At 39.0% G+C, this 60,948-nt stretch overlaps 7 protein-coding genes across 11 annotated transcripts in view; 2 read left to right on the top strand and 5 right to left on the bottom strand.

Moving 5' to 3' along the window:
• Positions 1 to 4,417: 4,417 nt before the first annotated feature.
• On the bottom strand, positions 4,418 to 10,055 carry drg2 (developmentally regulated GTP binding protein 2). 3 transcript variants are annotated; one of them, XM_062438824.1, is made up of 14 exons: positions 9,985 to 10,055; positions 9,624 to 9,716; positions 9,149 to 9,309; positions 8,289 to 8,378; positions 8,129 to 8,189; positions 7,862 to 7,952; positions 7,693 to 7,765; positions 7,397 to 7,487; positions 6,917 to 7,014; positions 6,590 to 6,666; positions 6,388 to 6,476; positions 6,228 to 6,286; positions 6,082 to 6,135; positions 4,418 to 4,807 (listed from the first exon to the last, which is right to left on the bottom strand). In XM_062438824.1, the coding sequence occupies exons 2-14, from the start codon at positions 9,685 to 9,687 to the stop codon at positions 4,721 to 4,723; spliced, it is 1,095 nt and encodes a 364-aa protein (XP_062294808.1). In that variant the 5' UTR covers positions 9,688 to 9,716; positions 9,985 to 10,055; the 3' UTR covers positions 4,418 to 4,720. The 3 variants fall into 3 exon arrangements, with proteins under 3 accessions (XP_062294808.1, XP_062294806.1, XP_062294809.1); XM_062438822.1 differs by having other exon boundaries at positions 9,932 to 10,003; XM_062438825.1 differs by lacking the exon at positions 9,985 to 10,055 and adding an exon at positions 9,853 to 9,956.
• An 82-nt stretch (positions 10,056 to 10,137) lies between these two features.
• On the top strand, positions 10,138 to 12,412 carry gfer (growth factor, augmenter of liver regeneration (ERV1 homolog, S. cerevisiae)). Its single transcript, XM_062438826.1, has 3 exons — positions 10,138 to 10,384; positions 10,743 to 10,954; positions 11,678 to 12,412. Exons 1-3 carry the CDS (start codon positions 10,181 to 10,183, stop codon positions 11,838 to 11,840), a joined length of 579 nt encoding a protein of 192 aa, XP_062294810.1. The 5' UTR covers positions 10,138 to 10,180; the 3' UTR covers positions 11,841 to 12,412.
• A 2,343-nt stretch (positions 12,413 to 14,755) lies between these two features.
• Positions 14,756 to 19,480, top strand: syngr3a (synaptogyrin 3a). Its single transcript, XM_062438971.1, has 4 exons — positions 14,756 to 14,857; positions 17,050 to 17,284; positions 18,221 to 18,366; positions 19,160 to 19,480. Exons 1-4 carry the CDS (start codon positions 14,756 to 14,758, stop codon positions 19,367 to 19,369), a joined length of 693 nt encoding a protein of 230 aa, XP_062294955.1. The 3' UTR covers positions 19,370 to 19,480.
• Positions 19,481 to 23,884: 4,404 nt separating this feature from the next.
• Positions 23,885 to 33,219, bottom strand: znf598 (zinc finger protein 598). Of its 2 annotated transcripts, none has more exons than XM_062438968.1 (12): positions 32,944 to 33,219; positions 31,805 to 31,917; positions 30,796 to 30,925; positions 29,044 to 29,255; positions 28,722 to 28,939; positions 28,462 to 28,558; positions 28,036 to 28,223; positions 27,805 to 27,877; positions 26,823 to 27,706; positions 26,057 to 26,222; positions 25,777 to 25,924; positions 23,885 to 25,541 (listed from the first exon to the last, which is right to left on the bottom strand). In XM_062438968.1, exons 1-12 carry the CDS (start codon positions 33,112 to 33,114, stop codon positions 25,161 to 25,163), a joined length of 2,781 nt encoding a protein of 926 aa, XP_062294952.1. In that variant the 5' UTR covers positions 33,115 to 33,219; the 3' UTR covers positions 23,885 to 25,160. The 2 variants fall into 2 exon arrangements, with proteins under 2 accessions (XP_062294952.1, XP_062294954.1); XM_062438970.1 differs by having other exon boundaries at positions 28,462 to 28,555.
• A 579-nt stretch (positions 33,220 to 33,798) lies between these two features.
• On the bottom strand, positions 33,799 to 39,276 carry slc25a17 (solute carrier family 25 member 17). Of its 2 annotated transcripts, none has more exons than XM_062438883.1 (9): positions 39,100 to 39,276; positions 38,577 to 38,637; positions 38,415 to 38,481; positions 37,884 to 38,035; positions 37,390 to 37,506; positions 37,140 to 37,288; positions 36,131 to 36,226; positions 35,837 to 35,922; positions 33,799 to 35,154 (listed from the first exon to the last, which is right to left on the bottom strand). In XM_062438883.1, exons 1-9 carry the CDS (start codon positions 39,154 to 39,156, stop codon positions 35,001 to 35,003), a joined length of 939 nt encoding a protein of 312 aa, XP_062294867.1. In that variant the 5' UTR covers positions 39,157 to 39,276; the 3' UTR covers positions 33,799 to 35,000. The 2 variants fall into 2 exon arrangements, with proteins under 2 accessions (XP_062294867.1, XP_062294868.1); XM_062438884.1 differs by having other exon boundaries at positions 36,131 to 36,208; positions 37,194 to 37,288.
• A 1,997-nt stretch (positions 39,277 to 41,273) lies between these two features.
• Positions 41,274 to 44,813, bottom strand: rpusd1 (RNA pseudouridine synthase domain containing 1). Its single transcript, XM_062438978.1, has 6 exons — positions 44,722 to 44,813; positions 43,541 to 43,764; positions 43,224 to 43,347; positions 43,001 to 43,103; positions 42,526 to 42,627; positions 41,274 to 42,303 (listed from the first exon to the last, which is right to left on the bottom strand). The coding sequence occupies exons 2-6, from the start codon at positions 43,729 to 43,731 to the stop codon at positions 41,891 to 41,893; spliced, it is 933 nt and encodes a 310-aa protein (XP_062294962.1). The 5' UTR covers positions 43,732 to 43,764; positions 44,722 to 44,813; the 3' UTR covers positions 41,274 to 41,890.
• Positions 44,814 to 49,953: 5,140 nt separating this feature from the next.
• Positions 49,954 to 60,948, bottom strand: part of arhgdig (Rho GDP dissociation inhibitor (GDI) gamma) — a 30,637-nt gene continuing 19,642 nt past the window's right edge. Inside the window, exons 4-6 of the mRNA XM_062438252.1 lie at positions 54,497 to 54,573; positions 52,559 to 52,622; positions 49,954 to 52,307 (exon numbers count right to left, since the gene is read on the bottom strand). Coding sequence (XP_062294236.1) covers positions 52,108 to 52,307; positions 52,559 to 52,622; positions 54,497 to 54,573 — 341 coding nt within the window. The 3' untranslated portion in view covers positions 49,954 to 52,107. The remainder of the gene's footprint in view (positions 52,308 to 52,558; positions 52,623 to 54,496; positions 54,574 to 60,948) is intronic.

Here is a 60,948-nt window from a genome sequence, read left to right as displayed (position 1 = left end):
AGGCATGTGTGTGGTGTGTGTGTGTGTTGGGGAGCCTTATCAGTACTCTTCACTCACATACACACACGCACGCACAGCATGTGGGTGGAGATTTTTTCAATGTTACCCTAATCACAGCGGATTACTAATAGTCTAATAGTGTAATTTGTGCTGTGTTCCTAGCTATCCAGTAACAGCACACACCACACCTTTCATTTTCATCAGCATTACCTCAGGGATTTTACAGGTAAGGTAATCATGTAAGTTAATGAAGAAAAGTAGAGTTTCTGTGATGTGGTTCAAGGAGTTTGTGGGCACATTACTTTTAAGACACAAAATACTGACTTACACAACATACAAAATGTTTACAAGTTACTAAATATGACAAATGTGTTTAAAAGGTTAACTTTCAGGTTTTGACTTAGTTTTTATATACATAAACACACCATCTTTCCTTGTTTTTTGTTGTTTTTTTGTGTGCATGTAAAACCTGAATATCCTATAACTATTTGGACTATGTTTGATGTAAAAATCCTTTAATGTTTACTCCCAAAAAAGATGCAACAGTGTCTTTTCTATCATCTTAAATTTACTTTTAAGAAGATTTTAGTTGATGAATTATGAAACAAAAACTACAAACTGTTAAAAATCAAAGTTGTGTTTTCTGTAACTTTATGTATGAGAGACTGACTGAGTGCTGGATTAGTGTGTTTCTCAGTGCGTGCTTCTTTATGTGCATCAATTGACTAGGTTATCCATACAGACAAACATCAGTGCACGAGATGTACAGAAAACAACCCGACCACTTGTTCAAGAGAGATTTGCTAATTACACAAAGGCACATGTAGTCAAATAAGCATGTAAAACACAAAGGTAAATATACTCAGTACAGACACACACTAACGAGACTATCAACATGACTATCAATTGTTCACAAAATCCCTGTATGTCTATAGAAAACAGCTCTATAAAGGTCCATGCTGAGCCTTTTGTAATGTTGGTTGTACTTGTAGTTTGGTGTGTAGAGAAGATTTTCTGACAACATAAAAGACTAACTATGTGTACATGTGGATAAATCTGCTTTTTTGGAGAGGAAACAAAAAAAAATCACTATGTGCACCAATCCCTGTTGAAAACCAAGACAAAGTTGAGAAGACACATACACTGTAATCAATACACCTGTATTGATTCTGAAGTCAAAATCTAAATCTTCCTAAAATACCAACATGTATGACCTCAAACTAGTTGGTTTCAATTTAATCTAACTCCTCAATCATTTCATTATAGGGCAAATTTAGCTTAACTCTAACTCATAAAATGAATATCGGAACATTTCAGCCTTCAGTGAGTCTGTGATTAGTTTCTCTCTTCTGTGCTTTCATGTGTTCAAATTGACCACATGTTGTAATAACTTGGTTGCAGCAGCTTCATGTAATGAGCAGGCTGAAGCACAAGAGGGCAGAAGTGGCAAAGTAATCAGAGTCCTGATACACCTCTTAAATGCTGACACATTTTCTCATTGTTTGCTACAGCAGTTTACTAGGCAAAATCTTTCAGCAACACTTAAGACTCAATAATGTAGATGCAATATAAACAGTAAACAGCAGGTGATCGGAGAGTAGATTTTTACACTTAAAGTTAGTTTAGGTTAGGTTACTTTATTGGTCTCCACTAGGGAGAAATTTGTCTCGGAGATAGGGAAGAAGTTGCAGCACATGAAAGATATACAATAAAAACAACATGCAGTACAAACGTACAAGTTGGATTAATACTAGTGATGAATTGTGGCACCATCAAGAGAAGAGAAGAGAACCAGCAAAACAGAAAAAAATAATCTGTACTGCCAACTTCAGTAGGATGTAACTACAGATTACAGCAAATGCTCAATTCACCAAACCCAAGCTCTGCCTTCCTGTGGTGAAACAGACTGTGGTGAAGTCGCTGCAAGAGCACAGCTCAATGCTGAAACATCAGCCACAGAAAAGACACATATAGTAATGACTTCCATTCTGATATATTTTCACTATTAAAATGATATCATTCAAAAAAGTTTTAAAACCTTAACATCTACAGTTATTCTCATATCTAAAAACTACTGAAGATTTACTTTAAAAAGTGATGCAAGATGTCAACGTATCCTTTTCCAAATCATGCCGAGGCAGTGGTGGAGCAAGAAACTGCACAAGAACTACACAAGACACCGCTGCTAATTTGCGCAATTTGTAACATGATATGAAATCTGACGTGTAATTATTGTTGTTAAACTGAGGAGAAATGAACTCTTAGGTATCAGCCAATTAACCATGAGGTCGTACTGCTGGATCATTAAAGCCTCATCAGCTCAGTCTCTCATCCATCAAGTCCCCTATACTTACATCTATTTTATATGGAGTAATTGACCATCCAACTAAGAATTTCATTACATTTATTTTTGTGTATGACAATAAGGCCTTTGAATCCTTGAATACTTGTTAGTTTATAATACTGTGTACAAGTCAATTATACAAAGATAAGCTTGTTATATTAAGTCTAGTCAGGAAAAGATAAAAAATAAATTACAGTCAAGGTTGCAAACTCATATTTGTGGTCAGCAGCGATGACTTTTTGCATGGAATTCAGCTGCTTTGTGTATGTTCATGCGTGGATGATATAAAATTACTGCTGTAACACTGACAATAGGAGCTCTAAAGTTTTAGTAAAGTAACACACTGTGCAATGACAATGATTCATAGAGGAACTACTGGTGTTGGCTTATTTACAGCTCAGTCTTTAATGTGTCAAATAAAAAAATAGGTTAATACACACTACACACCACAAACGTACACTGAATCTGTTGAAAAGGAGCTAGATGGGTTAGAGTCCAGGATGTAAACTACATTCTATGCTGCCTTGAACTCAAATAGACCAAATTCACATCTATAAATTCAACTTACAGCTTTAAACAACATACCAAATTACTTATAAAAGAATAAAACAGACAAGTCTGGCTTATGAATACTGCCACCACCACACACACACACACATTTGCTCACACTTAGCCATGCCATATGGAGCCAAGCAGCATCAAGTGTCATGCCTGCTCCACACAATACACACCCATTCACCGTACCTTTGTTTCTCCTTCTATTTTTCTCTCCACGATATTATCCCTCCATCATTCCTCTCCCCTTCAGGTTATTCCGAAGCAGAATGTCTCCATCCACCATCCACAACGACAACTCATCTTTAAGCATCTTCGAGGCCAGCGGCGTTAACTCACAGCCCCTCTCTCTCTCTCTCTTCCGCTAAGCCTCCCACTCTGTCCCCCTCTCCTAGACCAAAGAGATGCTTGTGAATTTTTAATGGTGCTATTGTGCTTGTGTGTGTGTGCGTGTGAGTGTGTGCTAGTGAATGGGTGAGTGCATACTTTCTGAAAGACAAATGGTCGGCCTGCCTTGGGGCCCCGGAGACAGCGACACAAACAGCTGGGCTGCAGGGATGGAGATAGTGGGGAGGGGTCAGAGGTGAATGACCCTCACCTGCTGCAATGCTGAGGAGGAGGCAAGATGAGCAGGATGCTAACCTGAACAACTCCTGTCAGAACATATTATTACAGTGAAGTACAGCAGTGCACTTTTAATGACATTTTTGACTTTATGTTGATTCTTATCTACAATTATGCTTCTATAAGCCGTGTTCATAAGCCAGGCTTTTGGATCTGCTGGTTTTGCAGAGTTGTTAAGGATAATAAAAAGGTTGGAGAGCATAATGTATGGGGAAATATGAACTTTTATATAATTATTTTTAAATTATATCAAGGATAATGCATTATATGGTGTTATGACATTAAGGTAATGATCATTTCAGGGTGTTTTGGAAAGTATTATTTAGTGCCCAACCGGTCAGTTGATATTATTGGCCAATATTGGCCTATCACAGACATATCAGTATTGGCGTGTATGTTATCCAATTGCCCTGATTTAATTTAAATGATATAGGCAGCGTTGTATGTATAGTTGCTCATTTTCCCTAATTCAAGTTTAATATATGTCGGTTTCTTACTCATAGCTATTAAATTCCCAGTTAATTTTACACAATAAAGTTCATTGTTAAACTTTAAAATATCATGCCTGCATTAGAATCTTCCATTTTTGTCAACTAAATCCCTTCTTGACCTTTTCTTATAGTTAATCATTTCCACATAATACACCCTGAATAATCATCCAAATGTAATTGATCATGTCTCTGAAACACCAACTGTTAAAAAAAAGCAGATGTCTCCCCTCAGGCTGAGCTACATCATGCAGTCTGAAAGAAGTTCCAGCTTCCTCTGAAGGTCCTAAGTTTACTAGTGGAATATGTACATGTGTCTCAGTCAAGTCCAGGTGAGATGTACTTAAAATATACAATCATATATAAAGCTGAAACTGATAAGAACAAAAACTAACAGTAGGATTCATTTAAGGTTTTATGGACTTTATTCTTTTCACCTCACTTTGACGTTCTGTATCAATGCATCATCTTTGTCTAAAGGTAAATACATCAGTTCCAGCCTACAACCAACTGAAATCTGGTCCGTCTCTTCAATGCGTTGTTTCTGTTAATTTTCATATACAAAATAAGAATGGCGGCTTTTTCCCATTGCTGTATATCTATTGTACAGTGATTTTGTTTAATCTTTTTCCCCACTGTAACTCCTCCAGCAGCAAAAGTGTGTCTCCTCCTGCTTGTTTTCTCCTCTGTCCAATCAGAGACTTGTGTTTTACTTCTTAACGACTTGGATGACGTCTTCGTGCTCCATGATGTGTGTCAGGCCAACCCTCTGAGGACTGTACTTGGTGCTGGTTCCCTGAAAGACCAACAGACAGCACAGTTCAGAGCAGAAGCTTTGTGTTTCAAAGCTAGTAAACCACTAAGTGAGCCAAGTTACCTGTGAAACTCAACAGTGCCCTAACAGTGACTTAAGAATAAAACTATGACTTATGTATAATACAAATAAGGCATGAAAAATACAAACTGTTGTAGCTGTAGAAATACTTACTTTTGTTTATGGAGTTTGAGATGAAATGTGTCTTGTCCTCTGCACTACTCTGCTTCTGACATATCAAGGCAACAATTGTGAAGCTCATAGCGAGGCATTTTTAAGAAATTGAGAAAACACTAGTCACACTAGTGACCATAACTGTCAGTGCTTCCCTTGCATAAATAAACCAAAGTTATTATTGCTTATGAGTGAGTAATTATATGAGCTGAAACTGTGATTACTGAGGTCAAAGCTGTGAAAATGAACATTTAATGAAGCTGAAGCTGCAGTTATGTAGCTTACTTACAGTTTGGAGATACTGTGTCCTAATTATATGATATATATAATATATTTTGTACTAATGTTGACAGTTCACTATTTTGTCAGTATGAAAGGAATTAATGTACTTCACAAATGAATAAAAGTATGTACCAATGGACATAAAACAAAAAAATTACACCATTACACTAGCGAGAACATAAAGACACAGAATTGATGTAAGGTGCTGGATTATTACTATTACATGTGTATTAACAACATATCAACACTTCATTTTTTAAATATCACAGTTATCGTCAATACCTCTGGTCTGTAGAGACAGGGGTCGCATTTTCAAAGACAACTATTTCTACAAGACTAATTTAATGGAAAATTGTTACTGAGATTTTACAGCAGGTAAAAATCACTGTATTCATTTATAATGTAGTTGTTACCTTTTGTGTGCTGTTAGCTTTACTCACTGACCACATGCTAATATTAATGCAAACAGGAAATATGATGAGTCACTGTTTAGTGCTGACAGCATTAAGAAACATTATCTTCTGCTCTCCCCACTGAACAAAAACACATTGAATCACAATTGCATTACTGCATTACAGTATTTATCCAACTGTGAGTTTTGTGCATCATTACCCTTGTAGAAAAGCCACCATTACAAGCACAGCAGTCACTGTACCTCTAATGCCCCGTATCTATAAACTGTCTGTTTATTCAAGTGAGCAGGTCAACATGAGGGAGTTAGTTCAAACAGTTTATGGGACAAAAGGCAAATGTGTAAATTTTCTGAAGGTCACTGCCTCTGCAAACCTGACACAACTTACCCAAACCAGAGCGTATTTGAACTGGCCGACTAAGGTTCTGTGGATTCGATGGCACTGCAGGCAGAAAGCAAAACAGGAAACACATCATCAACTGTCTTATCTTTATATCTACAATATTTAAATGCATACATGTGTGTGTTACTTACCACATGTTCTACACTTGCTCCTCTTCTCATAATGATGGCATCATTAAAGTCTGGGCGCTCTGATGGAGAAAAAAGAAATAAATACAGATTTATGCTAGAAGTCGTGCATTCATGTGTATGTAACAATCTAGTGCAAAACTAAGTGCGTGTGTCTGTCTACCTCCTCTTTTCTTTGTATAAATGCAAATGAGAGCCAGGTACTCCCACAACCTCTCCAAGAGGTAATCCAGGTTCAGCTTCATGCCACAGCTGAAATACACAGGTGAACAGAAAAGGGAGGAAGCGATTAAGATATTACGTGCATACATAAAGAGAGCACAATCAAAACGACGGTCATACACAAACACATTTAGATGTCTGACCTGATGACAACACTGTGAGATCTGCGAGCCAGGCGGTCCACCTCCTCGATGGAGATTTGATCCACCTTATTGTACACCTGTAGACCACAAAACCATATTAGGGGGGGGGAAAAGAGTCTACAAAACAAATATACTCAAGCTCGAAAACATTCAAAACTCAAAACCTTGTACCTCCAATTGTAGTAATTGTAATATTTTCATTTAAGGGCAGAAAACCCTCTCTGGACTTTCAAACCAACACATTTCCTAAAAACTAAATTAGGAGGCCTCTAAACAATGTACATTTTAGACACTGGGATAGAGCACAGATGACGAGTAGTGACATACATAAAGGCACGGCATGTAAACTCTGTTCCCAACTATGACATCGATGAACTCGTCTGGAGTGCTGTCCTCCCTGAAGAGGACCTCTGCGTTAAAGATTTCTGAGGAGGAGCGTTAAGAAATCAACCATATACCATATAAAACAAGCTGATAGGAATGAAATTACAAGGAGACTGAAACAGTATATGAGAGAAACACTGACACATACTCTATGACTTCCATGACATTGCATGGACCAACACAATTATTTACTCTGTGGTCGCTGAATGTACTTTTATAGTTTTAAGTAAATGTTCTCCATAATAATCTGCTTCACACAACTTGTAAACCTACATCTGGAAATTGTGTAAAGTGACCAATTTCAAGATCACCAATGAATTTAATTTTCAACTCTGGAGATGGGAATATACGGCACGTGTTGGCTGAGTTGATTATTTTCTGTGTGTCCTGCAACTTCAGACACACAGGCAGAGTGAAGGATACTGTATTCGTGAAGGATGAGCTGAACGAGCTTCTCTGAGCAGTGGGTGAGAGGAACTGTGGAGTTGTAGGAGAGGCCGCCACCTTTCTTAGGCTGGAGAGAGAGACAAAAAAAAGAAGAAAAGTCATATTGACCAAGTTTAATATGACAACTTGAATATAGAATGACATCTCATGACAAAGTTTCTTAAAAACTAATAATCAAATTTCCATGCTTGTCAGTTTATTGTTCATGGTCCCCTGAAATTAACAACAAACCTTTTAAGTACTGTAAGAAAAGGAGAAAATGGAAACTTTACCTTGAAATAAATATTGGGTTTCGTCCTGTTCAGTCTGATGCCCACTGACTCCAACTCTTTTTCTAAAAGTTCTCTAGAGAGATAAAAGAAATTAAAAGCAATATGGTGTTGATCAAAAAAAGGCATATATCCATGAAACCCCCTCCAACTAACTCCCTCACACACACACCTCTGAACGTCTCCTTTGGTGGCGTCCAACATCATGACGACGACATCTGCTGTCCTGGCAACAGCAATGACTTGACGACCTCTACCCTTACCTATAAAAAGTATGTTTTTTCATCATTAGGAGCAGTAACATCTAAATTATAAACTATTTTGCTTGTTTATAATCCCTCATTATTAATTCTGATCACATGAATCCATAATAATCAAACAGATGTCCGACAACTCACTCAGGTTTCAGTAAACACAACTCAGAAATGTGGAAACCTACCTTGGGCAGCACCCTCAATGATTCCGGGCAAATCTAGCAGCTGGATGTTGGCCCCATTGTACTGAAGAGAAACGAATAACAGCACAAGTGTCAGATTGTGTTGTTACTCACAGTTTAACATTGCAAGTGTGATGATATGTGTTGATGTGAACGTGTGTACCTCTATGACACCAGGTATGCAGGTGAGAGTGGTGAACTCGTAGGACGCAGCTTCACTGGCTGTTGACGTCATCAAACTGAGGAAGGTGGACTGCAGGACAATACACAGGGATACATTATTAAGATTTTTTGTAGTAATGTAGTAATGTTATAATTGTATTATTTTGTAGTGTCTTTGGCCTGCTTCCCTGAAACAAATGATGACTAAATGAAGCTGAGGTCCAGGAGATCACAATATATTTTGCTTCTCATGATTAAGCTGGAAATGTTTCAATAAACCTATTTTTTATTTAAGATAGAGCTCAAGTTTTTTTTATTTGCAGATGTTCAAATCAAATAAATGACAAAAAAATTGAATGCAAAATAACACTTAAGCTGTATTTAAATGAACAAGTAAAAAAGCACTATTCATACTGTTAAAAATATATATGTTATAAAACAAATGATGACACAAGATCATAAAACAGAGATTAAAGACTTTTTAAAAATATGCTCTAAACTATTTTAAACGGTTACATAAAGTCAGAACCTCTATATTTTACAGAAAATTGTCTGCGTGTTTGGGAAGATGAAAAAGATGAAATAGATCAAATGAAATGTTTTGGTTTATTAGTAAGTATGGGTTAACTCAAATATGTACTTTTATCTGTACTGGATCATGTTTTCTTGTTGTTAAGCTGTTGTATGAACCAAAAATGTGTTTTGATTTGGATGGCACCTGAGTTAACGGACTACCTCTAACGAACAAACACATTAAGAGTTGGGCTGCTTTTTAAAGATGCCTTAGTGCGACTCTCTACGGACCATGTTTGTCATAGCCAGACCAGAAAACACAGCCTGCGACCCACCGTGTTGACGTACCTTACCCACAGAGGGGAAACCAATGAGAGCAACACGGGCATCTCCAGATTTCATCACATCGAAGCCCTCTCCTTTGGCCCCCGCTGACTTGGAGGGCTCTAGAAGTTGAGCTCTGTATTTGGCGAGCTTGGCCTTGAGCAAACCCAGATGGTACTCAGTGGCTGGAGGAATGAATGGAATAAAATAGAGTGAACTTTTTCTGCTCATTTTGACCACTTAGTTCCCATGTCATGTGTGCAAATGATACACAAATCTATCATACAATGTGTCAGCAAATGTCCCACAGTGATATAACAATTATTTTCATGACTTTCCTGCAATGTCACTGGTTTACAATTGTATGAGTGAGTGTGATATGTTAATAACACTCTAATACACACACAAACACATAGACAGACACACAAAAACAAAGCTGGTCACCAAGTTAACCCATGTTATACCTAGCTAGCGGTTAGCCCAGTCTGCTCTTTATTACCTTTGTTTTTCTGCGTCCGAGCGATTTCTTTCTCTATTTCCGAGATTTTCTCCAAGATCCCCATTGTGGCGGTGTGGGTGGGTAACAGCTACACTGTCAGGGGGAAAACACAAAAACAGAAAACGTGTCACTCCACAGTTAACTTATTAGCTTTGTTAGCCCACCCGGCTAACGCAGCTAACCGACTAAACAGTTGACAAAACGCAACAAAAAAGCAGCGACTCAACACGTATGGCTTTAAATGAGCACCCGCATTCAACACGAGCAATGGCAACAGTTTGAAATGTTGTTAAATAATAAACATTTACGCTTTGACAGGGGCTACACTCTGCGGCATGCACGGACTACTGACATCACCCACCGGAACTAGTCCCGTCCCCTTTGACGGTCCGACAGAAACTAGGAAACACATCTCTGACGGGTATTCATCTCTCACCTCAGTCAGAACCTGAGAGCATGGCGTTGTCTGTGCGGTACAGTAAATATTAAAGAGCGACAATGTCTATCAACTGATGTATATATCTTAAACATTGCGGGTCAGAGAATTAGTAGCTAACATGGCTGCACCGAGGGGACCACCGGCCTCCAGCCCGCCCGGGTTTGAAGGTTTCCCGTTTGCAGTGACCGGCAAACCGTCGGAGGACAGCTCCGGTAAGGAGCAGGAGCAAACCGGGGGAATGAAAAAGAAGCCATGCAGGGCTTGTACGGACTTTAAATCGTGGATGAAGGTGCAGAAGAAGCAGACGACAACTGCGGCACAGGTGACATGAGATGACATGACATTGTGGTTTATGAATTAATGTTATTGTTTAACTCACATTGTCTTTCAGTTTTGTTCCCTGGTGCTTCATTACAAAGTTTGTCTGTTGTTATGTCATGACCCATAGATGTTAAAATGGGATTTTAATCTACAGTATAAAAAGCCCCTGTTCAGAAATGATGTCAAAATCTACCTAAATGTATGTTGTGTAATTAATAGACACTGATCTCTCTAAGTGACATATTTTACTTAAACAGAGGACATAATGCAGTTGTCTGCTCTGTCTACGTCTCTTTGAATTACTGGCTGGCTCTGCTGTGTGTGGCTCAGTTTTTAAATGTCTCTCTTAACACCTGCAGGAAACCCGAGCTGAAGGGTCAGAGCCACAAGACCCACAGTGTCCACTGGACAGGGAAGAGTTGGGGCGCAACACCTGGTCATTCCTGCACACCATGGCAGCATATTACCCCGATCAACCATCTACCACCCAGCAGCAAGAGATGGGGCAGTTCATCAACCTTTTCTCCAAGTTTTTCCCTTGTGATGAATGTGCAGAAGACCTCAGGGGCAGGTTAGAATAGTTTTTTATAAGTTTCTTTATTGTTTTTTGATGAAATATGAACTTATCAGGCTGTCTATTATTTACCTTTACATATAGTCATATCCATATTGCTGCTGATTATTTATCAAAAACCTCATTTTGTAAACATTTGTGAAAGCACCAATAGTCATTCCTACAGTATTGTCAAAAGAGTGATAATGATGTATTTGGTCAAAAATATTGTGATATTTGATTTTGTCCATATCGCTCAGCCTTAAGTAGCTGATATACAGAAAGTGGGCCAAAACATACAAATCCGCATGGTCTTCTAAAGGGCAAATAAATCATTATATATACTGTATGCTTTGGGATCTATGATTGATAATAATGAATTTAATAACAGAATTTTCTCAAACCAAAATTAAGACCTTCAAAGTCCTAAAGGCAATTTAAATCTTTAATCTTTGAATAACATTAAAAAACAACATTTTATTACATAATAATTACAGCAATATATTCTTTGGAAGTTTCTGCAGTGAGGACTTATTTTCAAAAGGGAAAAAAAACATTAAACTATGGTGGTTTTCCATTTTTAGTGCTGTGTCATTTCCATATCTGAAACTGGAAGGGCCCAAAGACACTGCTATATCTGCTTATCTTTATTTTAATCTCAAGCAGATCTGAAGCTGTTCCATTTTCACATGTCAAGATGTTACAAAGCCATTTTCGAATGACATCATTTCCTCCCCACAGATTGAAAACCAATCAGCCGGACACCAGCAGTCGCCATGCTCTATCTCAGTGGCTATGTTATCTCCATAATGACATCAACGTCCGGCTGGGCAAATCCAAGTTCGACTGCTCACGCGTGGATGAGAGGTGGAAAGATGGATGGAAGGATGGTTCCTGTGACTGAGAGCTCTTGTATGAGTGCTGAGAGACATGAGGACTGAGCTGAGACTCAAGAGGAAAAGTTCCTCCCTCCAGTGCAAAACCACAATGTGGAGCTCAGGTCTCTGTTTTGGAGAAACTTGAAGAGAGATGAATGATAGATCTTATATTTTCTTGTTTTGTGGTTCGTTAATATAAATGATCTGGTAATAAACTTAAGGATACGAAGCAAATAAGTATTCCTATCTGTTTCTCAAGTAAGGACCAAGACTCATGGGAAAACCTGGTGTTAATTCTGATTATTATGGCGTTTTGTGTGACCTAGAAATAAGTAGACTGAAACCTAAATATGCAGGAATTCTTGTTTTCAAAATCAAAGACCAAAGCTTGTGTTTTTTGCCAATTTGACTTTTGGATAATCTTGCCAGTTGTGACCCTGATTTGCTTGTTTAAGCAGGAAGTTATTACAATTGGATTTAGCAAATAAAATCTTGGTTCTCTGGCCTGTTTTTAGAGTGTGTTTTATCTGCTGAAGTCTTGTTTAACCCTTGAAAAACCAGTATAACACAATATATCCAGCCTTTATCGTATGAAAAATATAAATTCTATATTTTTAATTATATGAGGGATTCATCAGAGCCATCACTTTAAATAAATAAATAAATAAAATATGATCTAATAAGTCAGATATACAGCCTTTATTTTTCTCTGGTGTGTGTGTGCGTGTGTGTGTTTATGTGTGTCACATCACTACTTTTTTTTTTTTAGCAGACAAATGTACACCTTCGTTTAGAATGAACCATTAATAAAACTGATGAATAAATGAGTGAATCAATGTGTAATTAAAACAGTTGTGAGTTGCAGTCCTGCGTGAACCTTCTACTTCTTTTCTACTCTAGTCAAAGGACTTTGAGGCCGGCACTTCAGCCATGTGACCTGATCTGTCTGTGTGTTATTAATAACACTGTGATTATGAATGTGTTATTTAAAGAACCAGTAAAGGACACATGTACAAGTGAAGTGCTGCACAGCTACCGATTGTTTTACTGATACCATGATCCTATTCATGGTTTTTGTATAAGTGATACATTCATATTCATTGTATTGTATATCGGCCACAATCAGCATTAACCATCAGCACTGCTTTAAATTACTTTTTTTCCAATACAAGCACACTGTCTCCTTTAATTAACAAGAATGTCACAAACTGAATATAGAAAAAGATGTCACTGACCTCTAGTGGTGTAAAGTGCATTGTACTGTATGTCAGCATCATCAGTATCATTAGTATTTAAAATGATACAACTTTAATATCCTGTGTGTGTGGATTTTGTAAAAAGAATTACAACATTGTGTTGAATGTATCATATACTTTGTTAGTATTCAGGATGCATGGATTTGACAGTCAGGTCAAGTCAACACAATAGCTTGCAGTACCAATGTGCTCAAGCTCTTATGTTCATGTTTTGTCAAGATAGTAATTGGCAAATGTCCCATGATAAGTTACTTGTGACTATACTGTTCCACTTCTCAAATGCTATTTTGTGGTGTTTGGCACAGCTACATTGTCATGAGACTTTTTTCCTCTGTGCCATATTTCATAATTCAGTGTGTTTGTGACTGATGAGAGTTTCATGCAGGATTTTTCAGTCAGTATATTGTGTGTAGACTATACAGTGAAGTCCAGTTTTGACTGAATTCTTATAATAGTTCCAGGGCTGCATTACTACCATTAAAAACAATGAGCTTATGTCATCTGTCTCAGTTTTTTCTGGGAATTTTTGGTTTTAGAAATGTAGATCCCACAATTAGCTCACATTTTGTGATGATTTGTATGCAGAGCTGTTAATTAATTATGGAGTGTTTTTTACTGTGGTTGGAGAGGTGGACTTTTTTTGACCCGTGTGCGGCCTTTCAGGTGGAAGTTGTTGAGCTGTATGGTACCTGTGAGGACAAGTGCAGACACTAGTCAAGGTTGAAATAGTCCCACAACCTCCTCTAAATCTTTGGAGGGGGGTCCTTGGGGCCGATACCGGTACTAATATTGGGGACTAAAAAAAATCTAATATTGATATATAATCATATCATGTATACATACTTTTTTTTTGCAATTATACCTCAAACACGAGACACGTGTCTAGGTAATGGAGGCATGATATTTTACAGATTAACAATAAACTTTATTTTATGAGATGACATTAGTGCATTGAAACAGTAAACTTCACTGGGAATTTAATCTTTATAAATAACTATACTTTTTTCTAAAACAAAAACATATGGCATGTATTAAACTTGAATTTAATATATATATATATATATATATATATATATTGGCGTATATGAGTCAACATATAGCCTGCACCTATACCAATATATCTGCAATACACCAATATCGTTGATAATATGGGCTGAAGGATATATCGGTCGGGCTCTGGTTAATCTATTAAAAGCCTAATGTTATTACAATTTATGTAAGCATGGTAACCAATTTAAATATAATTCAATCATACATTTTCATAATGTGTTATTTGCTTGATAGTACAGGCTTATCAATTTGACATTATTTGAATTTTTTTATTGTAGGTTCCTGTCATTTAGTATGTTTATATGATATTACATAATATTATGATAATATCTTTGTATCCCAGCAGCCTGTAAAGCACGAGCACGTCGGTCAGGTACGTCCCCTACTCGGCGCGTCCACATCTTTGTATGCGCGCCACCGGGTGCGCGCAGGACCCGTCCCTAGCAGCAGAGAGCAGCAGCGCATCTATCCTGCCGTGGAGCCGGGAGCGTGGAGCCGCGAGGAGCGCACAGAGACAGAGAGAGTGAGAGAGAGCAGAAGAGAGAGAGAGAGAGAGAGAGAGAGAGAGAGAGAGAGAGAGAGAGAGAGAGAGAGAGAGAGAGAGAGAGAGAGAGAGAGAGAGAGAGAGAGAGAAGATGGACGGAGTTGGATCGTTCGGAGCGGGCCGGACCGGGTCTACCATCGACCCGCTTTCCTTTGCCAAACAGCCGCAGACCATCCTCAGAGCGCTGTCCTGGGTGAGAGCGCGTTTTTACGGTGCTGTGTGTTGGTGTGTGTGTGTGTGCGTTATCGTTGCTGCGCGAGACCCGTGACGTGTTCCCACTGCAAATATAGACCCTAGAAATCCACCGATAATTGATCAATAAGGTGTGTGAACGGAAACCATAGATTAAATGTTTAGAACGGGATTGTAGTGGATTTATATAGACATATAGGCACGGTACAGGGTGTAACCAAGGCCTGGTAGTTATCTGACACCCTGACCATGAGACTGATTTTTTACTACAGATGTGTTCAGGGGCAGAAACCGACCTATCATCGCCCATCTTCATTTTTAAATATGTTTAATAAATACAGCCCAATATGTGCAGTAGACCGGGCCCGGATTGTGTGGAAAATGAGAGAGATAGATCCATATTCAGCCTCGTCTTTCTCCTTCTTCGTGCCGACTATGATTGTTTTTTTCCTTTCAAATAAAACAGCACTATTTATCATACATGATCTCTTCGTTTATAATGTCAAGCATATTTCCAGCTAATGTTTTTGCTGATTTACCCTAAACGGTCGTCTTCCGTCATCCAACCTGTGATTGGTCCGCGATCATCATTACGCACGCAGGGCCACGGAGACGCGTCTTGCCCTGACGTTTGATGTAACGCATCACCTTTGGGTGACACAGAGAAGGTCTTCTGAAGACCAGCGCAGGGATCTCTCTCTGTGAAACACACCGAGGAGCAATCTAATACAAGAGAGTGAAATTAGCCTGCAACCTCTGGCTCCAAGCCCATAGGTTTATTATTGTCATTATTATACATGAAACACTGATACAAGACTGTACATGCATATTGTGTAGGTATAGATGTTTCTAGAGATGGTGTGAATCTACTTCAAACGTAAAATCCACATTTTAATTCACATATTAATGTCATTGTAAAACAGCTTTCGTTCATGCGTGTTATTCAACATTTTAATGCCTGTTTTGTTGATTGTTGGTGTGTTGTTGTTTTTACTCTGAACAGAAACATCACATTCAAAGATTATAGATTTATAGGGCAGCTACAATGGAGGTTACTAGTTGGTTAGGTAAAAAATAACAAGAGAAATTCTCTAAACATTTGTGAGAAATCCACTGTAAGCAGAATCAGAGGTTTTACTTTTCCAGCTATCAGCATCATCAATAAACCACAATCCAATGTGAGTTATTCTCACTTTCTTGACTGGTACAGACTTTCATTTCCTCTGTTTCAAAAGCTGCAGCACTTAAAATAAATCCTATAGTTAGCTGTAAGAAGTTTATTTAATGTAAAAGCAGGTAAGGCGGGTGACTGGACTAAAAAATGTGAATTACAGACAAGGGAAGAAAAACTCAAATTCAGTTTTTCTTCCACCACTCACTCTATGTGTGGTCATATTTTTAAAATCACGCAAATAAATGAGTGAAAAGGTTTCTCTTTTCCTATCAGAGATGGAGCAGCTTTCTCACGCTGATTGACTAAAAGCACCTGTGTATCTACTGGGATTATCGCCACCACATGTGATTAGTTCAAAATGTGGCTCCGACATTATCCCATTGTGTGTTCCTCCACAGTCATATGACCCAAACCCCCAAGTGGGAGTTTGTATGTGTGTGTGTGTGTGTGTGTGTGTGTGTGTGTGTGTGTGTGTGTGTGTGTGTGTGTGTGTGTGTGTGTGTGTGTATGTGTCACATGGCCCTATTCTGCCATCAAGTGTTAGTCAGCTGATCAGTGTCAGTATGCAAGTGAGAACAGAGGGAGAAACAAAGATGGAGAATTAACTTGATATTAGACTTAAAAGAGGGGCGTTATTGTTAAAATGAAAAAATGGGATGAACTTATAGAGTTTTATAGTATCACACATAGCTATAACACTATCTTTGTTGTTTATATACACATAAACACACACACACACACAGTGCCTCAGGTCTTTGTGATTCTTGAGGGGAAGTGAAGCATCCACCTCTTCAGTCAGTCAGAGACAGAGAAAGGGAGGAAATTAGGTTAATGCCTTTGGTCCGAGCACGCTCAAAGAGATGCTCTCGGGTAGTGCTGCCACAGTCCTGTTTCCAGTGAGCCTGCAACACTGTGTGTTTGTGTGTGCAATGTGGTGCTTGTTTAAAGCAGCACTTACCTTTTCCTTTTCTCAATTTTGTCCCATTCCCTCCTCTTCTTCCTCTGTCCCCCTTGCGCAGATTTTTTCCCTGGTGGTCTTCGCCTCCATTGTAAATGAAGGTTATGTGAACATGGGCAGCGAGCGTCTCCACTGTGTCTTCAACAAGAATGCGGACGCGTGCAACTACGGTGTGTTCGTGGGCCTGGTGGGCCTGCTGGCGTGTTCCTTCTTCTTCTTGCTCGACTTCAAGTTTGCCTCCATCAGCTCTGTCAAAGACAGGAAGAAGGCTGTCATGCTTGAGATCGGCTTCTCAGGTGAGCTGGCAATCATGTGCTGTCATACGCAGAGGTTCTTTTTCTTTTTTTAAGACATCATTCTGTAAGACTGCGCTGATGTGTCTGAGTCATGTCAACAAGTTTTCTTGATTGTTTTAAATAAAATTCATAAGTGTTACTAACATTGAGACTTCCCCAATCGTATGCCAACCAGCGCAAATGCATCTATTGGGAATGGTTTTCTGACCACATGCTGGCACTCTGGTATTATCTAAATACCAAATCAATTCAATGTGTCACTGACGACATTATTGATTGCCTAAAAAGTCTATTCTAAATTATTGTGGCCCCTGTTGTTAAGCTTCTGGCCACCAGAATATATATTACAATACCTGAAAGTCCTCTTCAAGAAGCTACACCCATTTTAGTGGATGTTATGGATACTAAATTGTGTAACGGCATGAGTAATTGCTGTTCTAATCTACATTACCTAAATTACAGACAATAATAAAATAGAATAAAATATCCAACATCATGTGCAAAATCAAGTTGCACTTTGGAGATTTCATGATTAACCTGCAAGTCATCAAATAGACAACAGACAGTGTCAGTGATATTAAAAGTGTGTTTACACTGTAGTGCCATGCAGACACCAACATCTGAACAGTGGTTAAATGCAGGATCCAAAAGCCTGGGTTTCCCCGAAATGCCACACACGTGTCTCACTTAAGCCCACTTCTTTGTTTCAGATGACTGGTTTCTCTAATCACAAAACAACAAGAGAAATGAAACCTGTGAACTGACCATAAGATGTTGGAGAAATGAGAGTATTTCTAATTTATTAAAGGAACAAAAAACCTTTAAAGGTGGCTAGGATTAGAGAAATCAAACTTGCAGGTCATACTTTACTGTGTGTTTACGCTGGGAAATGACCCCTCTCCTGATCATTTTTCCAAACACTCTGGTATCTGGCAGGTTTCTGGACCTTCCTGTACTTTGTAAGTTTCTGCTTCCTGGCCAATCAGTGGTCTCGGACCACGGCTGACGAGCTGCCGCTCAACCAAGGGGCAGATGCAGCCCGTGCTGCAATCGCCTTCTCTTTCTTCTCCATAATCACCTGGGTAAGAACATGCAACTACACACATACTTACATACATAGGCATTCTCTGAAAGTAATAAAGACATCCAGCATGAAATACTGTAGATTGAATAACCAAAATCAAGTCTTAGTTTACTCATATTTGATGATTTCTAGAACATGTCTATGGGTTTTTAGTTGAGTTAGGGGCATTGTTAATGGGGGCAGAGCATAGTTCACAGGCCACAGAATCAGTCTTTAACCAACCAACAACAGTAACCAAAGAACGCAGCTCTACTATGTAGGAAAAATATTAAGAAAAATTTAATATAATAACATTTTGGATCAGACAAGGGTGAGAAAAACATGAGCAGGACCCAACGTTTGAGTGACTCCTTTGACTTTCCAAAAGAGAAATGTTAATTAAAGCCACTTCAAACCGAGGCTCAAGATCAGAGGCTCTGTTTAATAATCCATCCATGACCTGAAATATCAAAAACACAATCAATTTCTGACTCAATTTAAGGTAAGAAACTGGCCATGAATCTGCTGACTCATGCTTAATCATAAAGGTTGGCTGACTTTATGAATGCGATTTATGAGTTTAGCTCATCGTCACTGTCCGATTGGTTCAGTTTCCAGCCATTGGGCTCTATTCTCTCATGATTTTGAGGCAAGTCAAGGCTTAACTTTTAACAAAGACTGCTTTGAAAGGTGGCTAACTAATATCAGGATGTGAAAACTTGGCTCTCATGACTTTGGCGGCTTGTGAAGAAGTTTATTTTGATATTTTCCATCTTTTGCCGCCTCTCCCTTCTTCCCCTTGCTGCTCATAGGCTGGCCTAACAGTGCGTGCAGTCCAGAAGTATCTGCTCGGTACAGATATGACCCTTTTCACCACGGAGCACATGGACGGTGGCGCGCCCACCCAACCGTACCCCTCCAATTCACCAGTAGGCGGCACCACCGAGACCACAGAAACCTACCAGAGCCCGCCCTTTACCGAGAACAACGCAGCGCCCACATACCAGGTTCCCATTTACTAGATGAGACAGACCTGAAGGAGGAAGAGGAAGGTGGGGAGAAGGAAGAAAAGAAAGTTCAAGATATTTGCTTTCTGTGATGTTACACGTGCAGTTGTTTTGATCTGGGCTGAGTTTTCAAATCATGTCAAAGAAAAAACGCCTCTGCTTCTTTGATTCCTCCTCTTGCTCGCTTTCCATCTTTAACATTCCAGCTTCATCTGTGCTTTTCTAAACCTGCGTGCTGAACTCCAGTGTCCTCAGATCAGAGCAGATGAGAGAAAAGAGAAGACAAGAGGGGGAATTGTACAAAAGGAGGCCACTTTGCAGTATTCAAACACAAAGAAAAAGAGATGAAGGGATCAACAAGTGAGGGACTCCACCACAAAGCAGTGTTAGAGTACTAAAAATAAATGCATACAGCACCTTCATCTTATTCCTTTTTATTCATTGAACACATTCACAAAGTGTCAAAATATTCCCTTTCATATGCCAAACAGTTAACGGGGAATGTTTTCGCTCCAGTGCGGTCTGGTTGTTCCTCCCTCTTCCCCTGCTGCAGTCAAAAAAGTGATCATGTGTATTGAATCTGCATGTTTCCAAACTTAGAGATCAACTAAGTGCCATACTGTACTGTGTGTTTCAGACAGTGACTTAATTTAGTAGATTTCCACATGCTGTAAAAAAAAAAAAAAAAATACAAAAAAAAAGACGACAATGTTTTGTGACCAAGTGCAATATCTCACATTCTTATGTAAGTAGGTATAAGCTGTACTGTAAGTAGGCGTAGTTAGCATCAGATTAGACCAATTTTAGGCACTGTCTCAAATGACATGTTAGTCTTTGAATGGTACTAACAAATCTCAGGCAAATTTGACACTTTTAAATCGTTGACTTCAATTGAGCTCCCCTGGTGAAGTTTCATATGCAGAAACTTATCACTAATTTAATTCAAATTGTACTGATCAAAATGCTTCTATATAATCTTTTCAAGTATTTAAGGTCTTCCTGGTTAGTAGAATCATTATCTTAACCCAGTTTAAAAGGAAATCACCACCACAATGCAAAATATTCCTCGAATGCATTGCAAAAGCCTCACGACCCCTGCTTATAAAATTCCCTCAGTGTTCAGTCTGTGTTATATTTCTGTGCCAAGGAATGTATGTAGTGAGTTATTTGAGACAGTGTCCTATATGGAGTGCCGTCTATATAAAAAGGGGCGAGTGAAGGAGATTTTGGGGTAAGTCAGGTCCGTTTATGTTTACGTTTTAGAAGCTGCCAAACTGCCCTGTGTTCTTATTGCTGTCTTCTAATTACCACGTTACTACTCTGTTGTTAATGTCTGTAGGATTTTATGTGATCACAAAGCAGGGAGGGGGGGGCAACAGATGACCTTTCGTTTAGTGAGGGGAGGGCAAGTTGCTGGAGGATTCAGGACAGTCTCAGGCAAAAGAAGAAAAAAAATCTGTGTGTGGTAAAGAAGGTATAAGGATGCTGAGGATTGCTAGCTGGCTAATTCATTGATCAGTCCAGCTTTTGAGGTAGGGAGAGGGGGTTGGAATTTGTTGCCATGGTGAGAGGGCAACAGGGTCGGGTGGATGTGGGTCACCAAAGGCCCTGATGTAGATAGTAACCATGCCAACCATGTCGGTGTGTAGCTGTGTCTCTGTGTCGTGGATTATGTACACTCGCCATCAGTGAATATGTCATTTTGGTGTGTGTGTGTGAGAGACCGCGTGAGTGTGCGCACAAGTCAACGTGCAATGAGTGTACATGCACACGCGTATAAGCATGCATGAGACATGTGTCTGCTTGTTTGTGTGTGGAGACAAAAAAAAAGTGTGTGTGTAGTTAATTAAATTTTGTGGTGCATAAAAGTTATTTTCTTGAACATGTGTTTGTCAGAGTTTTAGTGAAGAGGAGGAAATCGCAAGTCTGTTACCACGGTTTATTAATTTCCTAACCCCCCCCCAAATAAAAATAGGCTTTCTGCTAAATATATTATCAAATATCTAAATTACAAAGTATTAAACTAATTTTTTGTTTGTTTTTGATGAAAAGAGCCAAATATAAAACTTCATGTTAGAGTGATATAATTGACCTGTAGAATGCCTTGCCTGCTTTTCTATCTGATCCCATGTTGACAGCGCCCTCAGCTGACCAGAGCTTGGCACTGCTGCAATTGGACAACTGGGGCTCTCAGAGTTTGAGAAGTAATCATGATAAAAATGCATGAAATTATTGTACAGAACTCATTATATATATTGAATACTATGTCATTCTTTAGTTGACTCCGAGATGTTTTGGAAAGTGAGATTCGCCCGCCGTCGATGCCGTTGACAGAAGTCCCTCGTGTGTTATATTAATCACAGTTTATTGTCAGAAAAGCGCTCATACGCCCAAGCAGCTCTTTGTTTCCTCAGTGATATTATCTCACCCTCGTGATCCTTTGTTGGCTGACGACCGGCCACACATGTACATCAGTGTGTACATCATGCAAAGCTCCAGGGTGAAACTGTCCTGCAATGCTGACTGTAAATCCGATATTTCTGCAGCCAGAAAGCTAACTTAACCCTTCATGAAGAAATCTGACCCCAGAATCCTGAACTGTCTAAAAGAAAGCAAAGACACCCATTCACACAAAACAGGCGACAGTGCTGAAGTAATTTCTTGCTATTGGTGAGGTTATTAGCTCACAAAGTAAAGATGTACAAGAGTCAGATAGTTGTAGAGGAGGGTTAAAATGATTTCATGGTAGTCTTTTAAAACAGTGCCAAGACAATTTAAGATTTACCTGTGAGCATGATTTTTTAAACATTTGATTCACCTGTTTAGGGACAACCAGTGGCGTTTCCGCTCAGGGTTTTGGTTTGGTAAAGGGTGCAACACTGTTGGGTGCAGGGCTGTGAAGGAGTGAGATTTTAGGTTGGTTGATTTCCAAATACTTTCAGGTACTTGGAGGTTTGGTGGAGTACTGTTTGGTGCAGTTAAAGGAACATACTGGAGGTTGTTCATGTTTTAGCTGACACCCTACGAGTTGGGTGTAGTGAATATTACTGACTATTTTCTGAACCAAATCTGTTTTTAGACCACCTGATTTAAACAGCCATTTGTTTTAGTTAATGGTATCAACTTGCAGAGACATTGGATATGAAATGTTTAAACTGACCTTTTATGCCTTTTTTTTATGTTGTCTGACTTAAAACATAACCTAGTCCCTGCTCACAACGGTATTACCAATTCACGATAATAGTTTATTTTCATACTGGGAGGAGGGAAATCTATTTAATATCTTACAACATGTTTTGGAAAATGGTTGGTAATAATGGAAAGTAAACACAAGTGTGCTAAAATACGCAAAACCACCAGTATAGCCCTTTAACTGTGGTGGGCTGCAACTGAGGTATTGATGGTGTTATTAAGTTTGATGGGGGTCCTGTTGGGTAGTTCGGGGTACTGTCAGGTCAGGTTGTATTATTGTTCTCAATGCTTCAGTCTCTTCTTCAGTCAGTGTGGTAGATAAAAAATAATAATACAAGCATTCTCTGTGTTTCGTGCTCTGGCCCATGTACACTACAGTGGTATTGGTTGATTGTAAAATTCAGTAGGCCTACGTTATTGAAGTAAATGGAACCTGTGTGTGATGCTGTCCGGGGTCTTGTTTGTCCTGTACTACTGAAATAAAATAAAAAAAATACTAATAAAATGTATTAATTAGAATGCGCTCTTTGTTGGAGACACTTTGTTTAACCACTTTTAAAGGGGCCGTCGGCACAAAAATCTAAGTTTTATGTGATCATGCTGTGGTTTTGTTAAACTGAGATAATAAAAGGTGATATGTAGTAACGCTGGTGCCATGAGTTGTGGGCTTTCCAGTGTAATACATTGCATGGATGTTACATTTGCCCCTCTCCCCCATAATATCGATGATTGAAATTGAACCCCAACGACAAACAAGTAAATAAACACTGATTTTGTAGAGTGCTACCCCTTTAACATGTTTTCTTCTGATTTGTTTCTTCCTGTTCTGAAGGTGTTCGACCTCTTCAGTGTAAAAACGCTGTGTACAGAGATGTGTCACTGTCTATTAACTGAATGTCTCTGGACTGCAGTCTGACCGTCACGCCAATAAAAAAAGACAACATGTTTTTGGACTGCCTGTTTCTGTCCCTGAGTTGTATGTTTCAAGACTTTTTGTGTTTTTTTTTAATGTGCTTAAAAGAAATTCATCATCATCATCTAGGATTCAGGTAATTGCTAAAAAATGGAGTCACTATCAAAATTAAAATGACTACCTTAAGTTGGGTGATATTTTGTTACTCGGAATTTCCATTCACTATTTTTGGTTTAAATTATCAGAAAAAAAAGAAAAATGACAATTCAGTAAAATTATAAAAAGGTTTGAATTCAAATTTTTGTCTCCCGTCTTTTATAAACATTTTGGGTACTGGTACAGAGGAGACATGCAGAAATTAACACTCAACATGCCTCAAAACAGCAAAGATAGAAAAACATACAATGCTGAAACTGAACTGAGACTGAAACAGTTTTATTGTAGCCAGACAGAAAGTAGAGAAAGCCGCAGTATGATGTGTAGACCAACTCTCAATACACACATTCATTCAGACACACACATAAAGACACACAGGACAGATGCACACCCAGGTGAGCTGCAGTGCAAGCTAAGGGTCCTGAGAGAGAAGATGAACTGACTGTGTACTCTGTACATGGATGTAACTAGTTACTCCCCAACAAACAAAGTAAACCTGCCCAGTGTTGCTAAGAGGCAGAGAGGACAGTGTGTGTAGGGGTCAGAATGACAACACCTTGTGTTGCAAGCGTTATGAAAGTGATAGAAAATATATACATTATCAAAACCTGCAGACGTAAATAAAAACAGAGCTACTGGTGACCTCAGCGGGTCGTCTCATTTCACCTTTGATCCTTGAACATTAGATATCATATTTGAACATAACTGTGCAGAACACATTTAACTGTTTAGTTCCTTTTAGTTTCCATTTGAAGGATCACAAAGCTTAATCAATAAATTCATGAAATCTAATGGTGAGTGATTTTAAGTAGAATTTTCAAAAATTGTACTTTTTTTTTTTTTTTTTTTTAAACACAAAATTAAAAACTATGAAACTAAATTTGTCCTGATTCCTGAAGCATCTTACTTCCTGTTACTCACCCTCTGACAGGAACACTCCACACACACCAACACTTATCAGCCCTTCCTCTGCATAAAGTAACGGACAGCTAGACTTAAATAAATATGGTGCTAAAAAGTTGAACCAGGTTTGTGTTTATTTTGTTATTTCGCTGAGCGGCCTCACTGGGGGCTCATACATGCTTATCAACTGATGTTAACAGAAAATTCTATCACCTGTTAAAGTGAAAGCACAAAGCAAAATAAAAAATGTAAATCAGTATCAGTTTTGTATCAGGGAGCGATGCACTCTTCAAGTATAGCCTTAGCTTGTCTCTCCTTCTCTTTAAATAAAATCGATAGCTCTGGTTAGACGCTGCCGGTGCCAGTTCCAGCTGGAGACGTCCGAGTTGAAATAAGAGTTGAGATGGGGCGACCCTGTGTGTATTAACTGCAAAACCATTCACACAAACCTATCAATACAATCATCATCAGAAAGTAAAAACACTGGAAACTGTCTTCAATTCACCTTCAATATGAGATGTAAGCCCCATCCTCCTCTGGGATGTGGTCACCGGCTGCTGCAGGGCTTCGACAGAGCTGCGGGGGGCGATTGCAAATTTGCCCCACCAGCACCAATAGCAATGGCAGAGGCAGAGCGAGAGGCTAGCTGATAATACGGCTAATCGACTGCAAGGAGGGGAACTCCTCGCTCTCCCTGATGTGCAGGGTCTTGTGGGAGTTGAAGTCTTTTGGGGCCAGTACCTGTCTGCAAGTGGGGCACACCTGGCAGTCCAGCTCAGCTGCTGCGTTAGCGTTTGCCACTGTGGTGGGCGTCTGCCACGCGTTCTTCTTGTTCTTATTTTTCTTCCCTCCTCCAACCCCTGACTGTTTCTCCAGCGCCTTGGAGTCTCCATGGGCAGTCAGGAGCTCCTGCTGCTTGCCAGTGTCAGGCAAGAGCACCAGCAGCTCGTTGAAGATGCGGTTGAAGTCATCTCCAAGCAGGTCCTTACAGCTGCGGTGGTACTGGGGTGCTGATATCACACCCTGGGAACAAAAAGACAGGATCAGGAGATAGATGAGCAAAGTAAGCAGTGAGAATTTCAAACTATATATTTAACTATTTAGTCCAGAGTTGTTCAATCAGGTTTTGTCAATTTCATTAAAATACAATTAAAAAAGTGCAAAAATTCCAGCACTAAAATGTGATTATTGGATGTGGATGCAACATCACATGACATTTTTTTTAGGATCATATTTTTGTCTTTTGTGTGGAGAGTACCTGTCTGAACTGTGCAGAGTAGTTTTTGAACTGATTGAACTTCGACTCATCATTATGGAGGTACGTTCTAATGGACTGGATCAGCTCCAGGTTCCTCTTATGGAAGTCGTCTGGCACCAGGTAACCACTGCCTGACGCCTTGGGGGGACTGGGGGAAGAAAATACAAACCATGTAACATACATACATACATGTAGTACCTGACAAGACTAACAGGATCAAGACTGCGCCCAAAATCTTTCTCAAACACAGAAAAGAGTATAAAAAGAGAAAGTGGCGTACGGGTTGACTGCAGCAGGAGCAGGCTCCACCACATTGCTGTTGAGGGGGATCCCGGTGAAGCCTGGGGGAGGCTTAGTGGCTGAGACTCCCAGGCCAGGTGGAGGTGCGGGCAAAGTGGTGGATGGAGCAGGAGTTGAGGCCTTCACTGGGAAGGAGGTCTTAAAGCCTGAGAGATAAAAACAGTGTGAGCCACTATTTAAACCACAACAACTCACCTCCCAGCACTGAAATCACCAGTCTTATCCTAAAAGTCTGACTTTTTTCTGTGAGGTTTACTGTTATGAGTGTTACATGCTGGATTCAAACTCTCTTAACTTGTCATATATTGTTTCAGCCTTAATGAATGTCACCTTTTAATGAGATTTGATCATTAGCATAATCAATCAAAATCGTATGTAAGTTGGCCTGTTCCACTCTGTTTGTGAGTTTTATTCACAAAGATGTTTCCAAGAAATAATTCTAAAGTCCTACTAACATAAATCAGCAGACAAACTGATCATGACAGGTTTGGACCATTTATAAATTTCATTTGTACATAAGATTATGAAAACATTGATGAATGCCACAAATGTTCTTAAATTAGTCATTAAGAACAAGTCAAACTCCTTTTTTGCTTGGAATATATCACCTTAGTGCTTAAAAAAGAAAATAATACAGCTCTAAGATGAACAGCACACTAAAGTTAAAAAACATTGATATTAGTATTCAGTTAAATGTGATAAAGAGGAAAAAGGAAATGTCATATAATCATAATGCTGTGCTGTACCTGGGGGTGGTTTCTTGGTCATGAGCGCAGGAAATTCTTCCTCCTGTTCAAAATGGGGGGTTTTGTTGGGATGAGGGGGTACCATGGTTGGATCCTTGCTAACAGGTGGTGTTTTCTCAGTAAAGCCGTTAACCAATCCGCTCGTCAGTGGCGCCGTAATAGCGCCGGAAGGCGGTTTGCTCCTTGTTTTCTCAGGAACGTTCTCCTTTTGTGCTGCGGTCTCCCCTGAGATCGTGTTTACAGTAGTTGTCATCCCTGACGTTGAGGACACAGACGTGGAGGCTGCAGCTGTGTTCTTCTGCTGTTTTTTCTTCTTGCTGGCTTTTGAGGTAGGGGGATCAGTGTTGGGGGTCGGGTTTGGAGGGCAGGGGGTCACGGGTGAGGGTTTGCTGTTGCCTCCTTTAACGGTGAGCAGAGAGGAGATATCCAACATGGTCGGCACGGTACGGAACTCCTGCTGTGTCAATCCTCTGCTCTCGTCATCTGAAGAAGCAGGGGACCGGGCTGACGTGGGTTTCCCATTATCCCCTACTTTCTTTTTTCTCCGTGAAGATGAAGAGGTTGTGGAGGAGAGGAGCTGGGGGCCAGAGGATGCAGATGAGAGCGGAGGGGCAGGTCTGGAGGAAGGTGGGGGATGAGTGGCGGGTTTAGCCGTGGCAGTGTGGTTGGACCATGCAGATTTGGTGCCTGTTGCACTTTTGATTGGCCGGATTTTCGATACGAGAGCGGGGAAATCTTCATCTTGGAAAGAGGAAGACTTCTTAGGTTGGGCAGAGTATGCTGGGGTCATGGGGGATGGAACAGCAACAACCGAGAGGCTGGGGAAGTCGTCTTCCTTCAGTGCTGCGTGGTTTGCTGTAACCGTCGGAGGAGCTGGTTTCACACTAGAGGGACACGAATACCAAAAAACATAATTCATCACACTGCAACTCACCAGACTGTATAATAGAGATTTCAGTTTGTACGGTGTGTTAAGCATTACATGGGTGGGGCAGCTGTGGCTCCTAAAGCTGGGAAGTCATCATCTCCTGGATTATTACTCTTCATGGTTCTCACTGTGAGAGAGGTGGAAATAAACACATCAGAACTACTCCTGCAACACTTGAATCAATCCTTACGGCCAAGTTACCGACATCTTATGACTAAGATTAAGTATGTAAAATGTACAATAACAAAGTACACATAAACTACTATTTTTAATGCTGTTGTTCACCTGGAGGTTTGTTAGTTGGTTTGATGTGTCCGGTCCTGTGTCTGGGCTCTTCTGGTTCTGATCTCTCTGTCCTCTCCTCTCTGTGGTGTTTGGGAGCACTCCTCTCCTGCGCTGCACCTCTCTCCTCCTGCCGACGCATTGCCATGGATGCCCTCATAGCAGCTGCCATCTCCCTGTCCTCTTCCTCTCTGCGTAGCCAAGCACAAACACAAACAAACTCAAAAGTAAGAAGAAGCTGACACATGACTCAGAAAAGACTGATATTTGACAGTGACAGCCACTAAAATGTGTAAAATTGAAGAATAACAGGTGTCGGAAACTGTACAGAAACGTATGTCATATACAAACACAGTGACAGTTATCAGGCTCATTATAGCATGTAGCACATATTTTTCTATCCAGTCAACACAGCTAATTTAGACTCACCGGGAGTATCTCCAGCTCTTCTGTCCCCCGTGAGGCCTTCCTCGTCCTCCTCGATTCTGACGCATCTCATCATAGTCCTCTCCTGATACGATACCTGCTGAAAAACACACACACACACATTTTACTTCATATTCCCTGCCTCCAAACTACATATGTTATCAGTTAGGGGAAAGACAATATTTGTAAAAACCTTATATTGCTGGCCCTGTAAATATAAAGATGAGTTCAGTCAAACACAGAACAATAGCAGTCACACCAACCTTCATTCCTTCTCTGTTGTCTCGGGGCGTAGTTGAACTGTAGGTCGATGTGGCGGTTCTGTCGAGCCTCGGCCCGGTTCTTGCTGTGCGATGAGGCCTTGTGAGCCTTGTAGTCGATCTCAGTGCGGAATGCATGGGTGAACTGTTCGGTGGCACAGCGGCCTTCCTCGCACAGGTAGTGGCTTTCTCTGAAGTGCTCGCTCAGGTACTGGTAATCACTGTCGACAGCAGGGTAAAAAATAAAATACAACACAAAATTTGGATTAATTACAAAAATGATCAATAAATGGAGGGGAAACGTAAATGGCCTCATGTGATTTACCTGTAGTACTCCTGGGAACCGTCAGCATCGCAGAAATGGCAGAAGTAGTGGTCCCTACGCAAGTGTTTAAGCAGCTCGTCGTTGTCAAGGTAACGGTCGTCGCAGAACTTGCAGAGTGGGTGTCCTCTGTGACTGGTGTCGTCTGGGTCACCGTGTGCTCTGTGACGTGCCAGTTCCTTACGGGTGTACCACTTCCGCTCGTGGGAGAAGATCTAGTGGGAGCGTTGAAATTTTAAGAAACACAAACTGACAGCACTGTGAATTTCTGTTAGCCTGGCTAACACCAGACCGCGTCTCAATCTCATGTGAGATTGAGGTAGGGTCTGGCGAGGAGCCGTTCATTTCCTCGTATTTGAGGCGGGATCAACGAAGGTAGATCAAATGCTTCTGTACACTACTGGACAAACTTACAGCCAATCATATCAACGATGGACGATGACGTTATCAGAGCCTGTAGGGAGCAGCGTGAACACATCCTTTTTATGAAGGGAAAATCATGTAGCGCAAGTTTTTGTTCTATTTTCAAAGTGAACTTGCCTTCCAATTTATTTAGCACACAATCTACTGCTGCTTCAAACGGTTGCTGCAGCTCCGTGGCCGCCATGCTGGATGTAAACAGATTCGTTCTACTGGCGTCATCGTCTTGAGCCCGCGTCCCCGTTCTGTGATTGGTTCCCTATCTCAGGCGAAAATTTGTGTTGGTGGCCATGCTAACTTTTTGAGCGAAGTAGAATCTCGCTGGAATGAGAGCATGTGTATACCCAGGCTAATTTTCTGTAATATTTCCACTCTGAAGATGAAAAAAAGCATCTAAGCTGATAAGGTATTTATTAGAGTATCGACAGTTGTGCTTGGGCATTTTAAGTTCAGTGTGGCTTACTTCAGAGTGCTGAAGAGTACACAAACAGCATTTACAATATTTAGAGATAACATTTTATATTTACAAGAAGGCAGTAATCCAGTGTGTGGAGTACTTAGAAGGGGTGCAGGTTAATGGTGCAAAAATAGATCTGTCCATCAATAAATGCATAACGTAGATCACATTTCTAAGGGGTTTATAAATAGCTACAAAACAACTGACTATGAAATATCAATGTAAAACTAAAAATGCTTTTCTAAACTGCATGCTGCTCTGATTTTTAAACTACACCAAAAATAAAGCCAAAGCCACAATCAAACTTTAAAGTAAACTAAAGTTAAATTTGCCCTCACAGCCGCTTCAGAATGGTTTTCAATGTCTTTTTTCTTCCCTCGGGTTGTTAATCTGAGGCCAAACACCTTCTGTTATCAGTGGTAAGCTTTACAATGCTATGGTTTCTCCTTCAGTCAGTAGGTAATATCAACATTTGTCAAATAAGTGATCAGCAATGTGCTTATTTTTTCTTTAAATATAACTGAAGGTGACACTGTACTTTGCAAGATATTCTGTTATCAACTAGTGTTGCAGTTTATGATCATGCATCACTGTCAGGGATAATGCTTTGGAGCCCTCATGTGGTGCAAAAACTAAATATGTAATATTTTATATAAAATGCAATATATTGAATATTTCATGTTTAAAACATCCAGTTTTTTTTCTTAAAAATTATCTGATGTCCCATCCATGAGATGTCACAAGAGCTCTTTATTTGCTGAACTGAAGTTGCCACAAGGCCTCTATCTCTGTTGTATGACACAAGTCGTTATTTGAAATAATGTCCCTGATCAGTGGCCAATAAGACCCTGGATCATCTGGAAGGGGGATGAGAATACCTTAAGATGCTTTGTGCAGAGTTTGCAACAGAAGAGCTCATGCTGCTTCCTCATGTGGTACTCCAGCTCCTCAAATTTGGAGAAGACCTTAGGCTCTGAACAGCGGAGGCACTCTGGCAGCAGAAGATGCCTGATACCACACACACACACACACACACACACACACACACACACACACACACACACACACACACACACACACACACACACACACACACACACACACACACACACACACACACACACACACACACACACACACACAGTGATTGTTTAGGCAAAGTTGAGTTAAAGCAAATGCACAATCAGAAACTACAATGTCAATTAACAAGTCCTGGCAGAATAACAAACTTAATTCAGAATATATCAAATTATCTTAATTGACATGCATAGCCTCTCAATAATATAAAAACTATTTAGTCAGATAAGCCTACAGGTTATTGGGTGATTTATACAATGGTTGATGCAGACAAATCACTGCCTTTGTACCTTTCTGTTGCATATTAACAGAAAGAAAAACATTCACACCATTGTTAACACCCACATACACATTCTTCACACTGTGATTAATTCATCAAGCTACTGTGCACTGAGATAACAAGGGGTTATTTTAAACCAGAGTATGACTGTGTGATAGTAAGTTGTAATTTGGTCTTCCTGTCAAGAGAGATGTAAACACTTATTTATTTCTGACGCATTAAAACTTTGTATTTAATTATTTTCAATACAAAGACCTACTGTTATTTGTTATGATCAAACCTCCCTCTGACCTGCTGTCACAGCAATCATTTCTTTACTATGGTCATATAAACACTTTGTTAGACACTTGACAAGTGTGCAAGTGCCAAGAAATCAGGTTTCTTCAGCAAAAATCTTGCCATGCTAACCAGCTTTCTCTTAATCATTTCCTTGATAATGGAAAACAAACCAGCATTTGAATAATAGTTGAGTCTGTATAGTTAAAATCCCTGAAGGCAACACAATCATAAAGTCAGGAACAGAGCAGTACCTGTACTGGGCATAGATCTGCTCATCACCAAAATAGATGTCATGCTTCTTCTCACAGGGGAACTGCTGGTAGGGCAGAGACAAAAAGGCCTTCGGTTTCTTCACGAACACCACCTGAGAAAAACATGACAGACACCTTATGTCACCCATATGCTTTAGGTAAGGTTGATGTATAGTAGAACTTGTATAACACTATTTAACAGGATTTACAATCTGAGGCAGCAGACAAGTGGGTGAAATACTGTGCTAATCAAGAAATGTGTCAAATAAAACATTCATATCGACAGAAAATGCCTAAAGATATTATGTAACATGTGAAAGCATTCACTTTATGAAACCTAGACATTAGAGAAGGTTGTACCCAACATTAAGCCATTCAAAACATCCAGCTATAACAGTAGTTACCAATACATTTTCACAACAGCTATCTATAATCTGCAGCTGATGACAGTTAGCGTTACTTTTGAAGGGTGTGTCATACTAATAAAGGCCTTTATTAGTACGACACTGTCCAGCTGGGTTGACAAGTTGGCTAAAGTCCATTTAGCTACCCGTATCTGAGAGGAACGATTTCCACAAGGACAGGATGACTGCCAGACAGACACGCCGGCTACCTTTAAAATGTTTAACGCTAAATACACAGCAGCCGAGTAACAACTAGCAATTGCTACCCAGCACATTTAACGTGCTACCGCTGCTTAATGTGAGAAGTGACAGCTGACAAATGTAACAGTTACTAGCACATGACTGAATGACTACTCAATTGCCACATTAATTATCTAAACATGATAAGACTACCAACCCCTGTTGGACCAACAAACTGTCAGATGTTAAGTCAGGAAAGCCTATGTGTTAGCTAGTTAATTACCTGACTCGTGCTAACTAGCTCAACTACACTAGTGGGTAGCTTTAGCTAACTTAAGCTAACGACACCTAGAAAAAGTAGTCTGGGCTGTCAATAGACACCATTTGTTGGTATGCTCTGTTTACCAGCATTAGTTTCACTTATTACGAGTCTCGTTATGAATGTATCAAACATACTCTTGCTGACTTTCCCAAAAATAAAACTACCAGAACATTGCGGCCTAGCTAGCACCACCGGGCGCCATCCCGGAGGTACAGTAGCAGCGGACCCCGCACCTTGTCGAGCTCCTCCCGGCAGACGGCGCAGTACTTCTGCTCGCACAGCACCCTCATTTTGGTGGAGCAGCGGTAACACACTGGATGATCACATTTTCCTAAGGCGAAGATGTGGACTTCTTGGCAGCACAGAACGCAGTGCTTCTCTGTTTCCTTTGTAGTTGAATCCATTGTGGGGGAAAGGCACAAACCAACCTTGGTGCTATTTGTTATGAGATAGAGGCTCTGCTGCCACTGAAGTGCTTACGTAATTGTGAAAGTCTGGGCTACTGCCGCGTCGAGTACCTGCTGTACTTCTGATCTATATAGTATATGGATGGGGCTGACACCGCCCCACTGTGGAGCTACTAGCCCCATCACGTGTGTGTCTATCAGCGCAGTCGGTCATGACAGTTCCACGTGTGTATGGGACCGGTCTGTCCTGCTGATAAGAAGCACTTTGAGAAATATTAACATGTGCTTTTAAGTCCAAGAAAGTATATGACGAATAAAATAAACAGAAATAAAGATGTTTTGGGTTGCAAATATGTTAAGATTAGGAGAGAACAACATTTGATGTATACTTTCATTGAATGGTGCAGTGGGGAAGATTTTGTGACATCTAGTGGTGAGGTTGTAGATTGCTACCACCTGAAAAAAACACTCAAATTCCTTTTGCAGTTGTATATGCTGTAATTTACGACGGTGTATTAGGGCCATATATGTTTACAAAAAATGCTGAACTGGAGGGGGGTGGGGGGGGGGGTTATATTTCGAGGAAAACAACTCTGAGAATTTCTGAGATTAAACTCACACATTTGCCAGAAAACAACTCACAAACTTGCCAGAAAAAACTCACAAATTTGCCAAAAAAAACTCATTTTTTTAATGTCAAATTAATCTCAGAAATTCTGATTTTTTTTCTCGAAATAAGTTTCAGTTTTACACATCAAATTTCCAAGTTGGACAATAAACCAGTCAGGATGCATATATGCCAGTGTGAAATGGTATAAACATTTTATACTATGCTGCCTTGATTTGAAACCAGGTGATGAGTTCATTTATATGTAACAGAGAATATCTACATATTTCATTTCATTGGAACAGAAACTCAGAGGTGTGCTGCCCTTAACCTGATTGGCAGATTGCCATGAAAAGTAACTTGAGTATGTTTTACTCCTTTAATGAACACTGTGTGATGTACAGCACTGCCAGTGGGACGCACGAAACTTGAGGCTTACCAACTTAAATCCTTACTCTTTTACGGTTTCCTTTGACAAAGATATTATGGTTTAAGAGTTCTGCTTGCCATTGGCCCAAACTCACCTCCAGACAGATTCCCACATTTGTATTTGTCTGTGTTTAGCTCTTTAAAGCAGTATACAACTGTACTTTAACATGCCCCACTGGCTGAGAAAAGTCTTTGTTTGGATCTAGATGTCACTTAGAAATAAAATAATAATAAAGAACAAAGCATGGTTAAAATGTCAGACAGCAACATAACTAGTTGTTCCTGTTATATGGCAATTTGTGATTACAAGGCTTTATTCCAATGGTGCAATGGATTCCTTTTTGAATGGTTATAAGTCTTCTATACATGGTGAATCTCTTTCAAGCAACTTTTTATCTGATCAAAAGCTTACAAGTATCAGAGGGATGTACAAACAGAGATTTCTTGATTGTTTCTTGTTTGTCTTGTCTTGTTCTTGTTAAAACAAGATGTTGGATCAAGATATAAGTGGGCTCATTCTAAACTATTAACCAATGGGATTTATCAGTTACAGACAGAGGTGTTTTATTAGTTGATGTTTTTCGCAGGATGAGGTCACCATTAAATATTTACAGTTTTGTGAAAGTGGTTTCCAGGAAGTTTAGTTTAGTTTTAGTAGGATCCCCATTAGCTGCAGCCTTGTTGAAGCTATTCTTCCTGGGGTCCGACCATAAGCATAAAAGAACACAATGAATACGAACTATAACAAACACAACATAAAGTAAAGAGAAAAACAAAAAAACAAAGAAACAAAGCAGGAAGTGCTTTGATGTAGTCAAGTGTCCATGGTTGTGAAATATCTTGCTAGCTAGCGTTTCTTGTAGTGGTTGTTGGTCAGTCCCATGACTCTGAAGGTGCTGCTGGCAATCTTCTCATAGAGAAGGAACATGAGGGCAGCAGTCAGCACTGTCTGCAGCAGCTTGGCCTCCAGGCCTTTAAACAGACCCAACAAACCATACTTCCTGCAGCAGAAAACCAGGGTTAAAACATAAGCATCAATATGTGAAAGAGAATAATTATTGCAATCATGCAGCTTGTAAATCATGTATTGTCTTTATGCACACACAACAAACTAAAAGACCTGCACCATTATTTTATACAAAGACAATCTTCAGACTGCAGGAAAATCTGATTTTTTTCCTTCCAATTAGTTTTTTAAGTTTGAATGTCCACTTACTTGAAGGTGACCAGGCTAGATTTGTAGTGCACGCATTGTTAACTAATTATTTTTTTCAGTGGTTTCTGTTGTAACTAGAAAAGCATACAGTATTTACATGTGCTAACCAGCATCACAGTTTTTCATACTGTATAGTCAAACTGCTGGCCAGTTCAATAATGTAGTTGTCCTCTCTACTTTTTCATAGCAATATCTCTGTTTCAAAATGAACGATTTAATGATTTAACCTGCAGTTCAGTCTGCAGATTGCATAAAAGCAAGTCTGTTTTTAATGTGGATATGACAAAACCAGATTACTACAAGCTAATTGCAACTCAAACTGCGACAAGCATTCAGGTGATCATTTCAACATTGTACATTACATGTAAATAAAGGAACTTAGTTAAAAATATTTGAAAATCTAAATACATATCTGTGTCTGTGTGTGTGTATGAGAGTGAGAGTGAGAGAGAGAATTGTGCACCCACCTCATTCTATTGACCAGCAGACACTTGATTGTCCTCAGACTGGACAGCAGTTTTGACCTTTCTGTTGAGTCTCTGAACTGACCAAACTGTGGTAATAAAACAAATATGTCAAATTAAGCTCTTTTTTCTACATTTTTGGTAGAAGAATGATAAATTGGTGTAATATGTGCAACCAGTTCATTTCATTGTTACTGAATTGGGTCTGTGTTGGGGTCTTACTGTAATAATACATTTACAAAGTCTGAATTTTAACAAAACACATGTCTGTTACATAGACATACACACAAAACCCACCCTAAGAATGGACTGTATGGTCTGCAGCGGGTATGTGATGGTGGTGGCGACAGCTTTGGCAACTGCACCGATCATGAAGACCTCCGGAGATGAAAGCTTGGGAGAAGAAGAAAGAAACATCAAACTCTCTCATCTTTTAACCATCAGATTGCTTGTAACAACAAATGTATCCACCAGTAGACAGTAGACAACCAAAATGTCAAAATGGTGTGAAAATGTTCAGACACACAACCTCACCCTAATATGTCTGGTTACGACTGTTTCTACATTCCCTCTGACCTCCGCCTCAGCCTCACATGAATCATGTGAACAGAATTACCACGTCACATTTTGAGTGTCTACTCATCCAGATAATAGGATGACCTGAAGTAACACCTCTCCCTTACACTTCCACTGCAAGCACATTAGCGTTTTCATTTATATTATAACCATGATGTAGCAGTTTTGTTTCACTATAACATCACTGCATTATGTTTTAGTGTAAGACAGTTTTACAAGTTTTCAATGAGTCGAGAGCTATAGAAATAATGGAGGAGTGTTTGATGATGTGTATTTTTTATCCTTATTATTCAACACAAGTTTAACTAATTTTAGACTTAACTATATAGTTGATATTTTATGAAAATTGTGGTTCAAAATGTGTTTTCATGTTGCTTGTACTGTTACTGCCATCTTTAAATGATAACTACATCTGACGGATCACTGCTAAAAAGGTGTTCGTAAAAGTTATTTCATTTATGGATTTATTTTTTGGCTCAGTAATGCATTAGAAAAGCATGGGTAATGGATCATTAATAACATCAGAAATTATCAGTCAGAAGAAATGTCAACATGTATAAAAAAATGTTTTGATGACTAATAAAAATATGATATTTTAATTTTCAATTCAAAATGTTCTATTTTGGTCTGTATTTTAACAGCCATCATTCCTTCCTCTAACATCTTACGTGTCCTTCAAATGTTTGCATGTATACCCCTATCCCTCCCCCTCTCTCTCATTCTCACTCACCTCTCTGGGAACTCCTCTCCTTAGCTGCCTCTTCAGGCCTTCATAAATCATGAACTGGATGGCAGGATTCAGGACCAGCAGCAAGGACGGGAAGGTACCGTTCCACAGTGCTCCCACACCCTCATCACGAATGATCTGCGCAAATGCATCTGCATAGTATGCCACTTAATGTCAGATACTGTGTTTAATGCTGACTTATATCAATAACATAAAATAACATACGTATGAACATGAGACAATGACCATTTACCCAAAATGCCAGAGTAGTCGGTGGGGTGTATGTCTGCATTGCGGAACTTGGAGCCCTGAAGCTTCAGCCTGGTATTGACCACCCACAAAGGAGTCGTAACTAGTACATTTATGACACCTGGAGAGACACGGAGGCAGCTGAAAATCACACTATGACACAATTAATATGGCTGACGTTATTCACCTTGGCTGACATTATTATGACGTGCAGAAGTCTAGTGTTCAAATGAATTTACTCAGGCTGAATCACAAAGTGTGACTTTGACTGTATCATGGTTTGGAGATTGCAGGAGCACAAAGGAGTGTGAGAGTTAAGTTATTCTCTGTGGCTAAACATGGAGCATTACATACAATAGAAAGGAAAAAAATAGTAGCCACCCTGCTTAGTCATTAAAAAAAGGGAAGTGGAGTCAAATTCTACAGAGCGATAGAGATAGAGACTTGTTCCGAGTAAATAAAGCAAAGATTTAAGGATCTGGATAATGACGATCTCACCTGCCGCAATGCCTATGATTAAGTCAGTGGCCGGTGCTGACTTATGTCCCTTCAGCCAGTTGGCTTTCAAGCTGTGAAAGCAGTAGAAGTAGACAAAGTTGGAACAGCACAGGCTGCAGATGACAGGGAACCAGCCTCTGTATGGAGCTAATCTGCAGGGGGGCAGCAAACATACACAAAAAAAACAAAATCATTCTAACCTGAACATTTTTTGTGTAAGTACATTGAGAGCCACTAGAAACCAGAGTAAAATACCTTGTATACGTGAACATACTTGGCCAATAAAGCTGATTCTGATTTTAAATGCTTCAAATTTGGTGCTTTAATTGGCAATATTCAAATGACTCAGGCTTCACCGGGAGAGTAACATAGTCTCAGCTTCTACATAAAGTACCAAACAAAAGTTTGGACTCGCTTTCTCACAAACAGGAACAAGAAGGTGTGTCCAAACTTGTGACTGGTACAGTATATGAACTGACAAAGCTAACACACAAAATCAATAGGCTTAAATCTGGTCTTAATTTCACTCACAGTCCTTCCTCTTTGACAATTTCAGCTAGAATGGCTGGAGTTGATTTTGCCTTCCTCTGCTCATCCACTGCACACAAACAAGAGGCAGATTGTTTTAAATGATATCTTTACACTGATTACAATAATAGTTATAAATAAGACACAATTTCTCCCACTGCTTACCTTGAAGCCTGAGTCTGGCAGTATCAAGGGGGAAGAATACTGTCATGGCAGTCACACTTCCCTAAAAAAAAAAAAGGCTACAGTCAGGATTCAGTGGAAAGCAACATTTCATACAATGCAATTTGCTCCTTATGGAAGAAGTCTTACACCAAACACCATTTAAATATTTGACCATTTAAAGTGGAACGAGTGTTTATAGTACAGAAACACAAACTAGGAATAAATACATTGTATTACCTAAACTAGGATACAAGACTGCTCAATTCGGCAGGATTAATAGATTGATAGGTTATATGTAATATTAGATATTGCCGAACAGAAAGCTTGGTCTGAACTTCTCAGGATTTGCAGATCCAGAGTTCCAGAGTTTTATTTAGCATGAGGCGATATTAGGTATAAAACAATACAATGGAGTCTTGTTCGGCAGCTATAAAGCCAATAAGTACTAATTATAAACCGATAACTATTGCTGACATTACAACAAAAATACAGAAATGAATGTGAAGCCATTAAGTTAACTTACCACGGCTCCTGACACAGCATGAACCAAACTCTCATATGAGAAAACCTCGGAGCTCATTTTGACAGAATTACTTATCAATGTTATGTTTCGGACCTACTGCTCGACTACTATAAACCCGACGACCAATTATGAATCCAAAAAAAGTCAACTGTGTACGCCTCTTTCTGCTACTGGCTGATTATACCTTGCTTCCTTGTATCTGACTTGTAGACGTTTATCTGCAGGGCACGGGGGCATTATGGGTAATGTAGTCCTACTCACTCTACTCTTATGACGCTCGTTTGAATCAAAATTAAGAACATCAGTTCAGCATAAAAATAATAATTTCAGGATCAACCAAAGCAGGCAAACAAACCCGGTCAGTGTTTATGCAATTAGAAAAGAAAACAATGTCCATAGTTTCTGATAAAACTTTCTGCATTAAACCAGTGGCATTGTTGTTATCAAAGAGGATGTTGCTCAATCTACTGAGCACCATGGACAATACTTTCACCCTGTTGGTTCCTTTTTTGAATACATGGACACAGATGCATCTTAATGTATAACTTTGTTTTGGTAGTCCAATAATACAGTAAAATAGATGCACCTTTCTGTACATTTGGTTTTCATTTTCATTTTCAACATACTCACTGCACTGCACTGCACTGTGATTTGTGCTTCCTTAATCTTCCTTAATTTTATTTATTTCATAAAAAACTTTGTGCAACCACTATATTGGCCATAAAATGGTTCTTGGAACTTGCTTTCAGCTGTGCAGAAAAAAAACAAGCAAAGTTGGTGAGAAGTCAACTTTCTCCCTGAGAAGTAACAGGTGCTGGCCCTTGCATTTAGATATCAGTTAAATATATGCATGCAACTCCATTATGCCCAATCTACATCTGCTTTGCATATCAAAAAATGATTTCATTAAGTGTAATCTAACAGACTTTGAAAAATACATCTCAAAGATGCATTACTTGTAATTGGATTACTCCAATTACCCAAAAGTAATCTGATAACTCTCCCCAAAGTAAAGCTGTTATTTTGACTTGCCTGGCTGAGTTGATATATTGCTTTGGTTGATTTTGATAAATATCCTGAACCACCAGCTGTTTTTGCACCCTGTTATCATCATCATCATCACCACATACTTTTAACACCTTCAACGTTGTGAAAAAATCCCAACAGACCGGTGTCACCATATTGCCTCTGGAATGAGTTGGCTTATTTGCCCGAAACAGTACTGACAACAGAGCTCCTCTGTCTGCTATGCTTGTGTGCGGTGGTGTCTGTCAGATAGCTTCTTGTAAACGTCAGTTGACTTACTTGAATAAACAACACAAATACTAACTGCCATAAATTGGTTGTTGCCAGTAGTTGCCAGTGCATCATGTCCACCTTGCTAAAAGTACTGTAGTCTAATACAACAGTCCTGCAGTAAATTCTCACTTCATGAAGGTTATAATGTTCAGTTTTTGTTGAATCAGAGAGGCATTAAATCAACTGAATGGTCATTTTGGAGGCTGTTTGGAGCTGTGTTGTTCTCCTCACTGACATTGCACTTTGGTTCCAATTGGAAAGGCCGAACAGAAGGCATGTTTATCTTGCTGTGAGGGAAACAGACTGGGCCCAAAGACCACTGCGACCATTTGACATCATTACCCAGAATGCATTGCGACAATGGCAACCCACAAGTGAAAGGATGTTTTTCCAATGTTATGAAGAATTAAGACACAGCAAGTGTTATCATATCACACTTGTATATTTGATAACAATGTTAATGTAATAAAGCCTACAAGTCTCAATAGTTGGGGTTCCTCGTAACAGTTTTTAATATTTGCAGTCATGTGATATCTAAATAATTAGCTTTCTTGTTGGAAAGTAACCTGATTACCATAGTAATACAGCTGAAAGTTTAATGCTATTCAACTTAAATCTCACTTTATCTTTATGAAACCTTGTGACAATTGCATAGGATGCATAAGAACATATCCTACACTTGATCTTAGCCAAAACCTCCTCTTTAAAGTAGTGTGATGAATGTGTGATGAATGTGTCTGCTACACATAAAAATGCACCACCATGGGGATAAGGACTAACAAAAAATAGGTAATTAAGATGTAAACAGTTTGTATTTTTATATTTATCAGTGTGATTCAAAGTTGTAAAACAATAATTCATTGACAAGATCGAAGAAGTGGGTGAATACTTTTTATAGACATTGTATGTTACAATGCAAAAAACATACAGTACAGTCGGCATATGTGACAAAGCACATGGATTTAACAGCATTTTCACAGACAAAACACAGATCAACTTCTGCTGGTCAGGCACTCTTAGCAGTGACAACATTTTAATTAACCGAGTCAACAGACACTTAATAGAATAGACTTTTGACAAAAAATCCACGTATTAAAAATAATTTCACTTATTAAAGGGGAATGTGGGAGAGAAAAATCATCAACCAAATCCCCCCTATAAACATGAACTAGAGCAAGGCACTAATTTCTCAGCTTTTGCAGTGGAGCTACTTAGTGGTCAAGTGTAAAAGATTGGTGTAGTGGGCAGCTGCCACTGGTGTTAGCTTATTAAAAGAGCAGGAATCAAGATGTGCACATTTGTTTTTAAGGTTAATGTGTGTTTGTAATGTGTTTGTGAGGAAATGATGGTACTGGTCCACTTCCATGTATATGTATGCTATTTAAACGTAACACAGGTGTTCAGTGAGATGGAGCATGCATGTTCAATATGGCTGTCACAAGTAAACTGCTAAAATAAATTAAAATAAATAATATCATCCCACTGAACTCCATCAGTCTCCAGCCCATTCACTCAGCCACGCCTGACACTGCCTCCTCTGCTCCTCACTCTCCTCCTCAGTCCTCTGCTCCCGTCTTCCTTTCTTTCTCTCCTGCTCTCTTCTCACTCTCTCTCTCTCCTCCTCTTTCAGCTTCCTTTCCTCCTCCACCCTTCGCTCCATCAGGGCATCCACGGTGGCCTTCAGTGTCCGTAGTGAGCGCTGCGGGAGCCACTTGGGATCCACCGCGGAGAGGAAGGGGTCCCCAGCAGAGACGAGCAGGGGCTGGGGTTCCAGAGGGATGTGGAGAAGATGTGCATGCAGCATCATGCGGTAGGGGGAGTCGTCTGCTCCCGAGCTGTAGGTGAAGTCACCGACGATAGGGTGGCCTATTGCACGGCAATGGACCCTTAGCTGGTGGGTTCGGCCTGGGGGAAAAGATAGAAGAGAGGAGTCAGATAGGGAAAAAGAACGTTCATTTCCATAACAGGGTATCATGAGGTAAAGATAATACTTTATCCCAAGTATGTGTCCAGCACTATATACAATACAAAGAAAACACCATAACACCTTACATTTGCTAAATCATGTTTTGTGAATAAATCCTTTATTTCCCTTGTATGAAAAGAAAGACAAACTAGTGCTTTTACCAGTGAGTGGCTGCAGTAGCACTTTGGTAGCAGGGTCTCCATCATACAACCCAAACTCCAACACTGTCAGCTCAGTTTGGCAAGGTTTGGGGTTTTCACAACCTGTCGAAAGAAGGAAAATGAAAAAGAACTCTGTGGTGAACCTTTTGAAATGTAAAACGTATATCAGGTGTTTTTCTGTCCGGGAGGTTGACTTGAATGAAAAGGCAAGCAGTGTAAATAATCAAGTCAATCATTCCATGTCTGCATCATCCAGTACTCAATTATTAAGTTTCATCACTATTTATAACCTTGCTATTGGGTTGAAACCCACAAACACACACAAAAACGTATTTTGGGGTTAAAATTCAAAAACTGAAAACATCTACACTTGCAAAATTTAAAAATCTGGCTGTAGAGAGATATTGTTGCTTGCTTGATTTCTGTCCACACACTCAAACACACACAAGATACAGGAAAAGTCAGGTTCATGTACCCTCGGTTCCCTCAATACACATCATGTGTGTTTTGCCCTCTGAAGAATTCTTGCCAATGGCGAACTCCAAAGTTTGTTTCTCTTCTTCCACCCAGCCACGTAACTGTAAAGCAAAAGAAAATATTGGAACTTTACTTCTTTCCAGATGTTTTTAATCAGGCACAAGTGAAAGAAAATATTAATTATGCTGGTCATGTGAGTGTGTGTCACTGTGTTTGTGTACCAGGGCAAGGTAAGCCTTGGTGACGGTGCGGTCCTTAAAGCAGCGGTAGGCCCGGCCAGCAGCAGCCTTATTGAGGGCAACACAAAGAGCCCCACTGGTGGAGAAATCTAACTGATGACAAAATCTGATGGGAGGAGAGGAATATGATGAAAATAGAGATCATTATCTGTGGAGTCAAAACATTTTTACTCCACATTGGAATCTATAAATTGACCACAGGTGAGCCTACATCTAATTTCTTTCTCATAAATGGTTGTAAAAAAAAAAAAATACTGGTAGCATCTGTTAGTTGGGATGTAGCTATCTAAATTTCTAACCTGAATCCATAGTAGGTGCTGGGGTCAGCCAGCTGAGGGAAGCGGTCCCGAAGTTGTGCCTGCACTGTGTGTTTCTCGTACCACATCTTGCTATCGATGCGGATGTCCCAGTGCTTATCCACCACGATGTAGTCATCACTCTGGTACAGCACACGCAGGCTCTCCAGGCTGGCAGACTCTGTGGTCATCATGAACAGCAATGAATGGACACAACTGACACAACCCTGAAGAGAAGAAGATGGTTGTCACTGTTTTATCTTGTGGAGAGTAATTGAACACATTTTCATCAAGTGATAACTTTCATTCTGATAGAATCTCACAGTGAGATATTGTGTATTAAGTATAAATAATGTTAAAATGCTCCATTACTCACTTTCATGCTTTTAATAATTAAGCATTTATGTGCAAAATGTACTTAAAGTAACAAAAGAGAAGAATATTCATTGTGTTGAATGGCTCATTTCATACTACATTGTTTTGAAGATTATATTATTGTGTTATTATTACTGATGTCTTAATTGGTGTCTGAGTTTTTATCTTGTGCCGGTCAAAGTCACAGAGCTCATTTTACTTTACATACAGTTGGTTAGTTTAGTTTTAACAATGCAGTATATTTTGAACTGGTCATATTGATGGTTTATGGTTAGTTTTGTTTATAAAATGTGGATTTGCAGAACCAATAGTGTCAAATAAATACTGATAAGTACAATATTCTGTGGAATAGATTAGAATAGCAGCCTAAAATTCAAATACTCAAGTAGTGAGTGTAACGGTAGCAATAACCTATGAAATGAAGTGACTGAGAACAATAGTTATCGATGACAACATTGTTAAAGAGCCTCAACAACACTTATTAAAGTCACTGTCTTCACACATGCGCATATTCAGGACTGTGAGAGGAACAGGTGATTGGTCCTCAGTTAATTATCTGATTTCTTATTGTGAAAGTGACATCTGCCAAAAAAGTGTAATGCATACATGCCCTGAACTGACTTTACCCCAGCTATTCTGCTTCAAAATCGGGAGGAGAACTTTTTGGTTAAGTAGCATGCACTGGTTTGCTAGCAACTGTATGCTAACTCCATAACATATTTAACACTAGTTCTCTATTTCAGTCACAATACAGCGTCTATCTGGATAGTTATCTCAAGAATAATTTGTAGTATATTTTTCTGACGTACCGAAAGTGAACCTTAATTACATGAAAGCACAGATGTAAACAAAAGTGATGAAGACACACTGCGAAGCTTCCTCTTCTTCTTCTTTCTTTAATATGGCGGATAACTAACCAATGTGAAAGCTACATAGCGCCGCCTGCTGTGCTGGAGTGTAAAATATTATTTGGGAGTGTTATAAGAAGTAGGATTATTTTTTGTAGTTTTTTTTCTTTTGTTTTGTTTCTACCTCAGTCCAGATGTATGACTGTAAACTCTCCATATGGTTACCTCTGTTTGTCTCTCAACTAGAAAGTCCAAATGTGACTTTTCTGGGGTCATTTTGTGTCTGTGGTTTTCCTCTAGATCGGTAGTTCACCTGAAGCAGTGTCCTGTGGGACATTGTTTCATCCATTACTCATTGTCATCGCTTACTGGGACACATCATCATTAATGTTATTAGTCTCACCTGTGATTTTCCTGCTATTTCGAGTAACAGTGTGAATTATATTCTGTAATCGATGTGTCCAGGGTGAACATCTCACTAATTCATGCTTCTTTATAGCTATTGATTTTGTTACATTCACAGTATTAACAAAACCTGAATCCTAATGTGTGTGCTTGATCTCATATCCGACAAGCTAGTACTGTAATCTCATTTCCTTCACTAAACATTTTACCAAAATTAATTTTAGATTAGATTATAGCCTCTACTGCTGCACATTTTGTTTGAATGTAACCTGAAATGACTCCACACGTTTATTGCATTTGTTTTCATCAGTTTTTACACTGTCAGTAAAAACTGTTCACGATCACTCGCCTATTATTTGCTACGTCCATAATCCCTCACCTCAACCTCACCTCGACACTTTTATCTGGCAGGGGTGGATGCAGTACCTGAGCATGTGGTGTTTGTGTGAGACTAATCAAAATGAACAAAAATCAGCTGTAAAAAGCTTGATTGGAGGTTAAGGGAAAGTATTAAGCCTTACATTTGCTTTTACTCTTCATTGTGTAATTATGTGACTAATTGTTGTATTCAATTGTATTTTTGACTTTTTGGACAATCTTTGACTACTTATTGTTGGTTTTGGGATTCCACCCTACTTTTACTTGTTTTGTGTGTTTTGCAATTCAGGGCCACACCTTGTCCTTATAGTCATACTGTTACAAACCAGTACTGGCTTGTTTCCGTGATTGTGATAAGCATATACATTGTAGCTTCATCAAGGCTTTTTGTTGACCAATCAATAATGTCACCTATGCAACCTCCATCCTGATAGCTTCTCTGTAATCAGACAGTATTATTTGTTATTATGTGGGATCTATGGTGTTTTAGTCTGGATCACTGACAAATTTCCCTGTTTGGAATAATAAAGTTGATCTGAGTCTGAATCTGTCTTATCAGTAGAACTGGGTTGTTTGGGGTATTTGGGGGACAGGAACAGTGGTGCAGGAAATACATTTTGTCAAATAAGATCCCAAGTTCTTCAAATGATTTTGTGGGTTTCTCCTTCTCTAACCTTGCAATGTCACTAGCAATGATATGACAGTACAGGTTCAGAGTCACCTGAAAAAGGTATCAAAATGTCCACAAATGAAAAACAAGAGAAAAGCCTGAACACTGCAGCTCCCAATAAGGGTATTTATTTGGATATCACCAGAGTGATGTTTCGGGCACAATGCTATTCTTCAGACTAAAAATCAACTAAAACATTGCCATCTTAAATACACAAATCAGAGTCAGATGATGTGTCAATCCCACTTAATACTTTACAGGTGTTCATGTAAGTGCAAATTTGTCTTCTGGATGTGCGCGTCCACAACATTTTTTGTTATCAAAATATCCACAGAAACTTCTCAAACCACACCAGCAGCATAATCATCCTCTCTGGCATGGATCCATATGTTCAGTATGTTTAAGTTCAACATGTTTCAATCATTTCTTCCACGTCACTCTATGACCTCCTCATAGGTCTGAACGGTCTGAACTGGATATATTTAGCGATTTATTAGCAAAGTGATGACTGTTTGGGACATACTGTGCCGATAACGGTTGAATAAAAAGCAGGCTGTTCCTGGAAGGTAATCCCACAACACAGTCAGGTATCACTGTGCTGTCAGATAAGAAGATCAAGATTTATTATATAATTGGCATTTCATAACCCAATCTGCTAAACCCACTGTGTACGTGTGTGTGTGCGCGCGCGTGTATGTGTGTGCATGTATGCATGTGCGAATGAGACAGGTGTTTCCACAGAGCGGGGTCCAGACGTGGTGTTAAGTATCTATTGTTAGGTTTCTGGTTATTGTTGCATAACATTTCAGACCAAATCACCTCAGAAAGCTGAGTGGCAGACTGATGTGTTAACCTGGGCGTCAACCCATCACAGGAAAGCATCACACACACACACACACACACACACACACACACACACATACACACACACACACACACACAGACAAACAAACAAAGATGCACGTTGCATTACGCAGTTTAACAGGCAATCCCAGATATTTCAGTCAGATGACAGATCGGGAGCAGATGAAGAGAAGAGATGCAGATGCTAAGCTTACGGACATTCATGATGAGCTCTTTCAATAGCACAGATGCAAACCTGGATATTCCTTCACTCTTTTAATTATAAAATCTTAATTAGCCTGACTATAAATCTAAGATTGCCTGCTTGTTGAGAGACTGAGAGGGGAGCTTTTCATCTGTTGTTCTGGTCTCTGTGAACGAAGACCTACCTGGATACAGTATTTACCTGGATTTTGCTGACTCCATGTTGTCCAATGACCTTCTCCATCTTGGATTTGTCCTTTTTGCTCACTTTTTCAGGAATTTAAACACTTGATGGAGAACTGGAATGAGACTGACAATACCAGCTGTGTGTAAAGTCCTTTCTCAAAAAGGTGTGATCTGTTTCCTCCAAATACTGTGAGTATTTGGGAAGTCTGACTACAGTGTTTTTCAGCAGGGTGACATATGTCCATTTTGGTGAGAGGAATCACCAACAAAGGCCTTTAATTTAATTCACAACGTGTTTGACATTATAAATTGTGGATATCAGTCCTAAAAAAGCTTTTCAGGTCCTTGCATCTATTTTATTGTTTGAGTGTTCCTGTATTCAGTTATTTTAAGACTTAGTGTTATAAACCATCTGTACACCATGCCGAAGTCATTTCTGCAAGCACGTTGTGATGAGCCTATAATGACAACAGAGTGGGGCATCCCTCTGTTGCTGGCTCTGCTTCTGCTGGGTCTGCTCTATGCTTTCCTCTACCTGCCTGCTACAGCCCAGCGAGCCCTGCTGGAGCAGGCACTCAGCAGCAACAACACAACCACACTGACCACGCCAAAACAGGACTGGCTCACAGATGAATAGGACAGATGGGAAGATGAAGGGCTTCATCAATGGACAAGCAGAGATAAGCCCTCTCACACAGACACTGCCTGAAATGGTGTGAATTACCCTGCTCTCAAATATGACATTTATTGTCCTGTTGGATAAAATGATCAAAAAATTGTTTTTTTTGCCTGCTTTGCAATACTAACTGATTAAGTGATGACATGCATGCAGGTGTTGATCTCTTTTAAACTGCAGTCCAAAACCATACCCATACTGATTCCATTTTGAACTCAGAAGACAATCTACGAGGGCAGAAATTGTATTTTTATAAATTGTAAATGAAAAATAATTGTAATTGTTTTGTTAAAACATGTTTTATCAGTAGTTTTAACCACTATTAATTGTCAATAGAGGTTGAGAAAGATTGAAAATTGCCTGATAAAAGTGTCTAGTGCTTGTTTCTAAGATTAAAAAACTAGAGCATAAAAATACACACTTAAAGCAAAAATGTGACATTTGGGGAAAGATGCTTATTCACTTTCTTGCAGAGATATAGTTGAGAGAATCAATACCACTCTCATATCTAATTCTTAAATATAAGGCTGCCGCTAGCAGCCACTTAGTTTAGCTTAGTACAGCTAGCTCCGGCTCAGTCTCACTAATTAACACATAGAAATCATAACCGTTGATTTTTACACTCTTGTCTGAATAAAGTAAACATACAGTACAATGTGTTAATTAGTGAGCTTTAGGTGCCCCCTCTTTTTTTTTATAAAGTAAGCTAACTAGCTGCTAGCCACATATTTAAAGGACATATATATCAGTAGTATTGTTCTTATTTAAATCTCTGCAAAAAAGTTAGAGTGCATTTCCAAAATTGTTTAACCATTACTTGGTCACTTCTGTTATATATTGTTGATTACATATTATGAAATTATATTACGTAATTATATTAAGTTTAAAAAAACAATGTACAACAACTGTTCACAGTACTATCACATTACTTCAATATGATTTAAACAGAAACATATTGACCAGTACTGTCTTTTTTCTTTTTTTTCTTTACTCAAACTGCCTTTTCTTGACTTAAACGCAGAATGAGAATATGTGTGCTGTATAACTCTGATGATAACATCTGTAGCAAGACGGCTCAGTGAGGTCTGGTAAGATTTGTAGTTGTATTATAGTGTTATTACATCTTTGTACATTTTGAAACTTTGGTTCCTTTAAAGGCAAATTATTAACCTAAGATGAATAGCTCACTGAGTCTCATGGATATCTTACTTTACATTTTGCAAGTGATATTTTACTTGTACCTCCACAGTATATTTGAATATACACGGTCGCCCATAAAGTTGGAATAAAATATTTTTTACTTCTTCTCATGAAATGATTGTGACAATGTGATTTATTCTTGATAGATAAAGTGTATATATTCTCAAAATTGTATTGATCAATCTCATTGAACCTGGTCAAAGGTGATTATTGATGTGTATAAATAGAAAATAAAAAGAGGAATGTGTCTGAAAACAAAATTATTCCAACTTTATGGGTGACCGTGTATATTTGTGTGTTAATATTTTAAATTAAGTGAATGATGTGCTGTAATAAAATATCTCTTCTGAAAATATATTTTAGTATATTTCATTAAGTACCAGCAGTTGACAGAAATTGACCATTTTTTCCCCCTCTAATTTCCTGCTGTTACTTCCAAAATTCACAGATGTATCTGAATGAAGCTGTGACTCATTTTTCACATGTCAATGTCATATAAAGCATTTCTTTTGTTGTTGTTACGCATGCTAAGCCTTTACAAGTCAAAAAAATGTGCACCCATTCTTAAGTGCAGTACAACTATTTCAACGGAGACATATTATTGGTTGTTTTAATTGCCTTTATTAAAAGATACAGGATACTAGATTTGACACCAATATTTGAAGATTCAGCACTTGATCGTTACAGGCTGGGGCATAAGACACAGTTGGCAGCTGTTTCCAGCTATCCGTGCCTTTAAAAATATCCCTGTAAATACTGTAATCTGCAGTATATGGCCACCATTGACATCTGGATATTGCGTCAGTATCTTCATTTTTTTAATCACATTAAATTTTACAATAAAGTCGTAAAAAAAGGAAGAGAGAATCTTGCTAAACCATGCAACACCCAACAAGCCAACATTTACAGTTAGTCTTAGATCACAACAATTTCAAATGGTATTTCAATGTTCAATATGTTCAGCAACAATGACAATATCATATCCAAAGACTTAACACAATAATGATATTCTTTTTTTTTTTTTTTTTAAAGGGGAATTAATTCATCCCTTGATATACTCTGACAGTATTCCGTTATGTTCCATCTACCATCTTAAAATGTTCCATTTTAGTTCAAAGCAGAATTTTATTCACATCTCATGTCCTTGGTATATGAGAGAGGTTTAGAAAGGTCTAATTTTCTTTATTTTTACTGAGTGAATTCAAATCCTAAAGGACATACATGCATCGCTTTCTACAATATACACAGTTCAATTACAGTCTTTCATTGGTCTGCTCTTTGAAAAAGCTCCACAAAGACTTGAGAAAACTGGCGCTTTGAAAGCAAACACAACTTCTTACAAAAGGTTGGTAAAACACAAGCCCAAGATCTTATGCATGTAGTGCACATTGGGAGGAAAGCTGAATCTTTTCATCCCAATATATTAATAATATTGTAATGATATTTGAATCATTTAGAGGCAAATTCTAATGGAGGATTCGAAGACATAATTTTACTTATTAAACCAAAACTGCAATTGTTGATGTATACTGTTACTCAGGGTTTTTTTTTTTGCATATGTCTAATTACAAAAAATATTTGTGTTGATTTTTTATTTTATTTTACTGTATTTAAAAGCAAAATCATGTAAACATGGAATTTAGGTGAACAAACAAAAATCAGTTAGAGTAAGAGAAAGTATAAAAATGTCAAACCATAGGACAAAATAAAAAGATCTATTTTAACTAAAGAAATACTTGTAAAGAAAACTGTAAAGAAATATGTTACAGAAATGTCACTGCATCTAACTCCAATTGGATCCTATTTCCTTCCCATATATATTCTAAACTTTATATGTTTAATAAGCTCCTCTGATTTCTATCAACGGAATTGTAAAATTAGTAATGTCTGATGTTTGAGAGCAGGTTACAATGGACTCACAGTATCGAGAGAGTCATGGATTGTGCAGAAATGTTCCTTCAGCCTAGTTAACTAAGGAAACTAAAGCAGGGACATTCCTTGTGACGATCCCTTCAAATTGTTTCAATTGTCGACATTTTACTGGTAACTTTTTATCAAATACTGCGACATGTGCATCCAAATGCACTCTGTATTTGAATTTTTAATTTCTTCTCTTTGGGAAAGTCTGTTTGACGGATATTGAATGTTTGTAAGTGCACTGCAAACTGCTCAGTGCATATTCTCTCATCTTGTCAGTATATCATGGCTTTTCAATATTCATAATAATAAATGGATCTTACAGGCTATGGAAAACAACCACAACAACAGCATCTGCAGCTTGCTGATGTGTGCATTTCACTTCAGCTGTAACAAGTTATCTATATATATTATATTTCCCTTTGTGCCTCAAACTGACTTCCTTTATTTGCCTGCTATTGCAGACCACCAACTCCTGCTGTATGATGGTAGGGATACATGACTGGATGTAGAGCAAGGATGAACGACAGGGAGCGGAAAAAGAAAGGAAAGGGAAACTTCATCTTCCTCCAAAAAGCTTCTTCATGTAGGTAACTAAGGAACAGAGAGAGGGGCAGGGAAGGGGTTCTCTTCTCTAAAAGTCCCAGTTTGCTCATGGGTTTCAGGAGACCTGCATTAGAGGATAGGATAGAAAAGGAGAAGATGGAGAAAGAAGAAGGGAAGTAGAGCCTCCTGTTTCAGCTATTGCAAAGCTGCTCTTACAGGACAAGGTGGAACAGGGTGAAAGAGGGGAATTGAAAAGAGAAGGTGAAGAATTGGAGTGAAAGAAAGGGAAAAAGAGAAGTGCCATCCCTCTCACTGTCTCCCTCTATTCATCCCAGTCCTTCTTGATTTCGAAGCACCACATCCACTCCAAGTAGATGTTCTTGTCGTCGTCGGTGAAGCGGGACTTGATCTGATATTGGCCACGTGATATCATGCCTTTGGGTGCCTCATCAGCCGGGGACACAAACTCGTGCTCCTCTGCGCGTGGGCCATAACTTCCCACCATGTACGAGACCTTGTCCACTAGAGGAAGATAGAAGATGGAGACTCAGTTAATGGATCTAATAAGCGAGGTTCAGGTATGAGAATGTGGGAAAAATAGGATCTAGACATTAAATGTACACTCATTTGCATGGAGGAGTCTTCTTGTCAATTTATGATCAGCACTCGGAAATCTTGGTAGGTGTTCCACACTTTATTTCCTTAGCAGGTACAGCTCCCTTGGCTGTTTTATTGTGAGTAAGAGATGCACACAGTGGTTGAAGTGAACTTACTTGTAATTCCTTTCCTGGTGGTCACATGATGGTACCTCAAGCCAGCAACGATTTCTCTGTTCACCTGCAGACACACACACACACAATTTCACACATTTTGATGCATGTGTCCCATCCACGTGTTTTGTCAATTAAAAACAAAAACTGGCATCCTAAACTTATAGTAACATTGCATAAAGTTATCAACCGATGATGTGGTTCATTATTTCCAACTTTACCCTGTTCAGCCTTTCCTAGTGTATGACAGGGCTGACACAAATAGGCAGACAAATTCACACCTGCAGGCAATTTAGTGTGTTCAGTCCACCTAACTGCATATGTTGGGGCTGTGGGAGGAAAGATGAAAATCCCATTCCTAGCATTTGGCAGAACAAATTACATGTTCAATCTATCCAGACCAAAAGAGAGTGAAAAAATGTGCATTTTTATTTAGTCGACAAGTAAACAGCAACATTTGGAGAAACCAAATATTGCAAATTTAAACACCATCAGTAACATGTCAGGCTGTCACCTGCAGTGACGCAATTTTGTCCAGCAGGTGTCCTCACAGCGGACGCTCACAGTTTCTCTCTGAGCTGTTTGGTCATTCTCAGCACATCTCCCTCTCCCTTCAGGGCCTAGTCCCTACAGTACTGCCTCCAGTCTACACACACACACACACACACACACACACACACACACACACACACACACACACACACACACACACACACACACACACACACACACACACACACACACACACTGACCTCCTTTCTTACTTTCAACAAAAATCTTTGTATGTTATCGACATGCAGTCCTGACTTCTACATTTTTATTTATGCCAAATGTTTTCATTTTTTCAGCAGTTTTAGCAGCATTCACACAGATGTTACTGCTCTTTTTAGTGCAGGAATATTTCCCATAATCTGAATCACTCTCAAGCAATCAGAGGTAATAGTGGATGATTGTGTGTTTTGCAGGAGCTCCACTGAATTTTAGAGATGTGATGAGAAGCCAGTAGAAACTACAACAACTAACCCCTTTGTAACTCTGCTCAGAAAAGTGCTGTGTGGGTCAATAATTTTGTTTGTTGGTACATTTTTCTTACTTCATTGGCTAACCAGGAAAAATGTAGAAATAATGAATAATTCCTAATGTTATCATTTTCTCACAAACATCCTCTCTAGCCTCTGGCATATACTCCTTCTCTTGTGTATATCTGCCCTGCATTTCCCCTCAAAAATATTCCATTGTCGCCAGTCTGTATTTAGTTATTGAGGACATGAGGATGCAGCTTGGGGGGTAAATCTGCTGTGTGTTTACATGAGTGGTTTATTTGTAAACCAGAGAGAAGGAAGGGGAAGTGGATGGAGGTGTGAGAAAGTGAGAGGACTGACAAGTAACATGCAGCAGTCAGTGATGGGATTGAATCACAACACTTGAGGTATTAAAGGTACACTCCCTATTTTTTTATTACATTTAAATGCAACACCCAAAACCCATCCCATCTCAAGTTTTAATGTTGATTGAGTTTCAACAGTGTACAGAGAGGGATATGGGACTTTTTCAATCAGTTGACAACTTGTTGATCACTTTAGTTGAAACTAAATAAATACAATCAAACACATTCGAAACCACTGACTGTTTAATTTCAGAAATCCTAAACATTGTTGTCAGTTGTCAGGCTTGAGAAATAAACATACTGATGTTAAACGATTATTTGCTTTTATGGCATTAACCTTACTGGCACTGTAAAATGAACAGACTCATCAAATATGAAAATGGTCTGTTTGATGTTGTGGTTTGATTGTGGAGTACACAGTGGCTTACTCAGCACAGTCTCTACCCTCTTCCAGTAAATACTTATCATGTATTTGTTCATCCAATCCATGGTGTAATGTACAATAAATCTCTCCATCCTTATTATACCTCTGCGACTGCATCTGTTCATCTTACCTTGAAGTGTATCTTTAGTCTGTAGTTCACTCCTTCCTTTAAGGTGAAGCTCTTCCTCTTCAGAGTGTCCAGATCTCCTGCAAAAACAACAGCAGGACTCGTGGTCAACGTGACATGCATGACATCATCCGCTACAGCGTCTCAGGAGAGGCGTGCTATACATGATGATGACAACATGTAAAATAACTATGTGTTCACACTGCTGCTAGATTGACACATTATTCATGTCACACACTAAGAAATGTGACTGCAGCAGACAGAAGAGTAGAGACCTGTAAAATTTAAAACCGAATTGTAGAATAATCATCTGAAGAAATTGCTTTTCTTCTATTTGTTTTTTAATTTTATTTATTGAATATCCAAACAAATTGTAGATAACAAGCGGTCGGTTCTGCTTGAATTCAGATTTTAAAAGACCAAAGAGATAAAAGTAAAAGGAAAGCAAATGGCTGAAAGAAGGAAAAAACTAAATACATGCACAAAAAAGGATTTTGTCACCAGTGACAAATAAAAACTGACACAGTTACAGCAAATCTGTAAGTGTATGTACATGCTTACACATATGTATTAGAGTATACACAAATAAAAGATGAAGAATTTTTCAAATAAGTTAACTTAAAATATAGGAAACTGAAGCATGAGAGTTTAGCTACTGGTAATTCTTTATTCAATATAATAGCCACTGGGAAAAATGCACTAGTATGTTTGCTTAGTGGTGTATAATATGGCTCACTGTGTGTTAAAATCATTTAAATTAGGAGCATTTTCCTCTTGTGTTTTCAGCTTAATAAGAAGAATGAACGGCACACTCAAAGGTTTGATGCCTTATGTTTTCATACTCTGACGTATATGTTATTTAGTGCTGGTAAAGACAGGCTGCCTTCTTTCCTTGCACAATAAAGTTATCTTTGTTGCTCTGGGGGTTGAATGGGTTCATCTTAAGCAGGAGGGAGGGGGGCATCCTGGGCCATTATAAAAGCACAGCAATCAGAAATGCATTCACTGCCTAATCACTTTATATCTCAATTTAAACCCAACCATCAGCCCTGAGTGCTTCCTAATGGACAGAGTGAAACAGAGGAAGGAGTAGAGATGGAGATGATGAAGGAGAGATAGAAGAATGTGGTGAATAAAACAGACGGCAGCGATGTGTTGAGAAAGAAAGGCAGGAGATGGACAGGCAAAGAAAGGAAGTGACCTCCAGATAAGACAGACACACACACACACACACACACACACACACACACACACACACACACACACACACACACACACACACACACACACACACACACACACACACACACACACACACACACACACACACACACACACACACACACTGTGCAAACAGTACATTGCTCATTCAGAAATGCACTGTATGGTTAGAAGTCTGATTCCCACTGGTGTCACCCATATTAAAAATATATGCACTTGTGGCACATTTAAGCACTTAAGGTAAAAGCCCCCCTACAAACAGCATATCACTTTAGCCATACTAAGATCTCTGCTAATACTGATTGTCATGTTTTTCATTTTAATCGAAAATCTAAATGAGGTTTGGGAAAGTTGCACCGCCATCACTACATCTGAAATCCCCACTGGATAAAATCAAAAATGTATGTCACTGAGCTAATAAAGCTGTAGCTGACATTTTGGAGATTTTTCACTGCTCCATCTCAGTCTCATTGCTTTCAATCTCTCTCCCTCTTAGAACTGTTGCCTAGTATGTAACTATCCCTCTTTCCCTTCTCTCTCTGATTCCTCTCCTCGTCTCCTTTTTCTTTTCTCAGGAGATAGAGAGGAGAGAAAAGATGCTGCCAACCCTCCTGGGAGTGTCTGACTGAGAAAATAGGTCAATGTAGAGAGCTGTCTACCTGTTCTCCTCATGCACACACACACACACACACACACACACACACACACACACACACACACACAAACACACACACACACACACACACACACACACACACAAGAATATGCGCTCATGCAAGTATGCACGCAAGGATACACATGCGCAGTCAAAATCATTACACAGAACACACTGGTTTTCCAGCTTAAGATCACACTTCAGCAAATATTGCACCAATGCCAGAAAAACACAAAATATTGAGAATACATTAAATTACACCATGTAGTTTACTTTGTGACCCATTTTAAAAAGATATGCCATAAAAAGACGCATATTTGATTTTCTTTGTTTCATACAAACATCAAAAACTTTATAACATTTCATGTAATAACAATTCTAACCCCTGAGTCAATTCAGTTTTAATTTATGTTGAACCATAACTCTGAAGACCTCATTTTACATTCACAATATCAAACACGATACCATAAATAATAGGCATAATACAATTGATGGGTTAGGGTTGTTTTTTTCCATATATTTTTTATATAGGGTTTATTATCAGGAAATCTCAACTACATTTATCGAACAACTAAATCTACTAGTAGCGAACTTTTTAGAATTAAAATTTCATTCAAATTACATTAGTTTATATAATTTGATGCATTCTTGAAGATTAGACAATCTTACAATATATTAAGTAGTTAAAAATACTCCACTTTGAGGCTTTGAGGCATGCTAATATTCTCATTATGATAATGTTATCCGCGGTGATGTTAGCACGTATAATGTTTACCATCTTTATCGTGAGCATGTTAGCATGCTAACATTTGCTAATTAGCATTAAACACAAAGTACATCTGAGGCTGAAGGTCATTAGTTTTACAGATGCATGGTGACACACTAAAGTATGGGTAAGTTGAAATGCTGACTTGATGGTGGGGCTACATGAAAAGTCACCTAAGTTACTACAGTTCAGTCGAGTGGGTTCATAAATATCTGTATCAAATTTCATGGCAATTCATTCAATAGTGGTTAAGTCTTAACCACTATTGAACTAGTGGTTAAGTCTTAACCACTATTGAATGAATTGCCATGAAATTTCTTAACCGTTAAGATACTTCCAACGTTGCCACCTCTTGCCACTAGCATGGGTAAAAATGCTGTCTGTACGCATGACTGTATGAGGATTAATAATCCAATTTCATATTACACTGTATACAATAATAGCACTCTAAAAGGGACCATTGTGAATAATGATCTTTAACAGTTTTATACAATTATATTTTGTTGACAACACTAATGTACATTCACATATGTAAATCGAATTGTGAATGCAAGACTTCATTCTGATATTTAGTTAAATAAATGACCCAAATACATAACGTCCTCCACCAATACTCATGGAAGTCAACAGTATCAAACATAAGAGTCACATCTTAATTGTGATTTAATGTTAACTGGGAAGCTGTTAAGAACCTTCTCTGCTGCCGTTTCAGAGGAGTGATTAAACCTAAAAGTGAAATTAGTCAATAAGACAGTTACATGACAAACGTAAAATATGTTTATGGGAAACAACACTCAATAAGTTCAGACATGAAAGGGAGATTAGAAATTGGCCCGTAGTCAAAACATTCATCCTCTTCCTCCTTTGTTTTTTTGTTTTACACATGGAGGGTTTCATCCTCTGCTGCTCATATTTGGAATAACTCTTCTCATTATTACCGGAGTTTCACTAACAAAACACCCCTGAAGTTGTCACATATTACTGACATAATTCTAGACACACAACACATAATAAGTGTTAGTAAATCTCATGGTTGAGGTGAACATTAGTGCGTGGCGTAGAAAGGCTGCTTGGTGTGAGTGACTGAATAAATGTGAAGCAGCATGCATGCTCAGCAAAACAACCCTGGGGAGCATGAAAGTTTAACAAAGCCAGTCTTTGCATTTAGGCCACCGAGGCACTGTAAAGTCATAGCCGAGGATATTGCTTTGTGTGATGTAGTCTGGCAGCAGGCCACACAGCACACAGTACAGTATGTGACACACCATATATCATAGACTTAAGTGTAACATATTACCTTACAGCATGGTATTATGGCATTGCAGTGCATTATCGACTGAGACATAGAAAAAAGCAAATATGGCTTGAGAATGAGATAGCGTTTGTACACTGATGTGTTCACCATCAAGATCATTATGCAAATCACTGCTGCTGAGACACAATATGAATCACTGGGCTGTTTCTTATGGATCCTCTATGATAAGACTAATAGTGTGTTTTTGAGACTATATTGTTTTGCATTAACTCTACACAGATGTACAATGTACTGTATTTTTATGAAGCGTAGATAACAGCTCAGTTAAAAGCTTTTCAGATCATAGAAGTCCCAGTCTAGTAGAGTCATATTTATTTATGTTAAAATGCACTTGTGGCACATTCAAACAACAATAGTAGAGTACAGTCCCTGCATTCATGTGATGGAAGATAAAATATTTATCTGCCAGTTATGTGAATGTGTCCCCTTTTCCCCAAAATATTTTCAGTTAGTTCTACTTCCTGATGCAATAATGTGTCAGAAAAAGGTTGCAGTGGTGTTTTCGGAGCTGACACAGGCCAGAAGTGGTTTAGACATGGGGACACCTGTCATAAAAACCCTTTATAAAGCACTACTGTGGTGTAGGGCATTATGCTTCATTGTAAAATATGATGAATTTGATGTTTAACATGCGCTATAAGCCCAACTTGGTCCGGTGTTGCTTCAGTGGATATGAAAACAATGCATAATGAACTGTAACTGGTGACTCTCAACCTGTCCTGTTATCTTGATGGAGAGACTTTTTGACTGAGTTTGTTCGCTGCACTGCAGAGAATTCACACCCACTGTGTGCAGGTAGGAGCAGTTATGATCTAAGAAGTTAAGGTGAAGACATGGACCAAAAGTGAAAGGTCTCTGATGGGACAACCAGTCGAGCGTGCAGGGTGTAAAGCAATCATCTCTACTATTCTATGTCACCTTGCTCCCTGTTTTGCTACCCCCTTTGTATCTCTCTCTAACATAAACTCGCACACACGGAGAGCAGTAAATGCCCATCATCATTTAGGGTACCATGTTGCACTGGTAACAGCCTATAGTGTATAATGAGGTCTCTAATGCATTCAGCCATCAATGGAAAGTCCATTTCACATCCAGCCTGGTGCCGGCTCAGCTATCTGACACCAACAAGACCAATTATTACACTGCTGCTTTCTATAAATTCATAAAGAGAGATGCTTTGCTCACACACTGCATACAACAGTTTCTCTATTTTTCTTAATCCAACACAAACATTAATCCAAATTAAACCAAATCCTTGTATAAATAGACTCCAGGGAAAATATGAAAAATAATATTTCTAAATAACTAGAAATACACACACACACACACACACAGATTTTGAAATCGAGTCTTTGCAGAACAGTCTCTCAGTGTCAAGGACCCTATTTGGGGCTAAAGGCTTTTTGTCTGCCTGCTACGAAAAAGCGCAGACACTATGATGAAGAAAGTCAGATATTACAGAATCAATTGTAGAGATGACAATCCCTAAAACATGTATCATGTTTATGTGTCTGATAGAAGCTTTTCAGTTCCTGCTGGTAAATATGCCTCTTCAACTTCCAAGTAATCTGTTGATTACTACAAATATTTGGGAATTTGGCTGGACAAAAGCCTAAATTTCAAACATCACATTGACCATCTCTCAATGAAATTGAAATTCACTTTAGGCTTTCTGTAAAGGCTCAAGTCCTGCTTATTCACTGCATCAAGAAAGTGTTTAGTTGCCGGCTTTTCTGTCCCAAGTTGATTTTGGTGATACCTTTTACAGGTTTGCCTCACCTTATTAAAACCTGATCCCCTGTATCACTCAGCCCTGAGATACATCACAAGTTCTGCTTTTAGGACCCACCAATGCACTTTATATGGCTTGGTCGGATGATCATCTCTCACATTGCGTAGATTGCAATATTGGTACAATACATACTTGAGTATACACTTTTACAGAGCACTCACAACCTCAGATCGCACATTCATCTTCATTTCAAAGTGCGTCAGAACTGCAACTGGGAAATCAATCCTCTCTTATTACGGTCCCTGGTCCTGGAATGATCTTTAGACCAAATTGCAGCTTGACACCCTCGTCCCTTCAAATGATTTTAAACAAAGGTTAAAAGACGTAGTGACTGCTAGCTGCAGTTGTTTCAATTGAACAATAACATGTGCCTATTATTACTGCCTGTTGTCCTGATTTGTATTTTGAACTTTATTTATTGTTGCTCTGTTGTTGTTGTTATTGTTGTTTTCCTGTTGCATGTGTGATGCTACTAACTAACCCTATCTTGACCAGGTCTCACTTGCAAAAGTGGTTTTAATCTCAATGTGACCTCCTGTTTAATAAAGGTAAATATATAATTCTGTCTTGTGGTGTACCCCAGGGTTCTGTCCTTGGTCCTATCTGGTTTGTTATGTACATGCAGATAATACAAGTTTTAATGGTATCTCCTGTCTTTGATATGCAGATGATAATCAATTATATGTCACTTTTAACCCTCAAAACA

The sequence above is a fragment of the Scomber scombrus genome, chromosome 18, assembly GCF_963691925.1.
Source record: "Scomber scombrus chromosome 18, fScoSco1.1, whole genome shotgun sequence".
Taxonomy (NCBI): domain Eukaryota; kingdom Metazoa; phylum Chordata; class Actinopteri; order Scombriformes; family Scombridae; genus Scomber; species Scomber scombrus.
This window is presented reverse-complemented; position numbering and strand designations above follow the sequence as displayed.

Coding starts and splice junctions, on each gene's coding strand:
- rpusd1 (XM_062438978.1), bottom strand. CDS start 43,731: ATGATGACCACAGAGTCTGCCAGCCTGGAGAGCCTGCGTGTGCTGTAC. Junction 43,348..43,540: donor AGCACCTACTATGGATTCAG/GTTAGAAATTTA, acceptor TCCTCCCATCAG/ATTTTGTCATCAGTTAGATT. Junction 42,628..43,000: donor GTGTATTGAGGGAACCGAGG/GTACATGAACCT, acceptor TTCTTTCGACAG/GTTGTGAAAACCCCAAACCT.
- slc25a17 (XM_062438883.1), bottom strand. CDS start 39,156: ATGAGCTCCGAGGTTTTCTCATATGAGAGTTTGGTTCATGCTGTGTCA. Junction 37,289..37,389: donor CGACTACTCTGGCATTTTGG/GTAAATGGTCAT, acceptor CATACTATGCAG/ATGCATTTGCGCAGATCATT. Junction 35,155..35,836: donor CTGCTGGTCAATAGAATGAG/GTGGGTGCACAA, acceptor TTTCTGCTGCAG/GAAGTATGGTTTGTTGGGTC.
- syngr3a (XM_062438971.1), top strand. CDS start 14,756: ATGGACGGAGTTGGATCGTTCGGAGCGGGCCGGACCGGGTCTACCATC. Junction 14,858..17,049: donor TCCTCAGAGCGCTGTCCTGG/GTGAGAGCGCGT, acceptor CCCCTTGCGCAG/ATTTTTTCCCTGGTGGTCTT. Junction 18,367..19,159: donor TCTTCTCCATAATCACCTGG/GTAAGAACATGC, acceptor TGCTGCTCATAG/GCTGGCCTAACAGTGCGTGC.
- drg2 (XM_062438824.1), bottom strand. CDS start 9,687: ATGGGGATCTTGGAGAAAATCTCGGAAATAGAGAAAGAAATCGCTCGG. Junction 6,477..6,589: donor TCTCACAGTGTTGTCATCAG/GTCAGACATCTA, acceptor TGTGTATTTCAG/CTGTGGCATGAAGCTGAACC. Junction 4,808..6,081: donor TCAAATACGCTCTGGTTTGG/GTAAGTTGTGTC, acceptor TTGGTCTTTCAG/GGAACCAGCACCAAGTACAG.
- znf598 (XM_062438968.1), bottom strand. CDS start 33,114: ATGGATTCAACTACAAAGGAAACAGAGAAGCACTGCGTTCTGTGCTGC. Junction 28,224..28,461: donor AAGAGCTGGAGATACTCCCG/GTGAGTCTAAAT, acceptor TTGGCTACGCAG/AGAGGAAGAGGACAGGGAGA. Junction 27,878..28,035: donor ACCAACTAACAAACCTCCAG/GTGAACAACAGC, acceptor CCTCTCTCACAG/TGAGAACCATGAAGAGTAAT.
- gfer (XM_062438826.1), top strand. CDS start 10,181: ATGGCTGCACCGAGGGGACCACCGGCCTCCAGCCCGCCCGGGTTTGAA. Junction 10,385..10,742: donor AGACGACAACTGCGGCACAG/GTGACATGAGAT, acceptor TAACACCTGCAG/GAAACCCGAGCTGAAGGGTC. Junction 10,955..11,677: donor GCAGAAGACCTCAGGGGCAG/GTTAGAATAGTT, acceptor TCCTCCCCACAG/ATTGAAAACCAATCAGCCGG.